Raw genomic sequence first — 72089 nt, forward strand, 5'->3', positions numbered from 1 at the left:
AATCCCGATATAATGCATCTTCAGTCTATGAGTGGAATATTGATGGCATGTCCGAATACAATATCCTAAGATTGTTGCAACAAATGACAATGGCAGCCAATGCCTATAAAACCCAAGCAGGAACTTCTGATCGTGCTATATCAGAAATCCTCATTGCCGGTTTTACTGGTCAATTAAAAGGTTGGTGGGATCATCTTCTCACTAATCACCAACAATTAGACATTCTAAATTCCATTCAAGTCGATGAAAATGGAGTCCCTATTTTTGATGAGTTCAACAATCCAATTCAGGATGCTGTTGCTACTCTTATTTTAACCATTTCCCTCCATTTCATTGGTGACCCTTCACACCTTCATGATAAAAACGCTGAGTTACTACATAATTTAAGATGTAGGAAACTTAGTGAATTTCAAAGTTACAAAACCTCATTTTTTACCAGACTATTTCTAATGGATTATGAAAATCATATAACTTGGAAAGAAAAATTTATCGCTGGATTACCTACTCTTCTAGGTGAAAAGGTAAGAAATTCCATTAAAGCCCTTTATGATAACCGTATTCCTTATGATGAACTCACTTATGGTGAACTCGTCAGTTTTGTCAATAAAGAAGGATTAAAGATTTGTCAAGATTTGAAATTACAGAAACGACTTAAGTGGGAGCTTAAGAAGTCTAAACAAGAATTAGGCGGTTTCTGTAAACAATTCAATTATGACCCCTTTAAAACTTCTATCTCCAAAGATTGTAATGGCGAGTGTTCTACTAAACCCCGCAGGAAACATTACAAATCAAAAAATTTTAGGAAACCCTTTCGTAATTTTAGAGAACTTCCTTATAAGAAACCTCCGAGGCCTTATAAGAAACCCAAATTCTCTAAAAGAAAAGAGTTTAGAGCCAAACCAAAGACCCCTTTCAATTACAAAGAAGCTATATGTCATAAATGTGGCATGAAAGGTCATACTGCAAATTATTGCAGGATGAACAAAAAGCTTCATGAACTTGACCTCGATGAAGAGATCCTTTCCAAATTAGCCCTCCTTCTTGTCGAATCATCTGATTTCGAATCTTCCATGTCAGGAGACAGTGATCCATCTCAAGTTGATGAGCTTTTTGACTCAGATGACTCTGTTTCTAGCAGTAGTGAATCTGAATCTGATTCATATTTAAAGAAAATCAATGTTTTGACTAAAGACCAAGAAACTTTTCTTGAACTTGTAAAGCATATTTCTGATCCAAATCTTCAAAAAGAATATCTTGATAAACTTTTGAAAACTTTGGATTTTAATAAAGCCGAGACTTCTAAAGTCCCAATTGTTAAAAAGAATTCTTATGATCTTACTCAAATTTTGGATAAAAAGAAAATAAAGAAGACGGTTCCTAATATCCAAGATCTTCAGAAAGAGATAAAAGAAATCAAATGTGAAATCAGAGATTTAAAAGAAAAACAAAAAAGTGATTCTGATACTATCCAACTTCTTTTATAAAAACAATTGCAGGATAATTCAGACAATGAATCTAATCCTGATGATGGTGATGATATTAAAGTAGAAAACATTGAGTCAGTACCCAATGATTTTCTATTTGTTTTAAAGTAAATCACCACAAGAAAATATTTGATTAAAGTCATTTTAATCTTTTTTGATGATTTTGCAATGGACGCCATTGCCCTTTTTGATACTGGCGCCGATTTAAATTGCATTAGAGAAGACATCGTCCCTAAAAGATTTCATGAAAAAACAAAAGAAAGACTTTCTGCCGCTAATAATTCAAAACTGAATGTCAGTTCCAAGGTTGAAGCCTCAATCCATAATAATGGTTTTGATTTTAAAACTTCTTTTGTCCTCACAAATGATATTCATCATGCCATCATTTTGGGAACTCCTTTTATAAATCTTATAACTCCATATACTGTCAATTATGATAGTATATCCTTCAAACCAAAAAACAAGAAACTTGTTTTCCCTTTTATTGAAAAACCTAAAACAAGGAATTTGAATATTGTTAAAGCCTGTTCTGTTTATCAAAACAGAATAAATAACCTACTTAAATCAAAACAGTGTGATCTAATGTTTTTACAAAAGGATTTAAACTTACAAAGAATTGAAAGCCAATTACAAAGTGATTTCATTAAAAGAAAGATTTCTGATTTCAAAACTCTCATTGAAAAAGAAATTTGTGCTGATCTACCTTCTGCTTTTTGGGACAGAAAACAACACATGGTAGATCTACCTTATGAAACTTCTTTTAATGAAAGACAGATCCCCACTAAAGCACGTCCAATCCAGATGAACATGGAATTGGAACAACATTGCAATAATGAAATCAAAGATTTAGAGTCAAAAGGACTCATTGTTAAGTCAAGGTCCCCATGGTCTTGTGCCGCTTTTTATGTTAATAAAAATTCTGAAATTGAAAGAGGCACTCCTAGATTAGTTATAAACTACAAACCTCTTAATAACGCTCTAAAATGGATTAGGTATCCAATACATAATAAAAAGGATTTACTTCAAAAACTATGTTCTGCTCTTATCTTTTCAAAATTCGACATGAAATCTAGTTTTTGGCAAATTCAAATTCATCCTAATGACCGTTACAAAATTGCTTTTACTGTTCCATTTGGACAGTATGAGTGGACTGTTATGCCCTTTGGTTTAAAGAATGTTCCCTCAGAATTTCAAAGAATTATGAATGATATTTATAATCCTTATTCTGATTTTTGCATTGTTTACATTGACGATGTATTGATATTTTCAAATTCTATCGATCAACATTTCAAATATTTAAAGACTTTTTATTTTGCCACCAGAAAGGCTGGATTGGCAATTTCCAGTTCTAAAGTTTCTTTATTTCAAACAAAAATCAGATTCCTTGGTCATCATATTTCTAAAGGAACAATCACTCCGATCGAGAGATCTCTTTTATTTGCTGATAAATTTCCTGATAAAATTCTTGACAAAACCCAATTACAAAGATTTCTTGGAAGTTTAAATTATGTTCTTGATTTCTGTCCTAACATTAATAGGATGTCTAAACCCTTGCATGATAGATTAAAGAAAAAACCTGTTCCTTGGACAGATGAACATACCAAGGTTGTAAAGCTTATAAAGAATTATGTGAAAAGCATCCCATGTTTATATCTTGCTAATCCTACATTACCTAAAATTGTTGAAACTGATGCATCTGATTTAGCTTATGGAGGCATATTAAAGCAAAAAGAAAATGATAAAGAACAGATAATACAATATGTTTCTGCACATTGGAATGATTGCCAGAAAAATTATTCTACTATAAAAAAAGAAATCCTTTCCATTGTTTTATGCATTACAAAATTTCAAAGTGATTTATTAAATCAGAAATTTCTACTTAGAATTGATTGCAAAGCTGCAAAACATGTTTTGGAAAAAGATGTTCAAAATATTGCATCAAAACAGATTTTTGCACGATGGCAAGCCATTTTAAGTGTTTTTGATTTTGATATTGAATATATTAAAGGTGATACAAATTTTATTCCTGATTTTCTAACTCGGGAATTTCTTCAAAACAGATAATGCCGCCAAAGAAGAAAGACAAAGGTAAAGCTGTTCTTAAAGATTCTGAATCTAGAACAACCTCTAAAGAACCCTAAGCTACCCCTTCTAAAGACAAATTACTTTCCTCAGCCATGCCTATTAAATCTTGGATAGAAATGGTTGAAGAACATGGAGCCCATTACAAAACCACCTCTTCTGATGACCAAGTAAAACAATGGATGAGTTTCATTACAAAGTCCCCTGAGTTTATGCTCGCCTTACAAAACCTTTCCCAAAGCCAGATTTTCTCAAAAGAAGAAAAAGAAAATCCTATCTCCAAAGAAATCTCAAAACCCTCTTCTCAAAATGTGATTGTCTCTGGTGAAAGCTCTTCTTCCCAAATTGTGCTTTCCCAACCATCACCTTCAAAGAAAACCTCCGATTGGTTTGATAAAACCCATTTTCAAAATATTCTTTCTTTAGAAGATGGATTTTACCATGCTGATCCTTTCCAAGCAATTTCAAAGTTTTTCCCTAAGGGCTGGTTTTTTAAACCATGGGATTTAACAAAACCCCAGTCCTACTATCAAAGCATTTTAGAAATCACTGATTCAGTTAAGTTAAAACATTTCTTTCTCAGTTAATCACATTCAGAACCAGCCTATTCCACGGCTACTATTTTAAGAGTTTTGAGCCCAAACCAATGGGGTGACCTACTCCATAATTTTAAAACTTTCCCTTTAAATTTTCAAACACGTTTACCTCATTGTCGGACTTATTCCTACTGGGATTACCAACAAGCCTGGTTTAACACATTTTTTATCCAAAATCCCAAAAAGTCTCATTCTTGGTTATTTTTCTTCAACCCAAAAATAACCGTCCAAAGCCTTCCAAACTGGTTCCATCATTGGTGGAATACTTTTGGCCCAATACCACAAATTTTAACCCCGAATGCCACCCATTGTTTAAACCTTTTCAAAGCCCACTATACTCCTTCTGAATCCGAGAAAAGGTTTCCCCTCTTTCTCTGTTTCTGTACAAATTTCTTCCTTCCATGGGTATGGATGTGGAACCTTAGGCTTCATACCCAAGATTCCCAACTCATCCTTCAAAGAACCTTTAAAGTAAAATGGTGGTCCAAATTTGACGAACAATCAAAATTGACTGAAAATTTGGTCTGAGATTGGCTCTCTGCCAAAGGCCTTCTTCAACCCACCATAACACATTCCAAAGCCCAACAAACCTTTTTGAGCCAAAAGTCCAAAGCCCAATCACTATTGGCAGGTGCCAAAACAGAAGAAGAATACTTCAAAGCCATGGAACAGCTCCTCGTCTCCCGGTCAAAGTCATCAGTGGCTGACACCTCTGAAGACAAAGATGAAGATGAAAATGAAGAGCCATTCATTTCTCTTGGAGACGAAAATGAAGATGATTGTTTTGGAATTTTTTCTCCTTTAAAGCATTGTAAATAACTATTTAGTTATTTACTTAAAAAAAACATTTATTTGTTCTGTATATTCGGGTGGTCCTCTGGACACAAGTGAGAGCGCACATGTCTCTTCACCCGTATCGTATTTCAATTTTTGTACAAAGAATCGACTATTCAAAGATACGATCCAAATGTTACTGTGCACTTAAAGCTCCGCTACAGTGAACAGTGCAGATTTTCAGAGTTTACTGTACACTTAAAATCCCGCTACAGTGAACAGTTTAAAGACCTTTGTATAAAAACCGAGAGGAAGACTCAGACTCCTCAGGTTTTTCATTTCTAAGTTTAGAACTTCTCTCTCTTCTTCTCTCCCTTCTCTCTAGAATTCTCTCTCTCTCTCTCTTTCTCCGGGAATAGGAATCTGGAATCCGAAGACAAAAAGGATTTACTTCAAAACTACATTATATTATATTAATTTTTAATTACACTATGTTTGGTGCTATACTATTCAGTGTTAACTTTTTTGTGATTAATATAAATTATAAATTTAAAAAATAATATTTATTAATACTTAGAAAAGTACTAAATATAGAAGTCTTAAATTTTAGAAATTTGACATTATCTTTTTAGTATAAATGCTAAAAATATTATAATTCTTTATAAAAATCGAAGTTTATGGCCTTAAATTTTCAATAGCATAACATTTATTATTTTTAATATTTTTCGAATATATAACCTCTAAAATAAAGAATGAAGTAAATAATTTAATCAAATAATCTCTAAATAATATCACAACATAAGTGAAAGTTAAAACCTATAAAATTAGTTCAAAGTCATCTCAGAATAATAGAGAAAAGGTTTATACATATCACAATATAACCACAAAATAATAAAAAAGTGATACAATAATTGTAACATATTTACTAACAAAATAAATTGTACTAAATAATTCAAGTAAGAGTTGTAGTATATGTAATAATATTTTATATTATTATTTATGTTACTATTAATTTTAAATCAATGTTATTCAATTTTATTTATATTTAAGTATTTATTGTTAGTTTCATTTAATTATTTAAAAATAATTATTTTTTATATACATTTTTTAGAGTATTCACAAAAACTAATATGGAGAGGTATTTAAATAATTTTTGAACTAGTTAGGACATTTAATTAAAAACCCCCAATATTAATTAGATAGGTTTTGATAAAAAAAATTGGGTCGGGTTTAGTCACAAAACCAGCCGGTTCAGCCCGTAATCGAAATCGACCGAAAGGGTAATTTCCACTTTCCTCCCCTGAGGTTTGGTGTATCTCCACTTCAATAGAAAGTATTGCTGTATTTCCAGTTTCTTCCCCTGCCGTTAGTTTAGTGTTTAAATATATGTTAGTTGACTTATAATAGACGAAAATACCCTTGAACTACTACAATCAGAGCTATTGAAGATCTGTTGGGTGATAGCTTCTAAAAATTGGCACCAAATGTACGAACAACACAAAATGACGATATTATCCCTAACAAAAACTCAAATTTCTTTGTTGATTTAGAAACAACAAAAAAGAAAAAAAGCTTTAAAAGTATTAAAGAACACTACCAATATTACTGTGAATCCAAACGGCTATATTGGCAGTGATGTTTACTATATATTCATCATCTCAGTATCACCATTTACAAGGGGTTTGCTTGGCATTTGCATCACAACCAAAACATAAAACAAAACTCATTCACTGCAAAAATCATCCCACTATTATGATTCATTATCCAACTCAATTTCAAAAGAATTATCAATCATTAATTTCCTAAACACAAAGATCAAGCACTTGAGTGTCTATGGAATCTCAAAGCTCAAACATTTCAAGCAAATCAAACACATATTACCAACCAAGTTGGAGGAATTGCGTCAACGGCAAGCTCATTAAGTATTCAAATAAAATATGCAAATGTCTTATGAGAGTTGATTTGAGGGTTTTTGAATCTGACAATAATCCACATATGTTGTATTACTGTTGTGCCAAGAAGGAAGGTTGTGAATATTTCAGGTGGTGGGTACCAGAGAAGACTGACTTCAACAATGGAGCTATTTTTTAAGGAGGTGTGGCGACAATTATAGATCATGGGCTGCTAAATATACCTCAAAGTGAGGTGGAGGTCTTGAAAGACATGCTGCAAAGGTCACTACAGCCAGCTAGGGGTTACACTAGTGTAAAGGTATTTATGATCCTAAATGTGATGTTCTTCATATTCAATTGTGCAACGTACATGATGTCAGCTCTATAGAACTAGTGTTTTATGACTTCAATAAAGTATTGTATTATGCCTAGCTATATTATGCCTAAGTTTAATATGCATATGTAGCATTTTGACAAAATTTTCTTGTTCCAAACTACACTAAGGAAACTGAAATGAAATAATTTTGCTAATCTCAAACTCTATTCAAACAATATAACACAAATGCATATACATAAATAACTAGTATTATATAATCCTATGCAAAACTTAGCTTACCAACTTTAAGTCAGAATATAACAACTAAACCAATGGTAATACAAATTTTCATAATATTCAAACTCAAATATCAGTAGACTTTGTGTCAAAATATCACAAATAAACAAATGAACCAATGACTCAATAACCTGGACATCAAATGAACCAATGGCTCAATAACCTAGACAACCATACTTTATAACATACAGAGCAAAAAAAGCAATCTCAGTTTAAGTACAACACAAACACAACATACTAAATATTGATTCATTCTAGCAGCAAATTTAGTTTTGACAGACAAATTAAGTTGTACTCTAATTAGCTAATACATCAGCAGAGGCCTTTATCTGCATCTATGAAAAGTTTGCTATGGTTAGCACTAAGAAAGGCAACATTGGCCTTGTTAAGCTACTAAGTTTAATAGTATCTCACAATATACAAAATATACAAAAGCTCAAACATATAAGTCTGAGTAACAAAAGATGATACAACATCTTCATCATTTTAATGCTTACAGTTAAAAGGTGATGCATCATCTGATCCCTCAAAAAACTGTATGTATGGGATTAGTTTGGCATTCTGATCTCACTGCTCATTCACAAACTATGTTGTCTTTTCACGTGCTACTGGTATCATAAGTTTATATTAATTATGACTGAGTCAACTGCCCTGTACAATATTTAAAAAAAAGGTAAGCATTAGCAAGTATTTAATTGAACAATAAATGAGTTATATGAGAAATGAAAATGTTGAAAAATTATAAATGAAAACCATCAAGCTGGACAGTTTTTGGCGTTGCATTAACAGTCTGAGCAGAAGCATTATCATATGTGTTGGTGACTAAACTTTGCCCTTGGATTTCCTTAGCGCCTGAACTTTGTGCTCTGTGTTTCTTGGTACTTGAGCTCTAACCTTTTTTGTTCACAGTGCCTAAGCTTTGTCCCTTAATATACAGTTAAATAAATTATTGAATTTGATTAGTAGTTATCAAATTTGTTATAATTAAAAATTAATATATAGTTCATAAAAATATCAATGAGAGTAAGTATGTAACCTTTGTTGATGATAAGACCAATTTCTTGACTGATTTAGAACCTTTAGGAGCTTTACATGTTCTCGTATTGTGACCCCATTCATCACAATTAGAGCACTTAAGACTGCAGCTTCTCTAGAAAGACTTTCCCTCGCCAACTTCTCTTCTTCTCTTAGTCTGTGGTTTGCCGGCAGGTTTAACAACAATTGGTGGAAGTAAATTGTCGTAGAGAAGTGGAGGCCACTTGCTTTCATCGGGCACCAGATAGTATTAGTACTTATAAGTGTTCTTGAATGCTTCCATTTTCAGCAATAGATGGACATAGTCATTAACATTGTACCTCATGGCGTCAATGCAGCACAACACATGTGGACAAGGTAAACCAGACACGTCTCACTCGCCACAGTCACAATGTTTACTTTTAAAATCAACAATTGTTTTTTTCAAAGCATCCATCATTACTTCAAATGTGTCACTATGGCCCAAGATAACAGACAGTGATCTTGATTCTTCTCTCCCTTCAACTATTCTCCTCCTAACAAGTGGTGGCAACTCATCTTGCCAAATAACAGCCTGCTGGTGCCGTTTGTGAATCAAAACCATGATTTTTCTTCGTATTTCCTCAAGCATTCTCATTATTGGCATTCCTCTGAAGTTATTAATCCAATTATTAAAGTATTTTGTCATGTTGTTTGTGACATGAGAACACTTAGTATAAGTATGGAACATGTGTTTAGCCCAACATCCAACTGGAATTTGCATTAGCCAATGGTGTGCTACAGGACTGATGTTATACAACTCTGACATGTGATTATGAAATTCAACCGAGTTAGAACTTCTGCATGCTTTCTAAAATGAGAACTTCAACAATAAACCAGGGAATTTCCTTGAAGTTGGCATAAATATGTCGACAACAATATCTCTCCAGAGAATTAGAAAAGACCATGTCTAATGCCCTCAAACAACCCTTTTGTCTATCACTCATAAAACATAGACCCTCACCCGCATTACACCCTATCTGCTCATACAAATTCTCTAAAAAGTACACCCATAACTCAGTATTTTCATTCTCTACAACATACATACTAAGTGGATAGATACCGTAATTGGCATCAATACTAACAGCAGTCAACAAAACGCTCTTGTACAGCCCCTTAAGATGACAGCCATCAATTCCGATAAATTTTCTACACCCTTCAAAGAACCCTATTCTATTTGCATCAAACATCACAAAAAAACCTCCTAAAATAAGGGTGCTGACCATTACCTAACCAATCCCTATCTAATGAAATTGTGGACCCAGGATTAAAGTCTAAAATTGCATGCATGTACTTGAACAACTTACTGTAGCTTGCCTTGTGATCTTCTCCCAACAACTCCGATGCTTTATTCTTTGCCCTATACAATCTTGTATTACAACATTTGATCCCATATTGCCTAAACAATTCTGTAGCTATGATATCTATGGTAATTTGGTTGTTGGCTTTGACTAAAATGAAGAAAAGTCACAGCAATCCAAATGGAATTAGCTTCATGATTATCATTATTTCTTTCACATGTGTGATTAGGTTGAAAAGTTTTGATCTGGAAGTGCCTTTTCTTCCAATTAGGGCTCGCATGTATTCTTCGTATACAGCTTGTAGCTGCACATTTCAGGGTGACCCTTGACTTCTCATTTTTTATCCTCTGCAACCTAAAACCATTTTGAATTGCCAATTCCTTGACCATTTTTCTGAACTCATCAATGTTTTTGTATAGCTGACCACACTCTAAGATAATTTTCTTTCCATCTCCACTGAATATAAATCCCCCTGAATTTTCTTCGTATCTATTACAAGCTTTTTTCATATCTTTATCAGATTGTTCGTCTAAGTCAATTCCACTGTCATCTCCTGAGTAATAATCATCAACACCAGCAGCCCATCCATCATCATTATAATTTCCAAGATCAAATCCACCGTCACTTTTTTCATCCTTAACATTCCCTTCGTAATCTCTATCTTTTACTGTAGCCACAGTTCCACCACTAGAATTTTCAGCAACTAGCTGCTCATCAAATGACTCTTGAAGTGCTTCAACAGTAGCTTCAGCATCTTCATTTAAATCTGTCACAACAAACTTATTCACTTCTGCAAAGTTAAATCACTCTAGCTCAATTTGATCATCTAAATGCACTGGAATCTGATCTTCAGGTGATACTAAAGTCTTATCTTTTGTAACTATAACAACTTCAGTGTCTTGTTTACATGTATTTGATGCATGATCCAACTCAGTTGAAACTATGAAGAATGCCCATCTGTAAGCCTTTTCCCTTAATTTTTTAAAAGCATCCTGAAGATATGAGTCTAGTTGCAGATCAATATAGCTTGTTTCCCATGGTAGCATAACTTTAAATCTCACTTCTTTAGCTTGTCTAAGTGGACTATCAAAGCAAATGTCCATGATATATTCCCAAAGTTTCTTCAAAATGTATTGTTCTAGAATTAACGAGCCTATTTTCAGTACTTCTCCATTAACTGCTGCATTTATATCCATGTATATAAGGCTGCAAAAAGATAGGAATATTCATTTAGTAAAAGCAAAAATAATTACACATATATTGCTCATAATATCAACACAACTCAACTGTGTACAGTTTCTTTACATTTACTACTCTATCAACTCATTGAAGTCAATACTCTCTAATAACAATATTGTCACCTTCAAATTCAGTGCACAACATATCTCATACAATTTGATAATAGTAAACATTGAATAAGCACATAACAATAGAACTCAAGTTGTCATTTTTGGACAAAAACAAACATAAACATTCTAACCATGTCATGCCATATTCTCAACTTTGCAAAATTCTGTCAAACACAAACATTTCACACTTTTAAAATTAATAATATCTCCTAATATCAAGCCATCAGAATCATTGTAGCACCTGAGCATATCTACCAAACAAATGCCACTAAAAATAGAACTTAGATTCCAACAAATGCATCCAACATCTTTATCATTTAATAACAAACAAATACAATCATTGCAGCAACAAATCATATATACCAAACAGTTGCCCTAAAAATAGAACTTAACAAACTCAACAAATGATCAAAAGCTCATATTATCACCTAATTAGGTACTAATAGTTCATTGCAGCAATTGACCACATATACCAAACAAATAGTCTAAAAATAAAACTAAATAGCTTTAACAAATACATGTAACAGTTGATATTGGTACCCAATTGACCATATATACCGACAAAAGCCCCTAAAAACAGAGCTCAATAAAATCAGCATCCAACAGTTGCCTACAAAATTCATATTATCGCCTCGTCTTTAGCCTAAATAATCCATATCGAATTAAATAATAAGCAATTAAAACACCAATTTGTGTCTATAGAAATTGAAAATAATTAAATGGGATTGAGCTTCTGCTTAATAGGTTGGACTTGAATTTTGATCATATGTGGCTATTGAATTACTTTTAAGTACAACTTGGACAATAATATGGATGATTTCTACATTTCTCCTGTATTTATAGATAAGGTAGTTGTTAAAATCACCAAGAATTTCTTGAATATCCCAAATATGCAGGTGGGTTAGCTGAGTTTTTCATCATTTTTTTTTCAAAAAATTGGTACTTTTTTAGACATGAAGAAAATTTTAATGATTCATAAATGGTCGTTATAGGTTTCTCTCATCTCGGGTATTTGCGGAGGCAAAGGTCAAGAAAAGATATTACTGTATAAAGTCGAGGACAGTTAACTAAAACACCAATTTCAGTTAGCTGAAACATCAATTCGTTTTATCCATTTTCATACTTTAAGAAAAAAAGTATAAAAATTATCCCCACAAACCCACATCACTATTAACAACAACATCTCAGCTGCATTTTAACTAATCTCATCACCATTATAAGCCAAAAAAAAAAAAAATAAGCTGGGGAAAGTTGTAGTTGCCTGGCCCTTTGGCTCTAATGCAAGTGGACGATCTCTAGGTCGTCGATATTCGCTAATGGCAGTCCATTCAACTAGATTCGTCAAATGCGTCCCAGGTGTTATCGATTGAGATTGGCTCTTTTTCATTTTGTTAACAACAACTTCTGATTTCTTGAAATGATTTGAGAATAATTGAAATAGCTTATGAGATTTTTGTGGCTTCGATTCCAGTAGATGAAAGAGAAAAGCATGGGTTTTGTTGTGAATTAAAATACAATGAATAAAAGATTGCATCTATTGTTGTTCGGTGGATAATAACATGTTTCTATGACAACACTATTATCAAAGTGAAAACTTTAAAATTTGTCTGGATATATAATCAATGAAGTATGCAATTACAAAATTGCCATTAGTGACTAACTATTTACGAAACATTATACTAACAGTAGGGGAGGAAACTGAAAATATAGCAATACTTTCTATTAAAGTGGAGATACACCAAACCTTCGAAGAGGAAAGTGGAAATTACCCGATATTTGCAGAGGCAAAGGTCAAGAAAAGATATTCATGTATAAAGTCGGGGACAATTGACTAAAACACCAATTTTAGTTAACTGAAACATCAGTTCGTGTTATCTATTTTCATACTTTAAGAAAAGAAAGTATAAAAATTATCCCACAAATCCACATCACTATTAACAACAACATCTCAATTGCATTTTAACTAATCCCATCACCATTATAAGCCCAAAAAAAAAAAAAAAAAAACATAAGTTGGGGAAAGTTGCAGTTGCCTGGCCCTTGGCTCTAATGCACTGGATGATCTCTAGGTCGTCGACGATATTCGCTAATGGCAGTCCATTCAGCTAGATTCGTCAAATGCGTCCCAGGTGTTATCGATTGAGATTGGCTCTTTTTCATTTTGTTAACAACAACTTCTGATTTCTTGAAATGATTTGAGAATAATTGAAATAGCTTATGAGATTTTTGTGGCTTCGATTCCAGTAGATGAAAGAGAAAAGTTTATGAGCTTTTTTGCAGCTTCGATTTCAGTAGATGAAAGAGAAAAGCATGACTTTTGTTGTGAGTTAAAATACAATGGATAAAAGATTGCATCTATTGTTATTCGGTGGATAATAACATGTTTCTGTGACAACACTATTATCAAAATGAAAACTTTAAAATTTGTCTGGATATATAATCTATGAAGTATGCAATTACAAAATTGCCATTAGTGACTAACTATATACGAAACACTATACTAACGGCAGGGGAGGAAACTGAAAATACAGCAATACTTCTATTAAAGTGGAGATACAACAAACCTTGAGGGAGTGAAGTGGAAATTACCCCCGACCGAAATGTTTTCTTCCGAACCAAGCACTAAGCTTATTGAAGTAATTTAGTGCTCGTTCAAATTCGTTCGCAGTTGTTTCTCTTCTTCCTCCACGCTGCGTTTAACATTCTCCAGAAATTGGAGATTAATCTTGCAACATGGTAAGCCCTGAACCCCAACTTCATCAATGAAATTCAGTTCTAATTTAAATTTCATTTCATTTGAGCTTGCTACAATTATTATTTTTTCAGGAAGTATTTAGAAGGGCAATTCTACATGCCGGTCCCCCGGAGAATTTCGCTCTTCAGACCGTCCAAGAGGTCATAAAGCCTCAGGTAAATGAAAAAAGAAGAAGAAGAAGAAGAAATACTTCTACAATTCTATCGATTAGGTTTCCTTTTGCATAATATTTATATATATTTGGTGAATTTAACTGAATTAACAGAAACAAACAAAGTTAGCGCAAGATGAGAATCAGTTATTGGAAAATATGCTTCGGACTTTGCTTCAGGAACTAGTGGTATGTTTTGTTACTTTTATCTATTGAACCGCCTTTGATGAGATTCAATATTTGTATTGATTTGTGTATTAGTTACAGTACTTGACAATGCCTTGAGAAAGAGCTTTTGGATATGGGTATATTTGAGATTGATGTTGCTGTGGAATGGAATTACTAGCTGGTTAAGTATAAGTGAGTGTGTGGGTGTTAACCAGACACTTTAGTTGCTTTACTTAGAAGCTATTCTTCAAAATGCACTTGGAGTGATTTTTTGGACTTGCAAAGCACTTTAAAAGGCTTTTAAAATACCTAAAAATGTTTTTGTCAATTTTAGCTGAAAACTACAGGATAGTTGTAAAAAGGGCTTTTGGCTATTTAAGAGTAGTTTTGGTGATCCCATAAGCTCTCCCAAGTATGCTTTTAGCTTGCTTACTGATATTTGGCATTTTGGTACAGTCATCTGCAGTGCAGTCGGGTGAGCCGATAATGCATTATGGCCAATCAATAGATGATGGGGAAACTAGCCAAGCTCAAATTCCGCGTCTTCTAGGTCTGTAAATGCTTTCACTTTTCTTTCGGAACATATTTGTTCTTTCCCATGAAGAACAAAGAAGCACTGGAAAATTTGTGAATTTTCTGTGAGCTGTACTGTAAAATTATATGTCAAAGACAAGTTGATTACATACGTTTTTCGATATTTTCTGCAGAAATCAATTTTATTGGTTCTCATGTGGTTTATCTGATCAAACGTTTGAAATCTAGTGATTTATTGATTCCGGGAGCTATTTCAATTTATACATTTTCTACACAAATCTTAACTAAGTTAACATTACATTCAAGTTTTAAAATTCTATGGTCTCTCTTTCTTACTCTTTTTTCTTTCCTGGGTATTGGTTTTTAGACATTGTGCTGTATCTTTGTGAGAAAGAACATGTTGAGGGTGGTATGATATTTCAGCTCCTGGAAGATTTGACAGAAATGTCTACAATGAAAAATTGCAAAGATATTTTTGGTTATATAGAAAGTAAACAAGACATTTTAGGAAAGGTACGTGTTATTTTATTATTCCTGGTAATTTTCATTCTTGTATAACAGCTACTTCACCTGTATTCAACTCTATAGTGCAAGTCCTGCTTACCTCACCTTGTTTGATTTGGTTTGAAATTGGTCGTTGCATTTGATACAGTTAGAGCTGTTTGCTCGTGGAAAACTTGTGATGTTGAGAACTTGCAATCAACTTCTTCGTCGTTTGTCAAAGGTAGTGTTGTCAAACCTGAGTATCATCTTCCCTTTTTAAACTTCTAATAGGAAGGGGGAAAAAACTATAATAATGTTTATTTGTCTTTCGCTTGTCTCCCTTGATAAAGTGGCATTGTGATCCCACAAGCTGGTAAAAGTTTTTTGACTGCTGACATAGTTTATTTGCATCTTGTTGCTTACACTCAAGTCTCAATGCACTTTTGACATTGTGAAATTTGAGAGGACATGTTTGCCCTAGCATTTGCTAGGAGGTGCTGCCCAGCTCTGTCACTCTTTCTTTTTAACTTCCTTTTGATGTGAATTTAGCTTATGATTCAGTTCAAGTGTTTTCATATTCGTTATGCTCCAATTTTATTATTTGTAAAATAATTGAAGAACATAATTGAAATAAGAATCCCTGCTTTTACATTACTTACTATTATATTCTTTCTGCTCTCTCTGTCTGTCTGTCTTTGTCTCTACTTTTGACCTTGGTCACCTCTCCGGCATACCGCTGCCACTTAAAAGTGGCGCTGAAGTTGCCATTGGTAGCATTTGTTGTAGAACTGAAGCTGCCACTTGTGTAGAGTGATCTAATATTGCAAATTTCTTTCTCTATCCACATATGTGCAAAACACAAGTCCATATAATAATAAAAAGAAGAGTTATTGTACTGAAATATACATATACGTAAGATGATAACTGTAGTTTTTTTTTCCAATTATGACCACAGAGAGAAGAAAATATGAATAAAATGATTTGTTTACTGTTTTTGCGCTGAAGTTTTCTACTATCATTAGTTTGATAATAAACATAGAATGATGTTATTGACTTTTGAAATTCACAATAGGGTGAGCAAGATACTTACAGTAATGACATATTGAAGAATACTGGATACATAGCTTATGGGGAATAACGGCTTCAGAACGCTCTTTAAATAACCAAGAGTTGTGGAAAGTAATTGTAATTCAAAGTTTGTGAGTTCTCTTTTGTCTACTGTTCTCATATCTCTAGATGATTACAACATTGAAACTGTGAAAGAACAAAAAATTTCCTTAGCTTTCTTCCAAAATTAAGAAAGGCATTTCCTTCGTTGAAAAGATTCATGAAGTCTATCTAGTTAATGACTTTGTGACCATTTAGAGGGAGGGATTGTGATGGCTGAAAGTTTTCAGTCGTGGTCCTTGCTATTTTCTATTATGGAATATGATTCTAAGAATTTAAAATTATACAACCTTCTAGTCGGAGCAGAATGTCAATAATGTTGCTGTAAACTAATGAAGAAGCCAAACTGCTATTTAGTTCTTTCTGTTAAACTAAGGTTGTATAGATATAATGATACCTTTTTTGGTGTTTGATAGTTTTATATTTTTGGAATATTTAATATATTTGTTATTTTTGGGTTCCTTTACGTGGTATTGCTTTTTGAACTATCACAGATAAATTTTGGGCGCTACTGTCTACTGCAATTCAGAATTATATAGCTATTTTAGTATGAACAATTAACTTAAGAATTTTTTGGTCGTGTCATTATGAATGCACTCTTTGTGCTAATGCATTTGAATTCAACTTTATAGGCAAATGATGTAGTGTTTTGCGGACGAATCCTCATGTTTCTGGCTCACTTTTTTCCACTGTCTGAGCGTTCAGGTACTTGTTTCTGTTCAATCCTAATCTTTTTGAACTTTGTGTTTTTTTTTTTCATATTTCTCTTGCTGGGGATTTGTGTTATTTTGTCTTTTTGATTAATTATTGCAGCTGTGAACATAAAGGGAGTCTTTAATACGTCAAATGAGACCAAATATGAAAAAGACCCACCTGATGGTAAACACAACTTCAGATTGCATTCACTTATTTAACTGTCTACAGGGACGGTCTCCTAGTGTTATGGTTTTTCTTTTCAGGCATTCCTGTTGATTTCAACTTCTATAAAACGTTTTGGAGTTTACAGGTAAATTACGCTTGGAACTGTGGTTAATGAAAGAAAAGAGTGTTCCTATTATTAAATGTGGACAGTGTTGCTATTTATATTAACCTGCATTGTAATTTTATCGTGTTTCTGAGAAAAAATCATGTGATTCTTCCTTGTTATAAATAAATGGTGGATGCAAGAGGAAGATTACTAGTGCTGCTAATACACATAATTTAAATGGTGAATGTGATCTGATGTTAAATTGTAAATGTGTCAGCTGTTTGGCTTTAGTGAAATTTTATTTGTTTTCCCCTTTATATGAATATGCATAGATCATGGTGGTTAATCTAAACGGTTGTCTTCGTGAATACTGAGGTTTCTGTCCGTTCGTGCATGTTATGTTAGCTTCTTGTTGATGTGTTCATCAGGTGGACTTATCATTTATAATGAATGACTGCGTTACATAGGTTTCTGGACGTAGCCAATATTAAAATCTTCATAATAAGTGCATTTTACTCCACTATTATCATAATGTCTTTCAGTAGGAGGTATGTATGTCCACATTTTGTCTGTGATTGTATGTTTATTTTGGTCGAAACAGAAGCAGCATATCAAGTGTAGGAAATGTAAATAAAAGAGGGTAAGTTCAACAATTCTTTAAGCCCAAATGATGTTAGACCATAGCTGCCTCCCAATTAATCAAAATAAAGAAGCAAGACATGGTTGCCTGTGATTGTATGTTATGCACCATTCAGAACGATCGGGTTTTAATGCAGATGTTCAAACCTCAATCGGCATTGTTTCATTTATAAAGCTTTTATGGAATACATAATATAGAAGAGGTTGTCATACAACAGCTAAATTTCTCCATGAATTTGGTTCTGAGTTTTCAGGAATACTTTTGTAACCCTGCTCTGACCCTTGCTCCAACAAAATGGCAGAAATTCACATCCAGTTTAATGGTATTCCTTTTATTTGCAAATTATTTTTGCTGTTACTTAGTTTTGATGCAGCATTATTTCTTTAATTATTTTATTTTTGGTGACCCAGAAAATATTACATTTTATTTTGGCTGTTTTGTCCCTCAAATCCAATTGTTTTCTTGAAATGTGTAGGTTGTGTTGAACACTTTTGATGCTCAGCCTTTGAGTGATGAAGTGGGAGATGCAAATGTTTTGGAGGAAGAGGCAGCAACTTTCAATATAAAGTATCTTACCAGCAGTAAATTAATGGGTTTAGAGGTAAAAGATGTTGACAACTATTGAAAACAAATTGATATAGAATATTTTGGTTTATTTGTTTTTCCCCCTTGGCTGCAGTTGAAAGATCCGAGCTTTAGACGACATGTTCTTGTGCAGTGCCTCATATTGTTTGATTATCTAAAGGTAATGATTGCTGTGGCTCTAAATTTGAAACTTTATACATGCCTTCACCGCCTCATCTCTCTGTGGTAGTTGATTAAATGGTATTTAATTCGTTTTAATATTCTTTCTTTTAATTTTATTTTCATAGGCCCCTGGAAAAAATGACAAAGATTTGCCATCTGAAAGCATGGTAATTTTTTTTTTCTTTCCTTTCTTTCTTTCCTTTTCCTTTCTCAGAAAAAGGTCAAAATTTAATTGGGAAATACCTATTTTTGTGATGGTTAAAGTTTATTCTGTACACACATGCACCAGTGCACCATGTTGGCACATCCTTCATAAGATGGGCAATGCCAACTAGAGCATTCCTCAGATAGAGAGATATGCTCAGATTAGCTGCCTCTGAGTTCTGACAAATAGATGGCTGCATTTGATCAAGCATTACTTGTATTGTTAATTTATAGCAGAAAGGTGAAATGTTCTCGTTCCATATGTGTTATTTTTCTCCTCCAGATGTAGACAAGTAGATAAGCACATGTATAAAATTGTGAATATTGCCTGTTTGTGATTATAGAAAGAAGAAATGAAGTCTTGTGAAGAGCGAGTAAAGAAACTGCTTGAAATGACCCCGCCTAAAGGGAAGGATTTTCTTCATAGTATTGAGCATATATTGGAACGTGAAAAGAATTGGGTATGCATAAGCTCTTCTCTGACTTACTCTCTTATTTGTTTCTATGTATTCCCTTTGTTGTTGTCATGAACATATTCCAGCTCAATTTGTTTGAAATCTTTGTGCTATTAGGTGTGGTGGAAACGTGATGGCTGTCCACCTTTTGAAAAGCAATCTATGGAGAAGAAAGCAGTTCAAGATGGACCTAAAAAACGGTATAGGAAATCAGTGGATTAATAGTTCTATGCTGCTGCTATGACTATAATTTACTTTAGAAGTTCATATGCTTTGGAAAGAATATTTAGGACAGAGAATAGAAAGACATTATCTTTATCTGTATAAGATGTCCTTTTGCCATATCCAAAGCATTGGCATTATACTTAAAGTTGTGCAATCTTCTTATATATCAATAGTGCAGTAAAACCAGCTGAAGCTTTTATTACCTAAAGATGTACTAATCATTTATTAGTGTTCTACTAGGTTGACATTGAAAATCACTTGGTAAAATCTTGATGTTCTCTAAGACAAAATGTAATGCCTAATAATAGTATTTGGGATCTAATGTTACCGTATCCTCCTTCACCCTGTGACTAGCAAGCCCTTACAAATCTGTTTATAGGTTTGAACCCATGTTTTGCTTATGGAAAAGGGGAGTATGGACAAGGTTCAATTTCCATTGGCTTACTAAGTAATACATACAAACAAACGTATCTGCATGTTGAAGTTCTATTTTCCCTCATTTATGCATTAAAAGTTTTATAGGGTTCTATCCATCTTTTTTCCGAAATTGATTTTTGTTTCTAGTTCATTTTGATTGATGCAGTGCTGATTAAGTTTATATTCTCCATCTTTAATTTTTATTGAGATATCTTTGATGTTGCTCCTTCAGTAGGCCAAGGTGGAGACTTGGGAATAAAGAACTCTCTCAGTTGTGGAAATGGGCAGATCAAAATCCGGTATATCTCTGTTTAGTACTTCCGCAATTATTTGACTGGCAAGAATTTGCCTCCAAAACATTCTTTTGTGGAACTTACTCCCTGTTAGATAATTGAAAACCCTGGTGCTCCTTTTTTCAATTGTAAAACTGTCATTGCATCGCCTACTCGGCTGTTTGGATTATTAATTAGTGGGGCATTAGTCATCAAGCGGTCTATGGCCTTTACAAATTCAGTAATGGGGTGGTTTGGGATTACCTTTAGGTTGAGATAATGAGATCTTTTGTTGGGGGAGTAGGGTACCCTTTTTTATCATTTTCCTTTTTCTTTGAAAAAAAAAAAGCTCTATAAATTTATAAATTTATATGGAGTAAAATGAGGATTTGCCCAAAAGAAAAGTGACCAATGTGCCCAAAACAAGAAGAAAGCATGTTGTTTTTTATAACTAACTGTAGGTATCTAAGGGGAAAAAAACCTCATATTTCATGTTCATCAAAAAATTTTTCTAATGTTTCATGACATTAACTTTATATGACAATAGTTTTGTTCGGAATATCTTTGTACTGTGTCCAGAATGCTTTGACCGATCCTCAACGTGTTAGAACTCCTGCCATCACTGAATATTGGAAACCTTTGGCTGAAGATGTAAGCATCTATCATGGTTCCTGAATTCTTTTCTACGTAATGCTTTCTTTTTCCCTTGGCAGAAGATGTAAGAACTTATTGTACGAAGCGATTTATATTCGTAATGTCTTCCTTTTTAAAATTACAGATGGACCCATCTGCAGGAATAGAAGCTGAATATCACCACAAAAACAGCCGGGTAAGTTTTGGCTATTGAATGTTCTTACTCTTCTATGTGATGTTGCTTATGAGTTGGTTTTCTTTTTATGCAAGTTACAATAATAACAAAAGTCATATGACATGTTTGTAGCTATTTGCTTAAATATTTCTGGTTGTGTTGCTTCTGGGAAGCAGAGGGAATATTATGTCATAAAGATAGTAGAAAGAGTGCAAGGGAACCAATATAAATAATATTAAAGTGGCATATGTGGACATCATTGTTTTCTGGCTGTATTGCTTCTGGAAGGTAGAGAAGGCAATGTTTCTTGAAGGTAATGTAAACATTGCAAATGGTAGCAAATGTGAATATACTTGGATATTTAAAATTTTGTATATTTTAGACAAAAAAAATAAATATAATAGGCAATTAAAAGGCTGTCTCTAGGGTATATTTGCCCACTAAACTAGGGAGGCAATGGGCAAGGTGGGGGTGGGAGGCCTCCTCCATTTCCCACCTCATTTAAATTGGCCCTCGTTCCCCACCCCATTCCCTAATAAACTGATGGTGTGTTTCTAGGGAATTATTGATAGTGTTTACTTGTTAAAAATATAAGAAAATGAGAATGGATTTTGGGTGCGGCCCACAAATTTGGGAATATAGGAATCCCGTTCCCAGGGAGAATGAAAACAGGGGAATGTTAAAGAAATCAAAAATTTATTTTTATCCCATTTAAATACTAAATAATATAAATATTGTTGTTTATAGTAATAATTATTATTATAACTATTATCATAGTAATAATAATATTAATAGTAATATAATAATTGTAATTATCATAATAGTAATAATTATTATAATAATTATGATAATAATAGTAACAATTAACATTATAATAATAATAATGGTAATAGTATTTATAGTAAACATGCATGCATGTCATTTGAAAATATTTACTTTTTATTTTGTTTGTGAACAAATATATAATTGTAACTAAGGGCATTTTAGTAACAAAAACAGATTAATGTTTTATCAGAAGATTTAACTAATCTCTCTAATGAGGAACTATTTGAGTTAGAACATGCCTTAAAAGAGTTCAGGAATGAGCAAGCTGATTAAAATATCAATAAAGTGAAATTTAACTCCTCAACCAACTTTTACGGCAAAGGCATACTAAAGAAGGCCATCACCAGTAAATCTTGAAATTGAAGACAATTATAACCTACTATGGTAACATATAATGGTAGGAGTGTGGTTGAATGGAATATTGATGGTTTGTATGAATATCAAATCATCAAAATCCTCAAGCATATGATAATGTTTGCAACCGCCTGTAGAAACAAAGGTATTCCAGTGAGCAGATTGCAGTTGCAATTGTTTTTGGGTTTGTCGACCAACTTCAAGCTTGGTGGGATCACTATTTGTCTCAAGAAAACAGAAATTATGTCTTAAACGCAAGACGGCCCGAAACCGAGGCTGGACCTAGTGGTTAGTGGTAAAATGATAACCAGTACTGAGTCTGATGCTGTTGATACATTAATCTACACAATTCTACTGCAATTCGTTGGCTCCACTGGTATTTAGCAAGACAGAAGAATTTGAGCAGTTAATAAATCTATGTTATCCTACTCTCTCAGACTTTAGGTGGTATAAAGATGTATTCTTCTCAAAATTCTTTCAAAGAGATGACTGACAGAATGATTTCTGGAAAGAAAAATTTATTTGTGGCTTCCCAACCCTATTTGTTGATGAGGTACATACTAAACTTCATCAAAAACATAATGGTATGATTCCTTTTTCTCAGTATATTTATGGAGAACTAGCAGCAGAGGTTGTCGCAGAAGGTCTTAATCTCTGCAGTGATTTTAAGCTGAAAAGACAGCTTGAGAAACAGAATGTTACTGTGAAACAAGCTCTAGGTGATTTCTGCCAACAATTTAGGTATGAAGACCTGAAAAGTGTTAATTGGAGAAAATCTGAGAAGCCTCAACAAAATGCTCCTCATAGGAGAACAGAGCGATACTCTAAAAAGAGATATCAAAAGAAGTCTGAACCTAAGCAATAGGCTAAGCTTGCTAAGAAAAGACCTAAAAAGTCAAGAGGCCAACCCACTTGTTATAAGTGTGGTAAAAGTGGATATTACAATAATAACTACAAAGCTGAGGCTAAAATTAATAGTCTTAATTTAGACAAAGGCCCTAAAAGGCAACTCATGCAAGTTTGCTAACAGATCACTCTAGATCTGATTCAGATGGTTCAAAATCTGATTATGAAGATCATGTTCCATCCTCTTCAGATTCATATATTCAGCAATATTGCAATAATGGTTCTTGTGAGTGTGATCATTGTAAATCTGTCCTTAAAATGCGAAGATTAAAGATTAATGTGTTCAACAAAGAACAGATTATAGTTTAGTAACCCTATAATAAATTATAGTACTCGTGGGAACTAAGAGGAGTTTGGAGGATCCTTGTGGGGAGAAATTCCTTTCTGACTTGGAAGTAAAGAGTTGTTGAACAAGTATGCTGCAGATAAAACTTTTAATAACATTTTTTCTATAAAACTTTTTAATAACCTGTTTTCTGTTCTAAGATTGGTTCATCTGGTATCTAAGATTGTCTTGGCTGCTAGCAAACCACCTAAACTGTGGACCTGTAGCTGCTGTAGATGAGACATGATTATAACAGAAGTTGGAAGTTTAGACAAGTTAGGTCGCTATGCAAAAATGCAAATTTCTGATGTTATATCCACAGAATGTGTTTCTTTTGATTTTTGATTCCTCTGAAATTTGCCATGTTCCAAGGTGTGGTCGCATTTTTGTTGTAAAGCATGAAAATTTTTTATTTTGATCATAGTAGGACAGATCGATGGCTGGTCCCCTCTTACTAACTACTTATGTTCGTCTTCTCACTACAGTATGCATATAAACTTGTGAGTAATTTCTTGTAATCTTGTGCAGGTTTATTGCTGGAAAGGTCTCCGATTTTCAGCTCGCCAGGACTTGGATGGGTTTTCTAGAGTATGATTAGTTGTCAACGAAGACCTTTTTAATATATGATTTGGTTTGTGTCAGCTTAATGAAACTTATGGCAATATCATTGCAGTTTACTGACCATGGTATTGAAGGAGTTGTGCCACTAGAACTTTTGCCGCCTCATGTCCGGTCCAGATACGAAGGTAAAGCAAATGACAGATCCAAACGTGCTAAAAAGGAAGATTCAAAGGTTGCTCCATCTCAAGCTGAAGAAAATCAGGTATCTAAGCCAACATTTGGCTTTCAAATCCTCAATTCTTTTATTTACATATTTTAATAAGCAAGAAATTTTGAGATACCCTCAGTTGCTAATTGGGGATTGGCTTCGATTCTTTCATCAACTCCAAGTTTTATCTCTTCAAGCCAAAATAATCCTTTCACTCTGAAGTTTTTATTTTGATGTTTATAAATGAAATTTGTTGGATGCTACTGATTGCTCTTAGGTCCAATGGTAATGCACATGCATTTGTTAGAGCATAACTATTTTTGGGCCATTTCCTATGAGGTTCTGGTATTAATTTTGTAGGTTCTGGTATTAATTTTGTTTCAACATTAATATTAAAGCTAGGTTACTAGGAGTCCTTTGTTTAAATCCCTATTTTTATTAATGAAATGTGTCACAGACCAAATTGAGCTGTATTTGTTGTATATTGTGTGTTTATATCTGCATGACAAGTCTGATAATGAAATTCCATTCTGCATGTGAGATGAAGTGACGTACTGCTGTTGAACTTTTTCTTATAAGCTAAAACTTTTGAATAACAATTGACAAGTTCAAGGGTCAATAGCTGGAGTACAAGGGACTCATATGTACACAGACATGTAAAATTATCCAAGCTAGTTATTCCATTTGTGGTCCGTGCCTCTAGATGTTTGCTTGAGTTCAATTGTGTGCAAAAGGGGTAAGTCAGATATATTTTTCAGTTCATGATTTTTGCTAACGGGTTTTATGTAAATTGTAGGTTCCCTCACTTAGGCTTGATATGTAATTGTATCCGCGTTACTTGATAAGTTAAATTTTAATTTGTTTTAATGAATCAATGATCATATCCAATTCATTACGATTGACTGCTAATTCTAATTAAATGGCCTGTTAGTCTTTTAGATATCCCTTTCCTTTTATTTATTTATTTATTATTTTTTTTAACAAAAAAGAAAAATGTAGACCTTTACTGCTTCCTGTTAGTAACTCATCTTTATGAACTCTGAATTTAACAAGTATATTTTCATTTCTAATTATCAATCAATATAATACAATTTTCTAATGTTTGATTTTGCTTATGCTTACCATTTTAAGATCAGCAGCATTTCTTGTTATTGAGCTGAACTTCAGAAACCTCATACTCAGCTGAACTCGATTCATTTACTGTATTGGATATGTGGCTTCTTAAAATCTTTCCCCCAACTACCATGGGTGGGGCTAAAGAGGGAAAAAAAAAGGGCTCTCCGTGTCTTCCAAAACATTCTCTTTGAATTAGTTTTATGCTTGCATGAAAATTTCGGGCTATTTTTCTTGTATGTGCCTGTACTCTGCAGTTGCCTCAACCTAGATAGCCACATTTATCATATCATATCTAAAGCATGTTCTGTGCTCGAACTTTATTGCTGTGAAAGTTTCTCTTCCTTAAAGGCTCAGCTTGATGTGGTAAGGTTGGGGTATCGCAAGGAGGACGTGAGAAGTTTTTGATCTAGTGAAACGTGCTAGATTTTAGTTTGTAAGGCGAGAGGAAAAGGCTGAAAATTGATAGTCTCAAGTAGCAATACTACAGGTTGATAGTGCACAACTCTTAAATATCAGAATATTTTTATATGACCATCACTTTTTGTTTTTGATGAGATATGCCGATCAATCTTAGAATCTCATATGATCTGATTTTCTTTGTGTTTTTCTTATAGTAATTTTTTTGTTTTAGCTTGAAGTGCCTTTTGTTTCTTGTGGTTCTATCAAACCAACGTTTTGGGATTTTTGGTTAAAGTTTGAGGTTAGGGGTCGTGGTTGGGAGGATTGTAATATTTAATTTAATTAAGTTTCTAGTTGGGATGTTTTCTTTCAGATTGCAGCATCTGCGAGTGAAAATGATGGGGAAGGTATCAGAGCTGATCTCGAAGCATCAGCAACTCCAGTGGAAACTGATGTTACAGCTGGAACTGGCAATATTTCCCAAAGTGGTACTGCAACACCAGATGAACATCAGAAGCAGAGTTCTGACACTGATATGGGACAAGAGGCTGGCCAATTGGATGCAGACGCAGAAGCAGATGCTGGGATGATGGATGGAGAGACAGATGCAGAAGTTGATTTAGAAGCAGTTGGGTGAGATGAGAGAATAATTAAAATTCCAAATGCAAAATGCTTAACTAATACTGTTAAGGAAAATGCTAATGCTATTTGTTAGAGCTCTAATTGGAAAAGCAAGGAAAAAAAAAAAAAAAAAAGGTGTTATTGTAGTTACCATATAGAGTTTGCATAATTGCGTCTCCTGAAATTTTGGAAAACTTTTTTGTGCCGTGTGGCATAACTTATCAAACACTGGTTTGGACGAAGAGTGAAAATAGTGGCTCAAATATCTGCATTATCTGTATGGTTTGGTTTAGAAAACCAAAATTGAACCAAACCGACCGAGCTGGCTGTTCTTTATATCTAATTGAGATTATGGAAAGGTTAGTATTTGGTTTAAAAATGCCAAAAATAAATTAAAAATAATAATTAAAATGTCAGTGTCCACTGTTAAAAACGAGTTAATAGCTCAATAGTTTTTGAAATGGGTGGAGGTCTACGGACTCTGATTAGTACTCGGAATACTAAATTATTTCGTAACACTTATTTTTTTAAATTAAAAATTAAAATTTTACTTTGAGTACTCTTTGTAATTCCGTTTTAAAATTACCAAAGTTCCAAATATGAACCATTTTCGTTTCTCTCATCTTTTACAATCATGCCTATATGGCTTGGCGAAAAAATGGGCTCCAAAGTATGGAGGAAAGAAATCTAATTTGTGATTTAGTAAGAGCTCATCATAAAAACCCCAGAATTCCCAAAAGGGAAAAAATGTGGCTTTGGCTCATATCTTTTACCATTCAGGAAAAAATTAAAGAAATTCTCAAACAATGAGTTCTTGTTACACAACAGTACTATAACATTTGAGTTTTGAAAATAAAGTTGGCAAACTAGTTTGATGTGTGGTAACATATTTGTATGAGGGACACTGAGACCGAAAAAAAAAATGGAGAATTTGTTGAAGATTATTGTGGGTAAAGAATAAACTATGGTATCGTGAAATAAGGTGGGTAAAATAGTCTCTTATTATGCTTTTGTTTTCTATCCAATTATTTAAAAGGCCGGGTAATGTATGTATTTCTATAATTTGATTTAAGGATGTTTATGTAATAAAAATATTTTATAAAATTAAGAGCGTTCAGAGTAAATTTTAGAGTACATTTAGTCTCACCCGTTTAAAAAACATAGTACATTTAGCCTCACCCTTTTAAAAAACATTTAAGAGTTCGAAGTAATTTTCAATTCAACAATTTTTAATTTATGTTTTAACAAAGTGGAAAATTTTATGATACCATATTAAAATTACGGCATCAATGTCATGATAAACATAATTTTTTTAAATTACTCATAAAATTAATAAATGGAAGGTAAAACAAATAAATTAATATAACAGTGATAAATTAGTGTTTTAAAATTACAAACAATACAAACACTTGTAAAAATAACATAAAACTAACAAATTAATTAGACTTTCATTAAACAAAGAATAGCTTATTCATTTCATCTAATTAAATAAAGAAAAAAGTCACTCATCAATTGAAAACAAAAAAAACAATTATATTGAAAACAATCGGAATAAGTTTTATTAAATTGGTTCAACCATAAATTCTATTTACATTTTATGACATTCATAATTTTTTTTTTCATTTTCTATCATAGTATTGTTTACTACACAAGTTAATTAAGCAAAATTATTTTTCTTGATGTGGATCAAGCCAATACAAAATAAAAAGATATTCTTATATTAATAGATATATATGATATTTCAATAAAATTGGATCTAATTTTTTGTTTTATATATATTTCATTTAGTTTAAAATTTACTTCTTACTTATATTTAAATATCATTTGAATTTACTGTTAAGGAGATTTAGAAGGATGCAAAATCACCGTTTCTTAAAACAACTTTGAAAAATATGAAAAGAATAGTCTTTAAAAATTCAATTTTGATAATAAGTTTTATCTTGCATAACATTTCACATATATTATCACATGTATTAGATAAACCCAATCTAGGGTGGGGCTATTTGAATCCACCAATTTACCCAATAAACCTATTTACTCAATAAACCCATCTTTAAATTTTAAAATTTTAAATTTTACTCAGTAAACCCACTAAAATACCTAATATGTCCTTTCTAAATCTAGTTTTTATAATAATAGTGATTTTACTCATTAAACCCATAACATTCATTTATAAACCCATTAGATTGGAAATTGATTATTAATTGGAAATTTAATAATCAATTTTGAGTGAATAATAAACCATACACTAATTGAGTGGTTTCTATCAGTAAAACAAAATATGAAAGATAGGATTCGATTCTCTCCAGAGCGTGGAAGAAAAACTCTGAAGATGTACCTGAAAAAAATAATAAAAAAAGCATCAAATAAACCAAGCATTAAGTACAGATTATCTATGTAAATATTCAGTAAAAGCTGGCATATTTTTATTCTCAGCTCAATTAGTTCTATGCCCTTGAAGCCTTTAAACATTTCAGCCACCGAGCTGCATGTATCAAAGAGGTAATAGTGGACGTGCATTATTATTTTCTTTGATTTTTGAATTTACAGGTGTATGGTTCATGCACTGCCATCTGGACGTGCACTTGCCGTGGGGGCTAGCCACGACTTTTGTTGTCGAAAATGGACCGACTCCGTCGACTAGGTTGCCTTGCATTGCTTTCAAATTCCACCACTCATTCTAATAAAAATCAATTCTAGTTCTACTTCCTCATAGCATATTGTAGAAAGAAGAATTCTGAACTTGCATGTAACCACAATTCATTTGAAGATAAGATTAGCCATTTGACTGTGTTGTGTCAAATTGAGTTGTTTTGGTTGCTAGGAGAAAAAAAAGAAAGAGATGATTTTTTTAAAACTCAATTAAACAATTTTGAGTGAGGGGTCATTCCCAAACGAATCATATCCATCATCCATATCCATGAACATTGAGCCGGAAGAACAACGCGAATGACATGTCAACATTAAAGCAAAAATAAATAAATAAACATATGAATAGTATTATAGAGTCAATTGTTTAAAATTATTCTATCTATAGTAGCCACCTTAGGACTTATAATTTCTCTAAAATGTTGTATTTGAAAAGCATATGAAGTCTCTCATCCATTTGCGATAGGGTGATGATATGTGCCCCAATCAGGTGTAATAGGTGGAATAGGATGACCTGGTGTTAAAAAAACCTGTAAAAGCTGATAATTAATAATTGTAAATTATAAATGGAACAACATTTAATTAATAAAATAATAAATTATACCTCAAAAAAATGATTGCCAAATACATAGCCAAGAGCAATATTTCTGCGAGATAGTATATGCACTGGCTCAAATCTCAAAGGCAAAAATGTAAGGCATTGTATTGAGGACAAGTGGAATAAGACAACATTATAGCACGATGCTATAAGATGACCCATGTCAGGCATAGTCATCCATCGATCAGACGATGCTGGCCAATTCTCATAATATGAAAGGACGTGAATAAGCTCATTCACTCTTTCAGGTCCGTATAATTTGAAATAATCATCTAAGTGAGAGTACAACTCATTTAGTAAATCTTTCCTCACTTGTACCCATCCATCCTCGCCCAAGCCTATTAAGTCAGCTATTGCTCTAAAACCACAGTTACCATCAGCTACAACATCTTTAATGTGATGAATATATGATTGTAATCCAAGCTGAAATTCATCAATAAAAGTAATTGACTTGACTGGCGTGCTCTTGTTAACCTACAAATATAGGTATTATGTATAATAAAAAAATTAAATTAAATAACTTATTAAATAACTTAAGCATAAATTTGTGTTACCTTTGTTTTCGGTCTTCCTCTACGTTTAACCTCAGCTTTTGATTTAGCAGTTGTAACTGAATTACTCTTCACATTAAGTGAACAACTTTCTTGGCCAGATAATGATATCTCAAAAGCAAATGGGTCGCGACGGGTAGAAGTATCGACTTTGATAGATGGTCGACCTCGTGTTCTTGTCTTCACTTTTGGATCTAAAAGAAAGGTACACCCAGGATTGGCTATCTCCTTCAATTTTTTCAAAATATCTAACTGGATTTCAATCGAACTCTCATTAAACCGGTTAGCAATTAACTCAAACTCTGGTTGACAACTTAACTCCACCTTTTGCTTCTGAGTAACAGCCACTAAATCAAGTTTTTTCCAATGAAGATCAATTCTCTCAAGTGGAATAGGCTGACATTCTCTTTTGTATTCTGCAATCTCTTGAGCACATGGTAAACCATGTGTTTGGCGAATAACACACCCACATGCAGAGCGGTCGACCCCAATAGAAATAGCACGTTTCAGCTCACTAAGGGTGATATTTAATGCAGTTATAGAGATGAAGCCTCGAATATGTTTGAATTCTGTAGGCTTGAATTGATGTTGAACAACTGTCAAACTTTTCTCAAATGATGCTTTAATATCTGTATGTTGCAGCTCAAGTAAATTGTGTATCTTTGCCTATGATGTCTCAAAGTTTCCTTGACTTGTGGAAAGATACTTCTTTAACCTTGAATGTGAACTTTCAACCCTATTAAAAAGATAATATTAACAAAAAAACTAATAACAACAATAATAATAATGAATAAATTTAATAAGTAAAACCAATAAGTTATTGGTAAAATTAAAATGTTATATACTTGTTTGTTGTTAAATTTCCAAAGTGCATAATTTTATCTGTCCATGCTGAAACAAATTTTTCTTTATACTTGTTCAACCATGTATTTGTTACATATTCCATCACTGCCGGAAAAGATGCAAAATCTCTCTGCATGGTTTTAAGGTGGTCAATGAATTCAATTTCATTTGAAGATAACACCAATAAGTTCTAACTCATTATAAACTTCTCCCACTTATCATTTGCTGCAAATAACTTCTTGCAGTTTGCCATAATATTCCTACTAATATGCCATCTACATAAAAAATGATTTGCACGAGGAAATATTTTCTCAATGGCATTCATTAAAGCCAACTCTCTATCAGTGACAATGACCCTAGGTAAAAAATCATTGTCCACTAAACCCCTCAATCTATCTAATGCCCATGTGTAGCTATCTTCCCGCTCAGAACTAAGATATGTATAAGCAACATTAAAAGTCATATCAATTGATGTCACTCCTATAATATCAAATAAAGGAAGATGGTATTTATTGACTTTATAAGTACAGTCCATTAGCAAAACGCTTGGAAATGAACGTAACAACTCTATGCTCTTAGGGTGTGCCCAGAACAAGTCTTTAACAATATCTGTATTGTCATAACACCTATGCCACTCAATGTAATTATGTTCAGATAACTTACTCAAAAGTTGTTGCATTTGTGATCTGCCAGCCATCTCAATCACCTTATATCTCTGTCGTGCATTGTATATTGACTTCATTGTAGAAACATTAAATGGATCTTTTTTTTTTCAAAGTGACTAAAATATCTTTTGGTCGTACCATATTTTTTGACATGTCAACTAATATTGATGTTTCTTCTGCAGTTAATCGCCCTGCAAATGAGTGCCCTTCAAGATGTTTTGCAATTGGATGATTATGAACTCCGCACATTACCTTTAACATCCAGTCACTATGAGTGTCTAACTTTTGGCCCTTTAGTTTAAAAGGACATCCGCATTTTTTTGTACCAGTTATTCTCGATTTCAAATCTTTTTGGTTGTCTTTCTTCTTTATTTTTTCATACTTTCCACCTCTCTCACAACCAAAAAAGATCCTTGCTCTTTTACCACCACAACCCACTTCAGATCTCTTGATAACAACCATTATACCATTTTTCTTTCCGACATTACGAGTGCACTGAATCATTGCTTCTCTACTCTTAAATATCTAGATAGAAAGAAATCTCATGTAAGTTAAATAAAATTTGGTAAAAAATAATCCAAAATTAATTATAAACTAAAGTTACCTCATGAGTTCTAAATTCACTGCTATAATCCATCACACAATTTGTATCATAATTCGTAGATTTGATGGAAACATTATCCTGTATATAATAAAATGTAATTACTAAAACTACAAACTACATTTAAAAAATTAGTTTTATATGACACATAAAGACCAAACTAAAACGATATATTTTCTTAGTATTAGATCGGTGAAAATAATAGTTACTCTCAGAAGAAACATAAAGTTACCAAAACAAACTATTAAAAGAAGTGAACCTCAGCAAATGAGTTAAAATAATGCTCAGAAGCGACTGGCTCCATCTGTGCTTTATGCTGCTCACTTGCATCCAAAACTGCAGCTCCATAAATATCAGAACTTGCAGAGGCAATTGTTGGTGACGCATTAGGAACCTAATTTATTTTGGCAAATTCAAATACAATAAGATATAAATACATCAGCTACTATTTACGAGGCTACCAAAAACTAATTAAAGGCAAAGTTCAATGCATAACACAGAGAAAATTTTCAATAAACAAAAAGGGATTAAAGCACGATTCGTTATTCTTGTAATTCTAAAACCATAATTTGGAAAAAGAAAGCAAGATAATCAACGAGGAACTAGTTTTTAATGATGTGGTGCTTGGTGGAATAACGTGGTGACCCACCTGCATGAAATTGTTTAGTTTAAAAATTGTAGCCAATCCCTCTCTGAAACTGAAAGCATCAAGTGCACAGGGAAAATTAATGCAATGAGACGAAAAGTCAAATAACAGCCAACTTTGTTCATGATTCAAACAAAGGGAAAATTTATCAACATTGTCTGTCAATTTTGAATGAAAAAGGGTAAAAAATCAAATATAAAAAAAAATCGTACCTGTTCATGATTGTCAATATTATTTTGTTCCTCCATAAAATCAATATCCATCAAATCAATAACAATTAATTTTGTTGCTCTGAATCAACTCACATGTGCCTATTTAACAATATATATGGCTTGAGAGAAGAATCTCACCTCTTGATTGATCAGGGTTTAATGAAAATTTGATTAGGGTTCTATAAAACTATGTTGAATATAAAGATGGGTTTAAAGAGTAAAAATTATGTTTTTTTTATAATTATATTCTAGTGTCCATAACTGTAATTTAATTTAGGGGTATTTTAATGATAAAAAATTATTTTTAAAAGTGGGTTTATTGAGTAAATTAGTGGGTTCAAATAGCCCCACCCCCCAATATATTATCATTCAATTTAGAAAAAAAAATCAAGAAATACATAAGGTAATCATTATTATAATGAGTTTTTGTTATATATTTGTAAGTTTTTATTTTTCTCAATAATTCTTATATTAATTTACCTGTTTTACTTTCTTATTCGATTAATTCTTATACCAATTATTTTTATACTCCAATTTCCCACTCCTGTGTTAGTTTACTTATTTTATTTTCTATTAACAAGTCTTATGTTTTATTTACAAAATTGATGTTTTATTTTACACTTAATGTTGATTTACAAGTTTTATATTATATTTATAAGTTTTTGTTTTGTTTGCCAATAATACACCAATATACTGGTCTTACATTAATATACTTATTTTATCTTCTACTTACAAGCATTATGTTCCATTTACATAATTTTTTTTATTTTATACTTACTGCTGATTATAAGTTTTATGTTATATTTGTCAGTTTTTGTTTTATTTACCAATAATATATCAATTTATTACTCATATATTAATTTACTTCTTTTACCTTCTATTTATAAGTCTTATATTTCATTTACATAATTTATGTTTTGTTTTACACTTAATATTTATTTACAAGTTTTTTATCTTAATTTATTCGTTTTACCTTCCATTTATTAGTATTATGTTTTGTTTACTTAGTTTATATTTTATTTGACACTTAGTGTTGATTTACAGTTTTATATTATTTTCAAGTCTTTGTTTTGTTTGTCATTGATACACAAATTTACCCTATATTAATTTATTTATTTTACCTTCCATTGACGAGTCTTATGTTCTATACATGATTTATGCTTTATTTTACACTTAATATTGATTTACAAGTTTTATGATAGTTTCATTTACATAATTTGTATTTAAATACGGTATTGATGTCGTGATTTTTAATCACGGCATGCTAAAATGACTTTTTAAAAGTATAAACTTCAATTTATTTTTAAATATAGTTATTTTCAATAATTCATTGACATAATATTGTAAGGGGTAATTTTTGGATAGCTCCCTTGAGGTTTGGCTTTGCTACACTTGGAAAGAATCTATCTATATATTGACATATCATCGCCTAGATGTAGGGTAGTCACGTAAATAGAGCAATTTATGGTTTTTAAATCTTAAAAATGTTGATGCATAGTGACTGATTGCACAAAACATTGTGCATCCAAAATGCGGAGTGATACAATGCTTCGAAGCTGGGGAAAACTGATGCAATAGTAACTCATTTTCATTCTTAATGCTTAGCTTCATTGTTTTCTTTTTCATGTGTGCTTAGCTTCATTTCAAAAGTTGTAACACCCAATAATTTTGGCAAAGACACTTTATGATACAGCAATCGATACTCTATAAAATCAAATATGTTACAAACCATATTCCAATGAAGATCGACATCTAGACAGCAGATGATTTACTAGATGTGTATTTTCATCGAAGCTTTAAACTCAAGTTTGGTTTTATTACTTTCTTGTATTTTGTAAAAAATACTATTGTTATTAGTTACTTGACTTTTTGTTTCAATTAATTAAAAAGCTTGCCTTTTTTTTGTGTGTGTGTAAAAGTTTGTACTTCATGGTAAAATTCAGATGCTTGCCTATTGTTTTTTGAGGGTATCCTCAAAATATAAGACAGAAATTAGTTATAGAGCTTGTAGGCAGTGAGTTTATACAAGAACAAGTACAATGAAGAAAGAATGTTCATATCATTTATTAAACTCAAAATTTATAAGCTTATTTAATACATTTTATCCCACGTATGTTGATGTCATTTTCTTTTCCTGTCAACAATAGCATAATTTCTAATATCAAAACTTATGGAATTGTTTATCTATTTCTATATGTCTACATTTAAGACTGTTGGTGTAATAAATGGCATTTATTAAGATGGTTAGGCTAATTAGTTTTACTAATGTTTATGCAGCTTATCATAATTTGACATTGGTATAATGATAGATGGCAAAGTCTTTGCGGTTGGTCTACTATTCTAAAGTAATACAACTTGCATAAAGTGTGGATTGATATTAGCTATGCTTGTTAGGGTCATCCTATTAGGGATGCAAATGGGATAAAAGTTTAAGTGATGTTGCCATGGCAAACTAAGCAAAAAATAATATTAATTGACAAAGACTTGCTTCAGGCATTTGAACAACTAAAAGTGAAGGGGTACAGTTGGGCTATCTCTATAGTAACTTTTGGTGAAAACTATATTATCTTTCTTCTCAATGGTTCAGCCAAGCAGCAAGTCTACTGATGTTGATTAATATGTCAATCTAAATACCAATTCCCAGTTGACTTAGATAATACATAGAGTTTGATTGAATTGATTTTGCAGAAGCTGCAATACTTCCTCTATTGATGATAAGGATCCAAGTGAAGTAGCAACAAAAAAGCTGCCAGATTTGAGTACAAAAAGAAAAGCTAGTGAAGCAATAACAAAAGTGTTCCACATTTGAATGAATATAAAACCTCAGCAGATAAGTTGACACGGTAGTTGAATAATGAGGTAGGAAGTGGAAATGAAAAGTTGTATAACAGTTTTGAAGCACTTACAGATGAAGATGACGAAATTAAAGATGGTTATGAGTATGAGGCTACTATAGATGGTTCTGATCCGGATGATTTAAATCCAAATGATGCTTTTGGAGATGGAAGTGACATTGTTAGAGATCTTGATGATTATAAATTTGGGGATGACAGTGGAGATAAGCCAAATGATGATGTTGTTGAAGCACAAGCTTGCATTAGATATGAAGAAAATACAAGTGGCTTTGAGTTTAATTCTACTAGTGATAAGATAGTCATGAGGCACGGACAATTGTTTGTCAGTGTGTATGAACTAAGAAATGTTTTGAAAATATTTGCCATTGAGAATGAAGCAGTTCAAAAATGAGAAAACAAGAGTGACATGTATGTGCAGCAATAGAGTGCGCTTGGGGAATCCATAGAAGCCCTAATTGGAATAGGAGGTCATTCCAAATTAAGACTCACTATCAAAGTCCACTTGTCATTGATTTTATGACAATTATTAAGCAAGTTCCAATTGAGTAGCGGCTACATATATGCATTTATTCAAAGTCAATCCTAACATCAAGATTTCATTTATTGTTATTACTTTAATGTAGAAGTATGGATTTGAATGCAACAATTAAAGGTTGTACAAAGCGAAAAGAAAAGCACTTAAGTAATTTAGTCAAGATTAAAACTAATTACAACAAATTATTTAGGTACATGCATACCTTATTGAATTCCAATCTTAGTTCCACTGTCTCTTTTAAAAGAGAAGGGATTGGCATGCAGAATTTCCAACATTCAAGAGGTTATTCTCATGTTTTGATAGCAACATAAGGGATTCTTTGAAGGGCGTAGGCATTGATTAAGGTTGATGGCTATAATTTAAAAGGACTATATAGAGGTGTACTCCTAGCAACTTTGAGCATTGATGCAAATTATGGGATCTACCCTTTGGCTATGTGTGTGATTGAGACTAAAAATAATGATTCTTGGCAATATTACATGGAGAAACTATATGATCAAGTGATCTATAATCTTAGTGAAGGATTATGATCAATGAATGGTAAGCAAAAAGGTGTGTTCAATGCCTTGGATTGAGTGTTCCCTCTGTCATTAAAAAGACACTGTTGTAGACATATCTATGTAAATTTAAGAATAAGTTTTATAGGCTTTTATTGAAGAAAGTGTTATAGAGAGCCTATAAAAGTTCTAATACTACTGACTTTAACTCACATATAGAAGAACTGAAGACTATAACTCCTAATGGCTATAGATAGCTTGTGGAAATCCCTATTGTATGTAAGGGAAAATCATTTGTTCCCCTATACCAAAAATGCAACCATGTTACTAATAACATGATTGAATCTTCCAACAATTGGATCAACAAGTACACAAGTTTGCCAATTGGGAGGATGTTTGAGGAGATATAAAGGAAAACTATGCGTTTGGTTCCAGGAGTTATGAGGTAGCCCTTAGATAGAATGGTGGGCTTCCACTAGTTATGAGAAGGAAGATTGTTGAGGGAAGAGTAGAGGCAAGGTTAATCATTGTCACTTTTGGACATAATGGGACATTTTAGATCCTTGAATATATGACAAAGATCATTATTGTTGATCTATTAAAGAATAAGTGTAACTGTGTTGAGTAGGCCATTTCTGGACTACCTTACAAACATGCTCTCTATTATATTGATGCAAAGAGGTATCATACTAAAGATTATGTACATCCACATCTATAAAAGGTAGCTTTCGTTGGGACTTATAAATATCAATTCATACCAGTTCTTAATGAGAATAAGTGGCCACCTGTACTTCATGGCAATTTATAGTCAACAAAAACTATAATGTTTATTGGCAGACCTCAAACAAAGAGAAGGAAAGAAGAAGGTGAGCCTTCAACCTTCAAGTGAACCTCAAGCATAATGTGCTCTCGATGTGACTAGTTAGGACACAACAAAAGGACCTGCCTAAAAGTAGCTTATGATCGGAAGAAGAAAAAAAGACAAGGTAAAGGTTAAAAAATATATTTAAAAATTCTTAATGATTATGTGCTTTAATTTAGACTTAATCATTATGTAATATAAATTAGTAACTTTTATTTTGTAGGCACTAGTTGGTGAGATGAGCTCCATGGAATATACAATCTAATGAGACAAACGCAGTCATCTGCCCATGCTAATGGTAATCTTAATTATGAAAATACCACCAATTGACCTTATATACTTATTTGCATCATTTTATAGTTTTATTCTAAATATACAATATGCTTGTTGGGCATTTGACTCAAGGATAAAGTCTAATTTGAAGCATGAAGCATCAACAAATTCAAGAACATTAAGCTGAAAATATATGAAAAGATAGAGCACATAACATAATCCTATACTCTACTCTTTTGTACGGATCAAATGATGCAACACTTTTGAAGTATTAGAACTATCAACAGAGGGTGTATCATCTTTTGCTCACCGACCATATAAGTTTTTTTAATTCTCTTAAATTATATTTTGTTGAAAGATATAGGCTTTTATGTTAACGCTGAAGAATGGGTTATGTATAGCCTTCTTGGCTTAATTATTGTAGACTATTATTTGCCTTTTCATAAGTATTTGTATGGTGTGCTTTTTGTCACTTGTAAAGGCTGAGTGCAAGCTAGCCAAACAATGCATGTTGAAACTTAAATTCTATTAGAATGTAATTTATCCATATGGTTGTGCCACGTGGATTCATCATATTATGTTTTCATTTAAATGTCTAGTGATTTAGTTAAGGTTACCTATTATTTCAGTCACCTGATGATCTTGAGATTAAATTGAGTTGATATGGAGTAAAATGGAGGCTTGTTTGGACATTGACCTCATTAAGCTTATTTTGCATTGATGGTTTTACAAGTCTCTATTTATGCTTTCTTGTGACTCTATTGTTATTATTTGTTGTATGATGATCTAATGATTTTGAGATTTCAAGATAAGTTTATTCATAGAAAAAAATGTTATTTTTGGAAATGAATCAGTGATACAATTTATTTTGAAATATGTTGGCTTGGCAAGTATGTGACTATGCTTTACAAATGCTTTTGTGCTGTGAAAATATTTCTATGCATACATAACAGACTTTTGTATATAAGGTGAAGTCATTTGCATTCATACACAAAAAGTTACAAAAGGCAATTAGGTTCATATTTATGGCAATACATGTTCATTTAGCTAATTTAGGTACTAATACATGCATTTGTTGTATAATGCTTGCTTAGTAGTTGTAATTACACCTATTATTGAAGCTACAACAACGTAAATAAAAAATAACATGTTTAGGAACATCATTATCTTCATACCACTGCATTTCACTCTATTTTATTGCGTTTTTTGCATCATTGACTTGAAATCCTTCACATGTTTTTGCATATTCATCAGCAGCTCATAATTTGCTTGACATGTTCCTAGACCATCAAATATAGCACCTCCGTTAAAATTATTTGGGGATGGAATCCAACACTTAAAATAGCCACAACCATGTTTACTGTCCATGTAGCAATAATAGAGCTTGCTTAGGTTGTCATCTGATTTCAGCACTTTTATAGTAGCTATTTTGTAGCACCCATATCTTGTGTGAGAATTAAATGAGGTTGCCATTAATCTCATCCCCCCATCCTTTGTATTTTTTGCATTCTTGGCTAGTTAATCCAATTGATTACTGTGAATTTGCTGAAACCATGACAAGTATAAGGTAATGGTGAAGTGTTCTGCAAAAAAAAAAAGTGTAATATTACCCTTTAAATTAGTTGAGGAGAGCTGATATTACCATTGGTTACTAATAATAATGTTGATGTTGTTTCTAAATTAACTAATTTAAATATTTTCATATATTTGTCCTATTATGTGATTGTGCATTGTCAAAACACTTGTTTTAAGAGTGTTATTTAAGATGGAAAAGAATTGTATGTTCCTCTAATTTCATTGAAATACTGAAGCATATATATACATAAACTAGGAAGCTATCTTAGGAAACTATACAAATTAAGATCCTTATAATCAAGCTAATAAGACAACTATATATAACTAATTATATTCTGTAACACTCCCCTTCAAGTTGAAGCATAGATGTTAATCATGCCCTGCTTGTTACAAAGATAATCAACGCGAACCCTATGTAGAGCTTTCGTGAAGATATCCCCTAATTAATCTCCAGTCTTCACATACCCTGTAGAAATAAAACATTGCTAAATTTTCTCATGCACAAAATGATAATCAATTTCAATGTGCTTAGTTCGCTCATGAAATAAAGGATTAGATGCAATATGAAGGGCAGCTTGGTTATCACACCACAATTTTGCTGGTACTGAAGTTTTAAGACCTATTTCAGTCAAGAGCTGATAGATCCACATTATCTCACACAGACTGTGCCATGGCGTTATATTCTGACTCTGCACTCGATCTTGACACAACATTCTGCTTCTTACTCTTTCATGAGACTAAATTTCCTCCAACGAAAACACAATAACATGATGTGGATCTTCTATCCACTTTGGAACCTGCCCAATCTACATCTAAAAAACATTCAATATGAGTGTGCCCATGGTTTGCATATAAGATAACACATTCAGGTACTCCTTTGAAGTAACACAAATTCTGTTCTAACGCTGCCTAATGATGAACTATTGGGGATGACATAAATTAACTAACAACATTGGTTGAACATGCAATATCTAGATGAGTCACTATAAGATAATTCAGCTTTCCAACCAACATTTTATATTTCTCAGGATCTTCTATTAGTTCTCCATCTTTTATAAGGTGCATGTTCGGAGTCATTGGAGCATTACAAGGCTTTGCCCCCAATTTTCTTGTCTCAATTAATAAGTCTAGGACATACTTTCTCTAAGATAACAAGATACTTTTTTTTACTCTTTGTGAATTAACACCCAAGAAATACTTTAGCATCCCTAAGTCCTTTGTGTGAAATTGAGTATGAAGGAAAGACTTTAGAGATCCTGTAGTATCACTTCCAGTAATGACAATGACATCCACGTACACAATTAAAAGAATGATACCAGCTTCTAATTGTTTGTAGAACACAGAATGGTCAGACTAACTTTTCATCATACTAAACTTTTCAACAACTTGACTAAATTTTCTGAACCAAACACAAGGACTGTTTCAAACCATACAAAGATTTTCGAAGATGACAAACTCGCCCAGACTCCCCCTGAGCAACAAAACCAGGAGGCTGCTCCATATACACCTCCTCCTGAAGATCACCATGAAGAAAAGCATTATTGATATCTAGTTGATGCAAAGGTCAATGATGAGTAGCTGCCATAGAAATAAACAATTAAACAGATGTCAATTTCGCACTAGGAGAAAAGGTGTCAGAATAGTCCACTCCATAGGATTGAGCATATCCCTTAGTGACAAGACGGGCCTTCAATCGAGCAATTGACCCATCCAGATTTATCTTAACTGTGAACACCCATTTACATCCTATAGCCCATTTCCCTGAAGGTAAATCGACCAAGTTCCAAGTACCATTATCGTCTAAAGCATTCATTTCCTCTATCATTGCATTATGCCAACTAAGATGAGATATGCCTTAATGAACAGTTTTAAGAGTAGAGATAGAATCAAGGGATGCAATAAAAGAAGAAGAAGAAGACGACAAGCAGTTATAAGAAACAAAATAAGAAATAAGATAAGTACATTGGCATTTTACCTTTGCGTAACGTAATAGGAAGATCATCGCTCGGGACTAAATCTGATGATGAAAGAGCAAGTGTAGGACATGAATCTAAAGGTTTACGCCTGGAGTAGACTTGAACAATATGAGGCTTGACATGAGCTGGTGCCGAGACAAGTTTGGAGAATGTGATAGAATAGACTAACAAATCATCATCATCCCCCTAACGTGCGGAAGGAGGAGGAGACGAAAAACAATGTGTGTTTTCCATGAAGGTAACATCAATTGAGACAAGATATTTGTTAAGACTAGGACAATAACATCTATAACTTTTCTGAAGACGAGAATAACCAAGGAAGATATACTTCAAAGACTTGGGATCTAAGTTAGTGACATGCGGACGAACATCCCGAACAAAACAAGTACTACCAAATATCCTAGGGTCAACAAGAAACATTGACTTATTGGGAAAAAAGATTTTATAAGGGATCTCACTATGAAGAATAGATGATGGCATGCGATTAATTAGAAAACATGCTGTAAAAACTGCATCGGCCTAAAAAGGTTTGAGAACATTCATTTGAAATAATAGGGCTCGTGTAGTTTCAAGAAGATATCTGTTATTACGTTCTACCACTCCATTTTGAGATTGAGTATCAACATAAGAAGTTTTATGAAGTATGCCATTCTAAACCATATAAGATTGAAATAAAGCAGACGTATATTCTTTGGCATTATCACTTCGAAAAGTACAAATAGAAACACTAAATTGAGTTTTAATAGCAGTACAAAATGCACAAAAAAGAGAAAACAACTTAGAAAGACTCTTCATTAAGTATATCTAAGTTACATGAGAATAATCATCCACAAAAGTAACAAAATACGATAAGGACCCCAAACATCAAAATGAACTAATTCGAAAAGAACACTAACACGTTTATTGACTCTTGGACTCGAACTAAGACGATGATTTTTTGCAAACTGACACGACTCACAGTCTAATGAAGACACCTTACTAAACTGTGGACAAAACTTCTTGAGCAAAAGAAGAGATAGATGACCCAACCTACAATGTGCCTCGAAGGGAGATGTTACACCAGGGCAAGCAACAAATTTAGGTATTTGTGTGTAAAGAATGTAGAGGACTCCTGACTCATGTCCTTTACCAATAATCCTTTTCGTCATAAGATCTTGAAATAAGCAATTACTAGGAAAAAATGAGATGCAACAGTTAAGATTGCGAGTAAGCTGGCTTACAAAGATTAAATTAAAGGATAAATTAGGTAAATATAAGACGGACGACAGAAGAAGCATATGGGTAAGAGAAATTGTGCCAGACCCACGAACACAAGATGGTGACCCATCGGCTAAAGTGATGATAGAAATGGAAGGGTGTGACTGAAAAGTAGAAAAAAGACCACAATTACCTGTTATATGATCTATAGCACCAAAATCAATGACCCATTTGGAGGATAAGGAAAGAAGGCACGCATTTGGTTTATCTGAATCAGCAATAGTAGTGACAAAAGGAGATTGAGACTTTAATGATTCTTGATACTGTGAGAACTGGGCAAATTCATCTGCATAGATAAAAACTGATTTTTCAAAATTATCATTAGTGGATGCAACATGGGCCGAGTGAGCTTTTTGATTCTTGTACTGAAGCTTTCGACAATCAGGCTTCGTATATCCTGGATTGTGATAGTAATAACACATAATTCCTCCAGAATCCTGTGTCCAAGCTTCAAACCCTTGTGAGCCTTCTCCTTTGTTTCCACTCTGATTGGTTAATCTCCCAAGCTCATAATTATTTTTTCGACTTACCAAAGCACCATTGAGTTGAACAAGCGGAGTACCTTCTATGCGAAGTACTCGACTAAATACTTAATGTAAAGAGGAGATCTCAGAGTCAAAAAGAACTTGTGACTTAGTAGTCTTAAAGTCAGAGGAAAGGCTAGAAGGGAAACTCATGATATCCATTTGCTCTCGTTGGTGTTGCTGAATCTTCACATGTAGGTTAAAAGGCAGTAACATATTAAGCTCCTCATAAGTCATCTTAACTGCCATAAAATAATTCGTAAATGACTGATCTTATTTTTCTGCACGGTAAAATGCTTTGCACACCTTATACATGGGAGTAGGTTCCTTTTACCATAATACAAGAAATCCAAATAATTCATCAACTCTTTAACAATTTCACAGCGATTGATCAAGCCAATTACCTCGCTATCAATAGAATTCACAATATGCAGGAATAGGCGAGCATCCTCTCTAAGCCATGTCTTTCTTGAATTATCTTTAGGAGGACTGTCAATTAATGAGTATCTTTGTCAATACTCTGGAGATAAAGTCAATCGGACTTGCTCCAATCCAAAAATTTAAGCCATTTAGCTTAGGTCCGTGATTTTAGGCATCACAGACACCATATCCGACACAACAACAGAGTTCTTCTCAACCATAACTCTTTGACGAACACAAATCAGCGAAGCACAGAAGCCGTATTGACATAAACAAAACACAAAACCACCAGAAAAGCAGAAGGGAACAACTGGAGAAGAACGCCAGACAAACACGGTGGCGCGTGGGGCTCACGTGTGGGCTTCTGAACACCGGACTCCGGGGAAACGCCGGTCGGCGATTGGGCTTCCTTTCTAGGCATGTGTGAGAACAAAAGGCCACTCCAAATAAGGTTACCAAAATAGAACCCTAAAAGACACTAAACCCTAATTTGTGTTTATGCAAGAGACCTAAAACAAAACCTTAATGCTCCGATACCATGTTATTTAAGATTGAAAAGAATTGTATATTCCTCTAATTTCATTGAAATACTGAAGCATATATATACAGAAACTAGGAAACTATACAAATTAGGATCCCTATAATTAAGCTAATAAGACAACTATATACAACTAATTATATTCTGTAACAAAGAGGTATATTGGACTTTTCATGAGGGTGGCAAAATGATTAAATGAATTGAATTCGAATCGAATCATAAATGAATTGGGTCAAAATTCTACTAATTTGAATTTGATTCATTTAATTCGTTTAGTAGAATTAATAAACAAATCGAATTGAATCTGAATTCATTTATTATTTGTTTATCCTATTACGAATCAAATCGAATTAGGGTTTGTTTACAATTCGTTTAGAAAAATATAATTAATAAACAAAATTAAGCAAAATAAAACATAAAAAAGCCACAAATTTAATATTCTACAATAAAATACAAATAACCCAAACCATATTTTAGGATTAAATATACAGTCATCCAAATTACAATATTAACCTTCAAATTTTAAAAAAATTTCAAATAAATTTAAAGACAAAATAGTAATTTAATTAAATGAATTTTAAACGAATCAACTTGTGTTCAATTCGTTTATGAATTATTTATTAAATGAATCATAAATGAATAAACAAATCAATATCTCAAAACACAGATTCAATTCATTTAATTAGCAAATCAAATCGTATTTACCCATTTATTAAACGAATCAATTTTTTAACCAAAACTCATTTAATTCGCATCAAATCAAATCGAATAAACGAATCCTAACCTATATTGCGACCCCTAACTTTTCAGCACTTAAATAAGTTTAGTCGTTTTATATGGTTGTGCAATATCAAAATAATTATCATAAGGATACAATAGTCTTTTCAATACTCTAACCCATTTGGAGCCAAATATAAAGAGATGGTCGACAATGCAAAAAAGTGTTGTAGTGAAAGGTACTTTTGTACATTCACTCAACTACCTAACGGTTGCCTATCAGTTATATACATCTAAGGGGTGATATTATAGATTGATTTTGTCCTAGTGCAGCAAGTCCAGATGTCAGGGGTGGTCTCCAAAAATTACCCTATTGTAAGTAACGGGTTAAGAAAGATAATTTTCACTTTCCTCTCTTAAAATTTGGTATATTTTCAATTAGATGAGTAAGATCATTTTACTAGTAAAAACACCCTAAGGAATTTTAGTTAGCCCCAGCCAAAAACCACCAAAAGTCCTCCCACCACATAAAAGATTTTGGTTGTGAAGCTAGATAAATCTAATAGTGGGTTGCATGGATGGAAGTGATGGTGTACTTGCCGATGACAAACAGTTGGTAGAGCTTTTGGTGTCTTCAAAGGAAATCTCTCCCCATCCATAAAAATACTCAAAAATTAAATAATCCATCAAATCCCTCAATTCCCAAAATAGAATAAAAATCCCAAATTCTTTGCACCACCACTGTACACCATTGCACATATATTTTAGTTGGTTGATTCGAATATTGTTCACTGGAGAAGTGAAACATCTATTTTGGGTATTTCAGATTCAAGTGGTTGTTTAGAAAACTTGATCGTTACATATCTAGCTTGAGGGTTATCAAATAAATTTAGGAGCATGCTAAAGATGAATGGAGAGCATAAGCAAAGCTTTTGAATGAATCTTTTGTGATTAAGGACGAAGAAAATGGACAACAGACTGCTTGACAATGATTTACTAATTTAAATTTGTAGTTATTACCCATTTGCTTTGCAGTAATTTCTCATTTACTTTTCTGTTATTTTAATTTCCCTATTAATTTAAGAACTTGTTTTTGGTATATTTATGGAAATAACAATATAAATAAGCTCAATTACAAAAAAATAACCCACATTTCATTGACCAAATTTTTTTGACCAAGTCCAACATTTTCAGACTATTTAATTCTTCTCTCCAACACTCATCCTACTTGAACAAGAAACACTTATATAGCAATGAAAGAAACATTTATAACACCAATTTCTCACCCAATTTCACTAAAAAGAAAAAAAAAGTTCAAAAATTATGAGTTTGTCTTTTTTTTGCAACCAACTCTTTGTTCTTAAGTGAACTCCTCCCACAACATTTATCATTTGTTTCATTTTAAGGTTTATGATTTGTTTTCTTTTTCATCTTCATTGAAATCAACTAGAATCATTAGTAAGGTCGGGCACTATTTGGTTTGGTTTGATTTTGGCCTAGAATTGAACCAAATCGAAACCAACTGGGTTATAAAATTGTGGACAAACAATAGAACGGAACCAAATTAATTCAATTTGGCTTCATGATTTGGTTTTATTTGATTTGAGCAATTTTACCTAGTATATTCAATTAAAAAAACAATATAATAGTAACATACTATTACTACAACAATAATCTTGAGTCCATAAATCTACAAACAATATAATAAAGTCAAATAAATCAACATAACAAAGTATAACTTTATATAAATTTACATAGTTCAGAAATCCACTACAGATTACTAATCAACAATAATAAATAAACAAAAAGGTAACGACAAAAAAATCACATATATAAGAAGCTCCAAAGTTTCATTTCTAATTTACCATCAACATTTACAACTTCTATTTGAGCCTCGTGTACGTGTGAGAGTAGAAATATTCTGCAAAAACATATCAATTGCAACAACATTGGCTGATGTATTATCAATTGATATGCCAAAAAATTTATTAGTAATTTCGTATTACCTTAAAATAGACATAATGGTAGAGTAAATTATTAAACCAATATGAGGATAGTCTAATTCACAAAATGCAAGTAATATTTTTTCCAACCTCCATTTGCCATTAATCTCATGAATAGAATACGAAGTCACACAAAAATAACTAGCTATATTAATATTAGTCCGACAATCAGAAGAAATTGAAATAACACCTTTAAAATTGATAGAAGTATTAGTAAAGAATTTTTTCATTTTATGAAAAAAATTGTTTAAATCACATTTTAGTATATTTCTAAGCACTTTCTTAAGTTGAGGTCGAACATATCTTTACAAAAATTCATCAGTCATTCATCTTCTACAAATGTTAAAGGTTGCTTTACCATATAAATATACCTAGCCAATCCTTCTCTGCTATATGAATATACCTAGTCAATCCTTCTCAAATGTTCAATTGTAGATATCCGAATGATGTTATAGTACCAAAAGGTCCAAAACCATATTGTGAAATTTGGGGTTGTCTTGGGTCTTCTAGACAATGTTTTGTTGGCAAATATCCATATGTCGTTTGAGATTTATGATTCCACTTTTATTTCAGGTAATTAAAACTGCTTGACAAAATTTGTAAACTGATGCATCCACAATTTCACCCTTTTTGTTGAGATGTTTTTCCAAACTAAAACATGTCTAAAAAATTGATGTTCTTGCTTGTTTGGTATTCATGGTAGAAAAAAAAAAACCAAATGTTCTTGGTTGTTTGTGTTGGGAAAATATGCTCTTTAAAAGCATATGTGTTTATTTAATTATAATAAATAATTTTTCTTATTAATAAAATAAATGAGGTATTTTATTCAAGTATCTTAGTTGCATTTATATTTTGAGTCAAGTCCATTTAATCATATTATATGTATTTATGTGATCACCATGTGGATTAACAGAAAACATAAATACAAGTTATCTTATGATTAAATAAATTATGTTCGCAGTTAATAAATAAAGTTGGACACTTTATTTAGGTATAGATTATAATAAATTTATTGAATGATTCGTCTTAATCATGTATGAATTTATTGATGTAGTACGACTACATTGAAAAGGATTACATATGAGATTTAATTAACTTGAAATAACTATCAGACTTATTAAATCTCACAGGCATTGATTTTACTGTAATCTTAATCTTGAGTTAGTTATGATTTCATTATTGTAATTGTTATTTACATTTGAGTTACCAATGAGCACGACATACACTTGTGGTCAAGATTGCCCGGTATCTTGGTGGGAGCAATTATGAGTATTGGAGTTATAGATTAACAATATAGAATTTTTCCAACACATCTCTTGATGAGTTTTCGGCACTTGATCATAGAATTCTCTGGCCAAAGTGTGTCATCATATTTAGTATGTTGAAAATGATCATTAGAGAAAGCCAGTAAGTATCAAGGAACAAGATGTAATTAAATCGATTGGACAGTTGAGATATCGATTTAATTAACAATGTGGTACAAAGGATTATGCAGTAAATAAATCAATGTGGCATGGGTCGAATTATTATTCGAGAACACTATCCTAGATAGCATACAATTATGGAGGTCAATTCCAATCTTTTAGTGGAGTAGATTTAGAATTAAATAATTGGGCTAGTTTCATTACAGGCCTAATTATTGTAGCCACTATTGTATGTACCTATATGATCCCCGGGTTAGCTCATTTAATTGACTGCGCCGCTACTGAATTAATTAGCAAGATAACTAGGTATTTGGGTTAAAAGCCTAAATATATTATTTAGTGGGAGACTTCATATAATGTGCTTTTGTCTAAGGGGCCTTGTGTTATTTTACAAGGTGGACCCCTATGACAATAAAAAGTAACGTTAGTTTTGGTTTTATTATTTTTTAATTTAAATCAAATTTGATTTAATAGAATTAAATATAAAAATATGAAGCCTATGGTTTCCACTAGATAAAGATATAAAAGGGCTTATTTTCTCCCAAAAGAAAAAAGAAGCCACATAATACAGATCAAAGAAAAAGATTTTTTTTTCTCTCTAATTTTGAGAGAAAATTTTTCTCCTGCTAGTTGCTTTCAGTGGTGATAAAGGCACTCACATGTCAAGTACATATCAAACCTGAGTCATAACCTAGAAGATCATTGGTGACGAATTGTAATCTAACAAGCGTGGTGGTGACAGATCGTGATCTAACAGGCGTGGTGGTGACAGATCGTGATCTGGGATCCTAGATTAACTCAGCGAAAAAGTCAAATCGGATTGTCAAGGTATGATTTTCTATATATTATATGAGATCGATCCTAAATTTTTTTTAAAAAAACTGATTTTTCTCCAACAATTGGTATCAGGCCATCTCATACTAATATATAAGAATTTCATATGAAATCAATCTAGATATTTATGTATTAGAGTGGCATAATTTATTCAGATATATATTATTGGTTTAATATATGAATAAAGCATGCTTATGCTTTGTCTTAATTCATGGTTAGATTCTCTGCTGTATTTTTTATTTGGATCTGTAACAAGAGGGATGTTTTTTTATCACCATATTTTCCTCTTGATTTATTTTACTGTAATAGAAATTTTGTAAGCCAAAATTGGCCTAGAAAATTTGTAAATCACTAGAGAATAATCACGGATGTCATATCAGAGGAAGCAAAGGCCGAAAATTTCAGCGGCAACCAGCGGTGCACGTTGCACGCGTAGCGGCCAGCAGCGCACGCTGCACACACAGCAGCTGCAGCATGCGAGGCCAGAAGTTACAGCGCGCGCGGCGCATTCTGGTGCAGCGCGCGCGGCGCATTCTGGTGCAGCGCGAGCCAACGCCATCTGGTGCAACGAGAGGGAGGCGTCGTTTGGTGCGTTTCCGGCGTGACGGCGAGCAGCAAAGTCGGCGTCAGAGATGGATGGAAATTGTGACCAATGGCTGGCTTTGTGGTGATGGCGGCCGGAGAAGAAACGAAGAGAAAAATATGGATTTAGGGTTTCAATAGTTTTTATCATTGAGATCCCTATAGTTCCATAATTGTTTCCTTTGGGAACTCACATTTTTAATTTTTTGCATTTAAGTCCAAAAACATTTTTAGGCTTAATGAATCCTAATTTTAGGCCCAATTGAAATTGTACTTAATGGATTAAAATGTATAGATGAAATTGAACATATTAAATTTATTTTTGGTCCAAAAGTTTTATTTTTAAAAAAATTAACTATTTATTTATTTCCTTTCAAAATTAAAATTGGACCAATAATAAATTTAAAAGCTCAATTTCTTCTAATCAATTAACAAAGACAAGCCTATGGAAGATGGACATTGAGATTAGGCTTAGGGTTAATCTATTTTTTTTTCATTTTAGGAAAGCCATGAATTAAGATTATTTAATTATTTTTCTATATGTTATGTTTTGGATGATAACATGTCATATAGAATAGGTAGTGCCACTCTATGCATAATGATACATGTCATTCATTAATTATGAATCTCATTATATTGTTTCAAAATTGAATATGCTTAATAATATTAGATATCATTTAGACAATATTATAGGAAGCGTGCAATTAACAATATAATTAATGTATGTTTTAAAAAGGAAAAACCAATTTTAAAATATTGAGTGGGAGAGGGAAAATTCAAAATGATTTTTCCCACGGGCTCCATTATTAGTTAAATAATAAAATTATATATATACCTCGACTTCATGATACGGTGATGCTCCCTTCGGAGGGTATATATATTAAATATTTTATTTGATGAACTTCTTCAAAGATAAAATTAAAATATTTTTCAATCGATTGTTCACCCCAATGGTGACTATTGATATGAAAAATATGTAGATTGAAACAATGGTTATACACTCAACTAAAATTTATTATTAACCTTCCCAATGAAGATCTGTTAACAAATTTAGGCCCAAAAGGATAACGATAATTATTTATCATGTCTCTACATGAAAGTAAATAATCCAATGGATAATTGCGTCTAGTAAGTGTAGACATGACTTCCCCAACAAATAGCTTGTCAAAGCAGTACTAAATTATCGTTACAATAAATTAAAATGCATTTATGGTTTTTTGCATTTTTGTCATTTATTATGAATATTATATAATATTAATTATGCATGGATGTTTTATTTTTCAGAAAATGTCTTCTCTGAGCCCACTTACTATTATTCTGTGTAAAAACAAACTCACTGGAGAGAACTATCTAGACTGGAAAAGAAATCTATTTATTGTTCTAACTGCTGAAAATTATAAATATGTCTTAACCTAGCCATGCCCTCCAGTTCCAGCGGATGATACTCATAGAAATCAGAGGAGGCTTTATTAGAAATGGCGAAAGGCCAATGAAATGGCAAAATGCTACATTTTAGCCTCGATTTTTAATATTTTGCAGACCAAACATCAAAACTTCGAGACTGCCACTGAAATAATGGATGGTCTTCAAGAGATGTTCGGGCAGAGTACTCGCTCCGCGAGACAAGCAGCGCTGAAAGGTATTATGAACTGCAAAATGGGAAAGGGCACAAGAATTCGTGATCATGTCCTCAAAATGATGGACTATTTGAATGAGGCTGAGATTCAGGGAGCACAAATCAATGATAACTCAAAGATTGACATGGTGCTAGAATCTCTGCCAGAAACATTAAAGGAGTTTAAGGTCAATTATATCATGAACAAAAGAAACAAGACCTTAACTGAATTGATGAACGAACTCCATTCTGCTGAAGAGATCTATCGTAATGAGAAATCTCTGGGAAGCATAAATATTGCTAAAAAAGGTTCTTCTTCTAGGCATAAGCCGAAAGATAAGGGTAAGAAGAAAGCTGGGAAAAAGAAACCATCCACCAAGCAAGATGGCAAGCTGAAAGGCAAATGTTTCAAGTGTGGACAGAAAGGTCACTGGAAAAAATATTGCCCTAAGATTGTGAAATCATATATGATAAATTTTTTTGTAATTGAGGCCTGTTTAGTTCAGAATCTTATTGACACTTGGGTGTTGGATTCAGGAGCAACTAATCATATTTGTAATTCACTTTATTGGTTTCAGAAAACCAGGAAAATAAGTGAAGGAAGCGTCAAGCTACAGTTAGGGATATGACAGTTCGTGTTAGCAGTGAAGACTGGATCTGTTTTATTATCTTTTAATAATGAGACTTTAGTTTTGAATAATTGTCTTTATGTTCCAGACATTAAGAGGAATTTAATTTCAGAAGTTTGTTTGTCAAAGTAAGGGTACACTGTAAATTTTGGATCCTCTGTTTTTATTTTTTATAATAAGAAACTTATGTGTTCTGGTACATTGGAAAATAATTTATATCATTTAAGTCCTATGATCCATTCTATGCATGACACAGTGATCAATAATGGTGAGCATACACATTTATCTAAGAAAAGAAATATTTCTTCCAACCAATGTTACCTCTAGCATTTGCGCTTGGGTTATATAAACCAAAATATGATACAAAGAATGATCAAAGATGGGCTCTTGGGTCCATTGGAAAATGAATCATTGCCACTCTGTGAATCCTGTTTAGAAAGGAAAATGACCAAAATGTCGTTCTCGACCAAAGAAGTGCGTGCAATAGTACCACTTGAATTAGTACATACAGATGTATGTGGACCAATCAATGTACAAGCTCGATGAGGTTATGAGTATTTCATCACTTTCATTGATGATTACTCAAGATACAGTTATGTTTATCTGATGTGTCACAAGTCTGAAGCTCTTGAGAAATTCAAAAAGTATAGGGTTGAGACAGAAAAGCAATTAGAAAAGAACATTAAAAAACTTCGATCTGATCGAGGTGGTGAATTTCTCTCTGGAGATTTCAAAGAGTATGTGGGTGAAAATGGAATTATATCTCAGTTAACTACCCCGGGGACACCACAACAAAATAGGGTAGCTGAAAGGAGAAATAGAACTCTTTTGGATATGGTGAGATCTAGGCTTAGTTATTCGTCATTACCAATCTCTTTTTGGGGACTAGCATTGTTTGGGGACTAGCACTGGAAACTACAATTTACCTCTTGAACTTAGTTCCATCTAAGTCAGTGCCTAAAACCATACTAGAATTATGGTCAGGTCCCAAACTAAGTTTACGACATATCCGTATTTGGGGATCACCAACACATGTGCTGAAACCAAAGGCATACAAAATTGATTCACGTTCTGAAGTTTGTATGTTTGTGGGGTATCCCAAAAGAACGAGTGGAGGTTTATTTTATAGTCCTCGAGATAGGAAAGTGATCGTGAGCACACATTTCACTTCCCTCGAGGAAGACTATATGAATAGCTTCAAACCTAAGAGTAAGGTAATACTTGAAGAACTATCAGGTGATCAGGTTGATGCTCAGCTTTCAACACCTGTTACAGAACATGAAGAACAGCAACAACTAGTTGATCAACACAGAATCATCCTTGAACAACCATCACTTTTAGAACCTCATCGTAGTGGGAGGGTAACTAGGTTACCTACGAGATACATGTTATTGGGAGAAACTTATACGGCTATCTCATATGAACATGTACAAGATCCCACTAGCTACAATGAAGCTCTAATAGATAGAGATGTTGAATTTTGGAAAAAAGGTCATGAATCAAAAAATGGAATCTTTGTATTCCAATAAAGTCTGGGAACTTGTAGAGGCACCAAATGATGTAAAACCTATAGGGTGCAAGTGGATCTATAAGAGAAAAAGAGGAGTAGAGGGAAGGGTAGAAACATTTAAAGTAAGATTAGTAGCCAAAGGGTTTACTTAGAAAGAGGGAATCGATTATGAGGAAACTATTTCTCCAGTTGCTATGCTTAAATCCATCAGGACTCTGCTCTCTATTGCTGCAGTGCTAGATTATGAAATTTGTCAAATGGATGTTAAGACTGCTTTTCTTAACGGGTATCTTAAAGAAAACATCTACATGCAGCAACCAGATGGATTTGTACAAAAAAGCCAAGAACACATAGTATGTAAGTTGCAGAGATCCATTTATGGATTGAAGCAAGCATCCCGATCATGGAACATCAGATTTGATCAAGCGATAAAATCATTTGGATTCATTCAAAACATTGATGAACCATGTGTGTACAAGAAAATTTAAGGAAAATCTGTAGCCTTCCTAGTTCTTTATGTAGACGATATTCTCCTAATTGGAAATAATATAGGAGTATTAACTACAACAAAGAGTTGGTTAGCAAAACAATTTGATATGAAAGATCTGGAAGAGGCAAGTTATATTCTTAGTATCAAGTTACTATGAGACCAGAATAATAAAACTTTAGCCTTGTCTCAAGCGGTCTATATCGATAAGATATTGACTAGATTTAGTATGGAAAATTCCAAGACTGGTTTATTACTATTCAAACATGAAATTACATTCTCTAAGGATCAATCACCTAAAACATCTGAAGAGATAGAGAGAATGAGACGAGTTCCCTATGCAGAAGCTATGGGAAGTCTCATGTATGCCATGTTTTACACTAGGCCAGACATCTGTTTTGCGGTAGGGATGGTTAGCATATATCAATCTAATCCTGGACCTAATCACTGGACTGCGGTCAAGTATATAATAAGTATCTTAAAAGAACTAAAAATTATATGCTTGTGTATTCTGGTGATGAACTCATTCCAGTGGGTTATACTGATTCTGACTTTATGTCATATAAGGATTCCAGAAAATCAACTTCCAGTTATGTGTTTACATTAGGAAGTTGAGTTATTAGTTGGAGGAGTGTGAAACAATCTTGTATCGCAGACTCCACAACTGAAGCTGAATATGTGGCTGCATCCCAAGCTGCAAAAGAAGTTGTATGGCTCCGCAAGTTCCTATGAAATCTTGAGGTGGTACCTACTGTAACTGCACCCCTTAAACTATTTTGCGATAATAATGGTGTAGTAGCTCAATCTAAGGAACCAAGGAACCACAAGAAATAAAAATATATTGAGAGGAAGTATCACCTCATAAGGGATATAATACGAAGATGTGATGTAGAGGTTACTCAGATTGTGTCACAACAAAACTTGGCAGATCCTTTTACTAGACCATACCTGGGAAACCTTTTAACTTGCACTTAGAATCCATGGGCATACGCGAGATGCCAAGTATACTTTGAGAGCTAATGGGAAAATAAGACTCCACAACTGAAGCTGAATATGTTGCTGCATTCGAAACTGCAAAAGAAGTTGTATGACTCCGCAAGTTCCTATGAGATCTTAAGGTGGTACCTACTATAACTGCACCTTTTAAACTATTTTACGATCATAGTGGTGTAGTAGCTCAATCTAAGGAACCACAAGAAACAAAAACATATTGAGAGGAAGTATCACCTCATAAGGGATATAATGTGGAGAGGTGATGTAGAGGTTACTCAGATTGCGTCACAGCAAAACTTGGTAGATCTTTTTACTAAGGCCATACCTGGGAAACCTTTTAACTTTCACTTAGAATCCATGGGCATACGCAAGATGCCAAATATGCTTTGAGAGCTAGTGGGAAAAGAAGACTCCACAACTGAAGGTGAATATGATGCTGCATCCGAAACTACAAAAGAAGTTGTATGACTCTGCAAGTTCCTATGAAATCTTAAGGTGGTACCTACTGTAACTGTACCCCTTAAACTATTTTGCGATAATAGTGGTGTAGTAGCTCAATCTAAGGAACCACAAGAAACAAAAACATATTGAGAGGAAGTATCACTTCATAAGGGATATAATGCGGAGACGTGATGTAGAGGTTACTCAGATTGCGTTACAGCAAAACTTGGCAGATCCTTTTACTAAAGCCATACCTAGGAAACCTTTTAACTTGCACTTAGAATCCATGGGCATACGCGAGATGCCAAATATGCTTTGAGAGCAAGTGGGAGATTGTTGGAAAAATATTATCTTTAAAAGTATATGTGTTTATTTAATTGTAATAAATAATTTTTCTAATTAATAAAATAAATGAGGTATTTTATTCAAGTATCTTAGTTGCATTAATATTTTGAGTAAAGTTCATTTAATCATATTATATGTATTTATGTGATCACCATGTGGATTCACAGAAGACATAAATACAAATTATCTTATGATTAAATAAATTATGTTCGCAGTTAATAAATAAAGTTGGGCACTTTATTTAGGTATAGACTATAATAAATTTATTGAATGATTTGTCTTAATCATGTATGAATTTATTTACATCTTAATCATACATGATTAAGACAAATCATTCAATAAATTTATTGATGTAGTACGACTACATTGAAAAGGATCACATATGAGATTTAATTAACTTGAAATAACTATCAGACTTATTAAATCTCACAGGCATTGATTTTACTGTAATCTTAATCTTGAGTTAGTTATGATTTCATGATTGTAATTGTTATTCCATTTGAGTTACCAATGGGCACGACACACACTTGTGGTCAAGATTACCCGGTATCTTGGTGGGAGCAATTATGAGTATTGAAGTTATAGATTAACAATATAGAATTTGTACAACACATCTCTTGATGAGTTTTCGGCACTTGATCATAGAATTCTCTGGCTAGAGTGTGTCAACATATTTAGTATGTTGAAAATTATCATTAGAGAAAACCAGTAAGTATCAAGGAATAAGATGTAATTAAATCGATTGGACAGTTGAGATATCGATTTAATTAACGATGTAATATAAAAGATTATGCAGTAAAGAAATTAATGTGGCATAGGTCGAACTATTATTCGAGAACAGTATCCTAGATAGCATACAATTATGGAGGTCAATTCTAATCTTTTAGTGGAGTAGATTTGAAATTAAATAATTGGACTAGTTTAATTACAGACCTAATTATTTTAGCCACTATTGTATGTACCCATATGATTCTCATGTTAACTCATTTAATTGACTGCGCCGATACTGGATTAATAAACAAGATAACTAGGTATTTAGGTTAAAACCTAAATATATTATTTAGTGGAAGGCTTTATATAATGTGCTTTTGTCTAAGGGGCCTTGTGTTATTTTATAAGGTGGGCCCCTATGACAATAAGTAACATTAGTTTTGGTTTTATTATTTTTTAATTTAAATCAAATTTGATTTAATAGAATTAAATATAAAAATATGAAGTCTAGGGTTTACACTAGATAAAGATATAAAAGAGCTTATTTTCTCCCAAAAGAAAAAAGAAGCCTAATAATACAGATCAAAGAAAAAAAAATTATCTCCAATTTTGAGAGAAAAATTATCTCCTGCTAGTTGCTTTCAGTGGTGATAAAGGCACTCACACGTCAAGTGCAGATCAAACCTGAGTCATAACCTGGAAGATCATTGGTGACGGATCGTAATCTAACAAATGTGGTGGTAACGGATCGTGATCTGAGAGCCTAGATTAACTCAGCAAAAAAGCCAAATCGGATTGTCAATGTATTATTTTTTAAATTATGAATTTCTATATATTATATGAGATCGATCTTAAAAGTTTTTTAAAAAAACTGAATTTTCTCCAACAGTTTGGTATTCATGGTAGAAGAAGAACCGAATGTTTTAGAAGTAGAACCACTATGACTTACTTAAGAAGTAGGAGGAGATAGCTATGGTGAGACATTAAATATATTATCTAGTTCTAGTTTTAATGCAACAATTTCTTCATCTAGAACATCCTATCCCTCTTCAATAAGATTAAAATTATCATCCAACTCAAAATATCTTCCCATGCAATTGTCCTAAGAGTGAGTAAATTTTTTTTTTGTAAATATAAGTGCCTATGATTAGGGGTGGGCGAAAAAACCATGCACTAGAGAAAACCGAACCGAACCGATCCGAACCGTTCCGTTCAGACCGATTTTAATTTAAAAAAAAACCGAAATATATGGTTTGTAAAAAAACCTGAAATGCAGGTTCGGTATTCGGTTCACTCAGCTGAACCGAAAAATCGGGTTATTCTTAGAATTTTATTTAAATTGACACGTGTTAAATTTTAATTGGTTGCGTAATATAACTAAAATAGGCATGCACACACACGATTACGGGTATATATATATTTAAAAATTGTTGTTGGTGTTTGTTTCCAAATTTTCTTTTTATTTTGTGTTGTAAGTTTTAATTGTTGTTATTTTTATTTATCTTTACAACATTATGTTTATGTAGATAGAGTATTGGAGTTTGATTATGTATTTTGAAATCTTAATATTTCATATTTTGTAAGTACCTTATTAGTAGTTAGTAAGATATTAGTGACCAAATGTGTTTTGAATAGTTTGTATTTATTGTTAATATTTGTAATGAAATTAGGATAAATTAATTGTTGAAAAAAATTATTACATTCATGAGGCCTAATGGGCTAAAAATTTAGAAATTCAAAATAGGTCCAAAACCGAAAAAATCGAACCGAGCCGAACCGATCCGAAAAGATACGTTTATGTTCGGTTTTTATTGAGTTCGGTTCTTATTTGGTTCTTTTTATAAAATAACTGATTTAAATCGATTCTGCTTAATTTCGATCCGAACCGAACCGGACCGAACCGTGCTCACCCCTACCTATGATGTGTTTGTGCGGGTAAAAAAAAAAATGAATGAGCAAGAAGTGAGTCAAGTGAGAGAGAAAGCAATTGAATGCCATTTCACTTTTGTTTGAGATTTGAGTAAAACGAAAAAGTTGCCTGGGATTGTAAGAGAGTTAAGAGGAGATTGGGTTCACGAAGAAAGTTAATAAGTTGAAATTGAGATGAAAATTAAAAATTATTAAATTATTTCAATAGAGTAAAAAAAGCAAAAATAAATAACAGACAATTTTTAACTGACACATTTTAGTAGAGGCATAGAGCTTCCTGGAAGATTGTAAAGTTAGCCATTGCATTTATTCATTTTTTACTTTTATTTTTAAGTTCTTTCGTCCATTGGATGAGTATTCAAATCAATTCAAAAAAAAAATTAATATTAAATCATCAAAGAAATTTATTTTTTGATCGGTGCATGGCTATGTAAATTCTGTAGTCAAAATAATTTCCCCTTTTTAGTTTGTGAAATTTGACAATTGCATGCAATTATGGAAACAACGCGATTTGGAATTGGAAATTGTGAGTACTCGAGTAGTGAAATCAATCAAATTGTTTGGACAATTCAATACTATTTTATATTCTTCATTTCTTTTATTCTTTTATTTATCTAATAGATTTTTCCTACCAACCTCTTGCTTCCCCGCACCATGTCACGGCTGCACAAAACTGCAACACAATTTTTAATATTTCACTAAATATTTTCTACCTGAAGTGTCGTAGTGTATTGGTGAGTATATGTGATCATTATTAGTAATAAACACGATGTCGATACAGTAGATCCTCAACAAAACAACAACAATACAAGACTAAATCAGTGAAGCAACGTCGTCTAAATAAACTTTTTCAACCGTTTACAACCAGAAGTGAGGAAATTATAGAGAATCGCTTTTATTGTCCTTACAAACGGATTATCTTCGAGTGTAACTATTATCATCAAGAAATTATCTATTTAGTTATCTTTGGCACAATGGGTTTACGTCGGCATGTGTCTAACTTATTTAACTCACCACCGAGACAACATTAATCTTATTTGTTTACCATAGTTGTGATTAATAATCATTATTTTGAAATTAATAATCAATAGTTAATAGTTGTGATTTGTCGTAATTAATATTTTCGTAATGATATTTCAATATTTCGTAATCGATACTTCATAGTTGTGAAATTAAAGAATATGGTTGTATTAATGAAATGTTAAATGTTATATTTTAATTTGAAACTTATAATATTAATGTTATTATGGTTTATGATCTATGATTCTATATAAGTACAAGTTAACAATTAAAAGTAAACCCTAAAGAAACTTCTTCTTTTTATTATTATTATTACTATCATTATTATTATTAAGAATTATAATACTATAAGCTCTAACTGACTGGTTAGTATTATATTCTCTTACTACTGAATTTGACTAAAGACACGTGGATCTAAAAAATATATATAAATTAAAAAAAAATACGCCAAGTACACGAGTTTAGAAAAAATACGCTAAGTACGCCCTCTTTTGAAGAAATGAAAAAAGATTGTTGTGCTTTTTTTTAGCATGGCCCACAACATGACTCGACGACATGGCATGGCCCGTTCTGTCGTGATTCTTACTTTGATACGTTGTGCTGACACGGTAGGCCCGTTTGCTATCTCTAGAAAAACTTAATTAGTTAGATGATGATAAATTTATTTTAAAAAAAAAAGGTATTGCAAGAAGTTTTCTGCCTAGAATCATCAGGTGCTTCATGGTACTAAGCATGTACATTTTATTCTGTATAATCATTCTTGAGGATGAAAATGATATTCTTCTCTGAGATCTGAAAGGAGTTTCATAATGTATTTTAAAATTAAAACAATGAAAATGCGTGGGACTGCATTGCATTATCAGGACTTGCGGTTTTGAGGTTGCAAAAGGCCTTCAAAATTCTGGCTCCAAAAACAGGCCTCGTCAATATTTAAAAAAAAAATAATAATAATTTCCAACCTATCTGCTGAGGCTCATCTAATGTTCTCCAACCACACAATAAGAAAGAGAGATGAACAAGCTCAACTGATAGCATAAAAGAGCAAGCGATCCTTAGTATTAATACACACTGAAAGTTCGCGAACGAACAGCTAAACCACATCTAGTCATCTGCTACTGCTAGATCGATCAATTCTAGATATTTTTAGTTCCTTCTTTTCATATCATAAAATCTTACAAAACAACTCAGATAAAACTGAGTCAGCTACTAAGAATAGCATATAGCATATAGAATCTGAAAACCCAGCTATTTCACGATAATTGCACGTGTGAAGCTCTCCTCCCTTGAAAGTTATGTTTTCTGCAGTAAAAAAAAAATTATCAGACAGAGAATAAGAACCGTCCAAGAACGACAAAGCTACAATTACCTAACATGACACGGTCATTCTTACCTGCATTGGAAGGTACAGCTTAAATTCCGGTGGGAGTTCTTCTTCCGAGTACAGGCGATCCGAGAAATATATCCTTCTGAGGCGACAGTTTGCATGAACCTGAACTCGTAAAGTTTCAACGTAGTTGGTTCCATATGCTCTCCTGGTAAAATCAGCCAGGTTCAACTGGATCTGATTCCAGCCATCATCCAACCTCAGTGGCATGGTGCAGATATATGGCTTCACCCGTGTAACAGCCTGTAAAATTGAAAAAAAAATAATAACAAATTTACAAAAATACTTGAAACCTGGATTGTCATGTCAACATCTATAGCCATTAAGGAAAAATAAAATATAAGGTCACACATCTAACTCGCATCACAGAATCTTCAACTGTTAAAGAAAACAGTTCTGGACAGTCTCACACTCTCATCTATCCTTCATATTTCCGAATGAAGAACACAAAAGAGGGCTAGAGAAATCCATATCATTACTGTCTTGAGCAAATAGAAAGACAATATTAATGAAGCTCAATACCATAGTTTCTTCCCCAACGTCACCAAACTGTCTAATGACAGAGCTCACTACCAAATGCCTACACTAACTTTAACATCAAAACTGGAACTATCCCCTTTTTCTACCAAATGCCAAAACCAATACTAGTTCAACTTCAAAACTGCATCACAAGAAATGAATATTAAAAAAAAAAAAAATCAATAGTCATTTCATAACACTTTAGAAGATATCATAGATTTTCCACCAAGCAGATCAAATGGAAGAGGAATTGAGAATCATAAAATGAATAGAAAACCAAACTTAGCTAAAAAAGCCACAATAATACATGAATAATCTCTCACATATTTTTCATAATTCTAAATTTAGCCAATAAACTTCAGCAATATTGATTAGTTTCACTATTTCAAGAAGAATTTCTTCATACACCTATTACGTAACAAATTAACAGAAAAGAAATAATAATTTCAAAACAACCAACATCAATAAAACAAGGGCAAACTTACACACTTGGAAGTTAGAAGCTCGAAAACGCCGACGGACATTTTTATCATCCAGTACTTGAATCTCAAATGTGAAATATTTCTTCAGGTTCTTGACAATCATAACCAAAAATGGGAGTTTTATACCAAGAGTTGCTGCTGGGTCTATGGGGCATGTAATGTATGTAGATTGTACATTTGGCCCAACTATTTCGAGTACATTGGACTGTATGTCTTCATCGTGAGGTCGTTTCACATGACCATCGACAACTGCAGAAACTCAGAACAAATTATATGTCTAAAGCATTGGATTAAAATTAAAAACAAATAGTAACCTCAAAGACGAAAACTAATTTAAAGATAACAACATAGGAATGCACCTAAAAGGCTAAACAATATTTTCCTACAAAATCAGAACGTAATAGCAAAATGATGTTTGCCTTTGGAAACTGAACTCTCTCTTGAAAGGAAGAAGAAAATGTCCTAAGAAATATCCACCAAAAGATTTGAACTCAAAATTTTCAATATTCAAAACAGTAATGCCTCATTGATAATTGTAGGAATAAATTTAAACATAGTTATTTTAATCAAAACAAAGCAATCCCAGAAAAGGAATATTCAGGAAAAAGGAATTAAGATGGACTAAGAAGAATAAATCCCAGAAATTAAATCACAATACAAGACCCCCTGCCTTCTTTCCTTTGCCCTCTGAATAGAAAGAAACTTGACTTCAAACACCAGAGTACTGCAACCTTTAAAGCTATTGATTATGCGCACTACGTAGTCACGGCGCCCGTTTACATTTTTGCAAAGTAAATGCTTCTTATTAATATGAGCGACTAGATCACATGTATGTATCCTCCAAAAATTATCAATTACAACATGTGACACCTCAATAACTCTACTTTTTATTTCTGTGGAAGATTGTCGATGTTTACATAACAACAAACTAAGTTTACCATTCGTCACAGATCAACCGGTATGTTAGTAACTGTGATCTTATTTTGAAAGCATAACCATAAAAGTGCTGGGTAAGCACCCACTTATATTCAACAGCTAATGAGTTCATTCAAAAAGCAGCAATGAATTAGAGGCCAAAACATACCCTAAATACAACATGTGACACCTCAATAACTCTACTTTTTATTTCTGTGGAAGATTGTGGATGTTTACATAACAACAGACTAAGTTTACCATCCGTCACAGATCAACCGGTATGTTAGTAACTGTGATCTTATTTTGAAAGCATAACCATAAAAGTGCTGGGTAAGCACCCACTTATATTCAACAGCTAATGAGTTCATTCAAAAAAGCAGCTATGAATTAGAGGCCAAAACATACCCTAAATACGGAGGAAACTAACAATTAATCAGAATTCATAAGAAAGCAAGGTTTACAAACAAATTACAAATCCCAAAAACAATTAAATATATACGATAAAAGAAGCAGCGCTCATCAATAGAAACAAAATCAGGAAAAAAAAAATTACTGACCTTCTTTATCCCATATTTGCAGAGGTTTGCTCCTACAAATTTCCAAAGAATCCGACATAAAAAAAGATGAGGGTGGATTACAAAATTTTAAAAAATAATTATAATATAAAATTTAAAAAAAAAAGCACCCAAAAGAGAGTAGAGAAAGAGAAGTTACCCAAGGCTGTATAAGATTGACAAGAATCCTGATTGAAATGTGTTCTTGAACATCTTTGGACAATCTCTACAATCACAATCAAGAAAACAAAACAAAAATATATATTATTAATTGAATCTCTAGCAAAGTTTTTTTTTTCCTTTTATCTTTTTTCAACATTAAAATAAATTTTGAATAGAAATCCCTACCAACTTGACCCAGACAATCGATGATGATTCCTGTTCCTATTTGATCCTCGGGAAACAACAACAAGTTTCTTCTTCCTATTCCAATTGAATTGAGAATTGATTCTTTTTTTTTTAACTTACTGTTTGTTAGAATTGAAGGATTTTGGGCAAATAAATTTAAGCAAGCCCAACCCCAATCCATAATCAATCTCTTCAGTTGTTAGTTTTACGTTAGGGGTATTTTTGTAATTACATATTTTCCAATGCGAAGCAATTAGAGGGCCTTAGGCTTCTGGGCTCCTGCCTGCAATTCAATGTTCGCCACTACTGGGCTTCTACCTTCCATAGGGCTCATTTAAATCTTATCTTAAATATGTGTGGATTAGAGACGTATTTTTCTTCGAAAAGGAGTAAATTTTTTTGAGATGATACTCTATGGGTCTGTGGATTATATTACAAGTAAATATATTTAGACTTTTAATAATGTTATACTTAGTTGAGATACTTATTTTGTATTCTAACTAAAATGGCAAACGATGTGTGATGCAACAGAAGTTTAAAATTTAAAATATTTTGTTGATTTTAGAAAATACTAGAATAAAGAACAAACTAAATTCACGTTGATTCAAAAGAATTCCATAAATTTAGGAGTTAAAACTCATTGATTCCGCAAAATACCGAGAATTAACTTAACTCAAATATTCACACAGAGATTTGAAAATTAAAAATGTTATTGAACTTGAATATGCCCTTAAAGGCTACAAGAGGGAGCTATTTATATTAGTAGTAACTATCTTAAATCATGAAGTAAAAGGAAAACAAAATTCTAAATTGGAAAGGAAACAAAATTCTAAATTGGATAGGAAATTAAAAGTCCTAAACGTTAGTTGATAATGAAACATATCATAGTATAATATGGATTCCTACTCTGCATCATTTCCCCAAGATGGAGAGAATTCACCCTCAAATTCGGATTGTCAGCAATAACATCTTCATCGTGATCACCTCTGTAAGGAATAAGATGCTTGACATTACATCTGTAGTGTGGATATCACTAGGAATTAACGCATGACTAATGGTTTGGGCAAATAAATTTAAGCGAGCTCGGCCCCAATCCATAATTGATCTCTTCAGTTTTCAATTTTATGTTAAGGGTATTTTTGTAATTACATATTTTCCAATGGGAAGTGATCGATGCTGGGGCTGGGCCTCAGGCTTTTGGGCTCATGCCTGCAATTCATTGTTCAACCACTACTGTGCTTCTACCTTCCATAGAGCTTATTTTAATCTTAAATATGTGGATTAAAAATCTTTTTTTTTTTCGAAAGGAAGTAAATTTTTCTGAGCTGATGCTCGATAGATCTAAGGATTATATTACAAGTAAATATATTTAGAATCTCAATGATATTATAGTTAGTTGAGATACTTACTTTTTATTCTAACTAAAATGACAAATGATGTGTCATTATTTAATTAATTCGAGTGATAGCTACTTGTTAAGTCTGTTAGTTATATATATTAGTTAGAATATAAATTAACTATTCAAACTGAATAAGAATAACATCACTTTGAAAATTTTAGTAATTCTCATATGGAATATATCAATAGATAATAAAGAATTTTTTTTGTCTTTAATATAAAAGATTTGAGGTAAATGTTTATCAAGTTGCTCTTTTTACAAATGTGTCAATTGCACAAATCCATCTTGCCACAGCCTGTAAAGCAACTTGCTTGAGAAAATGGTGCATTGTTGTGTCGTAGTTTGAAAAAAGAGAAAACTTATCGCACGTATGGCAAGCACGTGTTCGGCCAATCAAGTTTCTTGAAATGATAACAATTTTTCATTGGAAATGGGGCCCACAACATCAAAGTTGATGTTACCACCGTTCGTTCCACAAGCTATCTCCATCAGTCGTTGGGTACAGCTTGATTTGTTGGACGTACATAAAATTTTCTCCCGTGAATAATTCTCTTTGAAATATCAACACTTTATCACATCCTTTATTCGATTGGCGGGCGTGGTGAGTTTTTATTGATCGAAGATCTATTGTGGAATTCACAATTTTGTCGATAAGAGGAGTGTCACGCATACAGTTACGCACTAGATCAAGCCTTTCTTTGTCAGTTATTTTAGTCTTCAAACTAACGTAATTACATTTATCACTGCTGCAATTGTATATTAATAAATACAATGTAGATTGATTGGAACAACATGAATTTAAACTCTTGACTTTAAGTGTGTTTACGAGTCGAATTTGTGCTCAATGAGTGGCGGGAGATATTTATGTAAATCGAGTTATACGAATATTAAGTGAGTTAATGGGTCGCGTTGTTTTGATCGACACAATTATTGGAATATTAAATGAATCGTGTATTTAAATTTATCTTCTATGTTTGTTTCATTTTTTAAAATTTGACACGATGATTTAATATATGTATTTAAATTAACTTAAATTTAAAATGACATGAAACTAACAGGATAAAAAACACTCTCCACTGACTTATATTAAAGGACGGAGCTTAAAATCTAGTTTATAAGAGATAACATAAGAATAATGTGAGAAAAAAAAAACTCATAGAGGTATTTCAATCAAGTTAATGGGAAAATAACTTATTCAGTGATAGCAATTTATGGCTTTTTTATTTGCCCTTCTTGCCCTAGACTAATTATGTCCTTGTTCATTTTGCCACTTCTAGTGCCGAGGTTAACGAGGTATATTATTAAAATATCACTAATGAATGGTAAAATATATTTTCATTGCAGGGAATATTCTCCTCCTAGATCTTTAATTTTGAATTCTTGAAAATTAGGGGGGGAAAAAAATAAAAACAATAGCAAACAGTCCTTACTCCTTTACAGATATTTTTCCTCCGCTTATATATTTTTAGCACAATAGCATAATAGCACATGGTTTGCTCAGTGGTTCACATTTCCTTGTAACCTAAACTTTTGACTTCACTTCTATTTTATTTTTAAAAATGAATGATATGATTTTTTTAATTTATAGAATTCTATTTTATATCTACTCACAAAGGGTATCTAAATTTTTTAACATTTTAAAAATGTTCTTCAATCATTTTCTCTTTTTACTTTATAATTTGGATTTTCTCTTAGTTTCATTCATTTTTTTCATTGATTTTTTCTTAATAAATTAAACTCTAATTTTTTTTATTACTATTCATCTTGATTTGTTGTTTTAAGAATAAATATGAAACCTAAAAGCACTTTTATAAGTTTAATGACCGATAAAAATTGATTAACATCCTTTCTTTTATTATAAGTTTTTTATCTCTCAATTATTATAACCTTGTGAAACTAATTTTGAGCAGTTGAGAACTAAAAATAAATATTTATTTAAAATTGAAAGGAAAAAAATTTGAATTACTTACCGTGAAATTGAGAAATTGAGAAATTGAGAGAGAAAGAGAAATAGAGTCAATTCAATAATTTTATTAAAAATTATTTTGAAAATAAAAGCTTAATTTAAATAAAGAGTGATGATACAGTGACAAACTCTTATATAAATTTATTTTGTATAAACTGATGTGGTATTAATTCATTGATTGAATGAAAATATAAAATAATAAAAATAAATCATGTGGATCAATTTATTTTGTACAAACTAATGTGGTATTAATTCATTGATTGAATGAATGAAAATATAAAATAATAAAAATAAATCATGTGGATCAAGTAATATTTAATTCAATCAATCTTATTATACCACATCAATTTGTATAAAATAAATTTATACAAGAATTTGTGACTATATCATTACTTTTAAATAAAAGATTTAGGAAAAAAAGAGTGACTCAATTATGGATCCAAACTCCTGCTTCTTTTCCGTATTTCCACTGTTGCCCTTCGTTCTAGTAATTTTATTCCCTACGTGTTACGGATCAGATCTCCACGTGGCATTCGTTCCCATGGTTCTTATGCCACGTGTTGCTCCCACAAAATCTGTGTTTGCTCATTGATACGTGAACCTTTCGGATTCCTAAACGTGTCGACTCCAAAAGACCAAATCGGACACGTATATACTTGAACTGGAGCTTGATTTGTGGATAAACAAGGGATATTATTGTAAATCAAAATTTCCTCTGTCGCCAAATAGGTACCATGATTTTGTTATACACACCTGTGGGACCAGATGTAACCACGTGGACCAATGACAGAGCCGTTTTAGATGGAGAGCTCACAGCCACTAAACTGATTAACAATTTTCAGCCACAAGCGACAGCTTTGACTGCATTTCATCCTATAAAAGATTGATTTTATTGAATATTAAAATGAATTTCACTAACAGTAGATTCCTTGCTTCATCTGCTTAACTAGTCGAGAAAACAAGTACCAAACGAAAGAGTTTTATTTTATTTAATCAGTTTTCTTCATCTGAGTTGCTTTTTAGGATTCAGCATCTGGGTTTTGTTCATTTTCTTCATTAACTAACCACAAGGTTTGTTTTCCGTTACTTCCTTTTTATTTTTATTTTTTCCCATTGTTTTATCGTGTACCACAATTCTACTCCTAGTGAAAAAAATTTTGTTCTTGGTATATGATTCTATTTAGAAACTAAAATTTTGAACTTTAGATGATTATGTCTTGAGGGCTGTGTTTGATCTGTGTAATTTTGAGCTTCTTTTGATGAATCTTGTAACATGGCTTCCTCATCTAGTACTGTCAGTGGAATTGTCTACCTTGCTAGGGTTTATGAGGAATTTTGTCGTGTTTTGTGTATGGTTTATGGAGAATTTTACCTGATGCCGTGATATTGTTAACTTTTTTCTTGATTGTATTTGGTAGTTGAACAGAATCTTTGAAATAATGTTTCTCTGTTCTTTTTGCCAAGACTTACGAAATGAATGAGTGATTTTGTGGTAATACACTAATACGTGACCTGTTGATCATTGTGTTTAGATATATCTCATGGAGTGGTACTTTGAGAGTGGTGTGGATGATCTCGTTGTCCCCAGGGACCAAGAATTTTCAGACGGGCTTCCATCGTCTCCGGGAATCATGTCAGAATGGGGAACATATGCTCATGAAAGTTTTGTGTCACCTAACAAATACTTGAGTATGGATACAAATTCAGTTGAGGAAAATTTCAACTTCAATGGTTTTTGCAGTGAAGTTGATATTGAAGCTTCTGTTCAAAATAAAGGCCACTCTAGCGGTTCAAGTGTCTGTGCAGGATCGTCGGAGGAATCTCTACAAAGGACTGCTCCTTCTAGCAATCGGCCTTATTGCCAGCTGGATCACTTTGCAGGAATTGAAGAACTGGATGACATACTGGATGACATATACTTGTACAAGCGTAACTTCTGGGATTAAGATACTTGATTTAATACCTGAAGGAAATCATATAGTTTCTCAAATGTTTAGGTTGTAGATAGGAAAAAAAGAAAAGAAAATATGCACCAACAGGAAATTAATGGCTCCAAAATAGTTTTGTATCCCAGTTAATGGGTCAATCAGAGAATTTTGCCGGTATCATGATAATGGTTATTGTGTATTGTGTCTGTTATCTCCTGCCAATGATCTTATGCCATCATTGATGGTGAGGATTGCATAATGGCGAGGATTGCCACTTCCTTCAATTTGGCGTGTTCTAGATGATAATTTTGGACGCATGTAGAATACTATAGAGTCATTAAATATCCATGGGATCTTCCAAGTTTCAAAAAACTTGATAGTGCTTTTCATTATTGTAAAAATGTATTTTCTTGTTTTTCTGTCTTCACTCATTCTGGTTTGCTGTTATTGCAGGAATTCTTTACTTGAGGATCTTCCTGCTACTGAAGATCTTTACAACTCATTTGGCTTTGATCCTGAATCTCAACATAACTTGACTGGTGATAATCTTGCGGCCGACATGACTTTAGATTCAAAGAGTCATTCCGGAGACACACATGCCAGAGGATGCTCAAAATATCTCAAAACACATGCCTTTTCCCCATCAGTGGGTTGGGAGTATGAAGATGATGTAGCTTCACCATTTAGCTCTTGCAACTCACAGCACAAATTCCTTTCAGATAAGGTGGGATTTTCCATTTGCTTATGAACTGTCGATATGTAATAATTAACAGTGCTGGCCTTAATTTGGACAGGAATGCTTGGTCCAATTGAAACAGCTAGACAGTCTGGATCTGTGCTCACATCAAAGTTGTCTTATTACTAGTTTTGGTCAGCTAAGTTAACCTAGAGCATGAAAAAAGTAAATATGCATTATAATTTTTGAGGATTAGTGGGAAATTTATTTCAATTCATCATGCTGCCATAGAAGCTCACTGACTACAAACTTGCAGGAGTATTTTGGATGGGCTTGCCTGTTATTACTGATGCATGCCAACATTATTTTGTCATGCACATGATTGCATTCGTTATCAACTCTGATATCAGCCTGTCGAGCTTAACTGACAGTCTTTTGACACTTGTATCTGACTTTAAGAGCATAGGCCCATAATCTTTTAAATCTAGAAGTCCACCACGAGTTTCATTTTTGTTGCTACATCTTTAAGCTTTAGCATTTGTTTGGCATCTCTTTTACCCGTGTCAGGACTTATTTTGCAACATGTTCAAGAAGTTGGTTTTGTCAATTCTCTTTCATAATATTTGTGATTATTGTGATAACCACAAATGTTATGAATCCTTGTAGGATTTTACTTTTCATATGCTACAACCATGTCAAGAGAACAATATTAAATGGGTTCTGCTGTGCAGAGTTCTGCATATTTTTGCCATGTGTATAATCCAAACAGGATGGCGATGCATGAAAAGTTGACAAATGGATTTAATGAGGCAGTAGCTTATTTTCATGTGGCTTCTACTACTGGGTTCTTCTCTGTAGGCACTTATAACCTGCACACACAATAAATGGAGACAAATCAAAAAATGTATACACAGACTGATAGGAAAAGAGAGAGAATAGAATGAGATAAAGGCTATAGTTTCTTGCTCTTCAACTATCTGCTCTACTTGTTTCTTGAAAAGTTAGTTTTATTTTGCAGAACTTGTCATTGTATTTTTTTTAAGGCAACGCTGAACTTATCGTTGTATTTTTTTTAAGGCAACGCTGGCCAAACTCCAAGTTCCCTCTGAGCAGAATATTGCAAATGAACTTGTACGTGAAGAAACATCACCGGAAGAATCTGTGTTGCAGGAGCTCAGAATTGTGATGACTCGGGTAAAATTTCTAGGGTCTCAACAGGTCAAGGACAGTGTTTCCACATAAAATCATATTTGCTAATGACTTCAGTTTCTAATTTAAACAGATGAATGATAAAACCCGAATTTGCTTTCGTGATGCACTGTATCGGCTTTCTGAGAGCTCTAAGCAATGCACGGACATGGCAACATCGAGGCAAAATGGTGATGGCACAGCAGAAACTCCTCCGAAGTCGGGTTCTGATACAAACATGAGGTAATTTTCAATCTGAAGATATTGTCTATTACTATAATTCAATTGTTTTTTGAGATAATTGTTAATGAACTATTATCTTCTGAAGTCTTTTCTGCATATGAATGCAAGTAAACTGGTGGCAGAACTGAGAATTTCTGTAGTCGAACTAGGAGCCCCGTCTTTTATGGGACAGTAAATAAGATCAATTGTCATTGGTTGGAACTTGAGGTAGTCACTGTTGCGCTTTTTTTCTCTCAAGTCTCTGGGAAATTACATTCTATTTCTGTTCTCTTCAATGGCACAACCCTGAACCTTTACTCAGATTTATAGGCTTCCCAACAAATCTTAATTCTAGAACTAGAGGTTGCCTATTCTTTGTTTCATCGTTAGTATTTTGCAAAGATCAACCACTTGACTCAGGATGCAAATGTTTAAAACTGTGGTAGTTATCAGGTTCACTGCAGGGTGCAATATGAAGTTTAAATTGGGATTAAGTCTTCAGAGCTGTCATTTCAAAAAAAAATAATAATTGGGCTGGGAAAGTGATCAGTTCACCTACTGAGTGCCTCCTCTTAACAAGTGTTAAGCTTGTGTATTGGCTGGACAATTCAACACATGGGATCAAATTAACTCATTTCTCACCTATATGCCTAGTCTGCTACAGCCAAAGCTGCCTCAAACTCTTCTAATAAAGAACACAATTTTAATGATCAGGTCAGGGAAAGACAAAGCAATGGAA

At 32.8% G+C, this 72089-nt stretch overlaps 3 protein-coding genes and 1 long non-coding RNA gene across 6 annotated transcripts in view; 2 read left to right on the forward strand and 2 right to left on the reverse strand.

Moving 5' to 3' along the window:
- Positions 1–7682: 7682 nt before the first annotated feature.
- LOC127902089 (uncharacterized) lies at positions 7683–10998 on the reverse strand. The gene is made up of 3 exons (XR_008054567.1): positions 8478–10998; positions 8195–8366; positions 7683–8092 (listed from the first exon to the last, which is right to left on the reverse strand). It is a non-coding gene; the product is annotated as an uncharacterized LOC127902089 (long non-coding RNA).
- A 2716-nt stretch (positions 10999–13714) lies between these two features.
- On the forward strand, positions 13715–26703 carry LOC102612813 (THO complex subunit 1). 3 transcript variants are annotated; one of them, XM_006465714.4, is made up of 21 exons: positions 13715–13880; positions 13971–14054; positions 14165–14239; positions 14675–14768; positions 15120–15265; positions 15405–15476; positions 17035–17107; positions 17216–17281; positions 17362–17408; positions 18263–18331; positions 18485–18610; positions 18689–18754; positions 18882–18923; positions 19305–19421; positions 19533–19615; positions 20290–20356; positions 20909–20980; positions 21108–21158; positions 24076–24135; positions 24221–24370; positions 26205–26703. In XM_006465714.4, the coding sequence occupies exons 1-21, from the start codon at positions 13878–13880 to the stop codon at positions 26466–26468; spliced, it is 1827 nt and encodes a 608-aa protein (XP_006465777.2). In that variant the 5' UTR covers positions 13715–13877; the 3' UTR covers positions 26469–26703. The 3 variants fall into 3 exon arrangements, with proteins under 3 accessions (XP_006465777.2, XP_006465778.2, XP_024954244.2); XM_006465715.4 differs by having other exon boundaries at positions 20293–20356; XM_025098476.2 differs by having other exon boundaries at positions 26186–26374.
- A 34078-nt stretch (positions 26704–60781) lies between these two features.
- On the reverse strand, positions 60782–64137 carry LOC102608751 (uncharacterized). Its single transcript, XM_052442448.1, has 6 exons — positions 63972–64137; positions 63784–63849; positions 63627–63658; positions 62162–62403; positions 61160–61396; positions 60782–61068 (listed from the first exon to the last, which is right to left on the reverse strand). Exons 2-6 carry the CDS (start codon positions 63834–63836, stop codon positions 61060–61062), a joined length of 573 nt encoding a protein of 190 aa, XP_052298408.1. The 5' UTR covers positions 63837–63849; positions 63972–64137; the 3' UTR covers positions 60782–61059.
- Positions 64138–68231: 4094 nt separating this feature from the next.
- Positions 68232–72089, forward strand: part of LOC102613307 (protein LNK3) — a 4495-nt gene continuing 637 nt past the window's right edge. The window contains exons 1-6 of the mRNA XM_006465716.4: positions 68232–68407; positions 68869–69257; positions 69718–69988; positions 71018–71134; positions 71223–71371; positions 72065–72089. The exon at positions 72065–72089 is cut by the window's right edge and continues 637 nt beyond it. Of these exons, the coding sequence (XP_006465779.2) occupies positions 68878–69257; positions 69718–69988; positions 71018–71134; positions 71223–71371; positions 72065–72089 (942 nt within the window). The 5' untranslated portion in view covers positions 68232–68407; positions 68869–68877. The remainder of the gene's footprint in view (positions 68408–68868; positions 69258–69717; positions 69989–71017; positions 71135–71222; positions 71372–72064) is intronic.

This window comes from Citrus sinensis, chromosome 5 (assembly GCF_022201045.2).
Source record: "Citrus sinensis cultivar Valencia sweet orange chromosome 5, DVS_A1.0, whole genome shotgun sequence".
In the NCBI taxonomy this organism is placed as follows: domain Eukaryota; kingdom Viridiplantae; phylum Streptophyta; class Magnoliopsida; order Sapindales; family Rutaceae; genus Citrus; species Citrus sinensis.

Excerpts from the sequence above, each read along its gene's own strand:
- LOC102612813 (XM_006465714.4), top strand. Across the intron at positions 19,616-20,289 it reads CAAGATGGACCTAAAAAACG|TAGGCCAAGGTGGAGACTTG; the intron begins GTATAGGAAATC and ends TTGCTCCTTCAG. Across the intron at positions 21,159-24,075 it reads ATCACCACAAAAACAGCCGG|GTTTATTGCTGGAAAGGTCT; the intron begins GTAAGTTTTGGC and ends AATCTTGTGCAG.
- LOC102608751 (XM_052442448.1), bottom strand. The coding sequence starts at position 63,836 with ATGTTCAAGAACACATTTCAATCAGGATTCTTGTCAATCTTATACAGC. Across the intron at positions 63,659-63,783 it reads TCAATCTTATACAGCCTTGG|GAGCAAACCTCTGCAAATAT; the intron begins GTAACTTCTCTT and ends GGAAATTTGTAG. Across the intron at positions 62,404-63,626 it reads GCAAATATGGGATAAAGAAG|TTGTCGATGGTCATGTGAAA; the intron begins GTCAGTAATTTT and ends GAGTTTCTGCAG.